At 34.7% G+C, this 63,019-nt stretch overlaps 2 protein-coding genes across 3 annotated transcripts; one reads left to right on the top strand and one right to left on the bottom strand.

Annotated features, from left to right (window-relative positions):
* Window positions 1-8,813: 8,813 nt before the first annotated feature.
* LOC107039453 (ras-specific guanine nucleotide-releasing factor RalGPS2) lies at window positions 8,814-28,412 on the top strand. 2 transcript variants are annotated; one of them, XM_015259066.1, is made up of 10 exons: window positions 8,814-9,256; window positions 11,211-11,365; window positions 14,944-15,140; window positions 18,361-18,601; window positions 19,466-19,629; window positions 19,718-19,913; window positions 20,759-20,931; window positions 22,287-22,487; window positions 24,113-24,295; window positions 26,485-28,412. In XM_015259066.1, exons 2-10 carry the CDS (start codon window positions 11,291-11,293, stop codon window positions 26,918-26,920), a joined length of 1,866 nt encoding a protein of 621 aa, XP_015114552.1. In that variant the 5' UTR covers window positions 8,814-9,256; window positions 11,211-11,290; the 3' UTR covers window positions 26,921-28,412. The 2 variants fall into 2 exon arrangements, with proteins under 2 accessions (XP_015114552.1, XP_015114553.1); XM_015259067.1 differs by lacking the exon at window positions 8,814-9,256 and adding an exon at window positions 9,733-9,799.
* Window positions 28,413-34,935: 6,523 nt separating this feature from the next.
* On the bottom strand, window positions 34,936-38,320 carry LOC107039450. The gene is made up of 3 exons (XM_015259056.1): window positions 37,952-38,320; window positions 36,444-36,574; window positions 34,936-36,356 (listed from the first exon to the last, which is right to left on the bottom strand). Exons 1-3 carry the CDS (start codon window positions 38,058-38,060, stop codon window positions 36,186-36,188), a joined length of 411 nt encoding a protein of 136 aa, XP_015114542.1. The 5' UTR covers window positions 38,061-38,320; the 3' UTR covers window positions 34,936-36,185.
* Between the last annotated feature and the right edge of the window lie 24,699 nt (window positions 38,321-63,019).

Below are 63,019 nucleotides of genomic sequence, written 5' to 3'. Positions count from 1 at the left end.
AAAAAAAAAAAAAAAAAAAAAAAAAAAAAAAAAAACAAGCAACACCAAAACACTTTTGAGAACACTTTTGTTCTTTTGAGTGTTTTTAAACACTTTTTGTTTTGAATTGTTGTTTTTTCAGGGGGTCTTCAGTAGGGTCATTACTGATCCACTTAGCAGATGATGAAATCAAGAGATGATCTATGATTAAACTCCACTCCTGTCAGTCTTAACTAAAAATTTATTTTTGAAGGAAGATTGATGAAACATTTTTTAAATTGCAATTCCATGTCAAATACAGCATTCCTATTGGTTGCCAATTTAAAAGACGCAAATAACCCAGCCGAATGCCCCTCGTGCTTCAAAATTGTCTAAAATTTGCCAAATTTGCCCCTCTCATTGCTATTTAATAAAACTTTCGGAATATTTTCGATAATTTTGACGCACTGGGGGCATTACCACTGAAAAATTCATTCAAATACGAGAAAAATTGATCTGCTAGCCAATAAAATTTCCAGTGCCAGCACTGGAATTTTTCCCTGGTCGTCACTTTACGCCCGTTTGCCGAACATAGCAATTTTTGATATGAGAAATCGAATGCAGAACCATACACGCCACACTGGAAAATTTACTGTTTAACATAGTAAAAATTGAGTCACTATAGTAGAAAGCAGTAGTGTAAAAGTAAAATTTGAATTCATTTGAAAACCAAAGTCATTTAACCAAAGTTTGGTTTTCATTTATAAACCAGTCTTAAATCATTGGAAAAAAATACAATTTTTCATAGTAAAAATTCCTACGATTTATGTAATTTCTCGTCGTTCAATAGTAAAAATTCGTTACAAAAAATCAAACCTTTGTAACGTTCTTGAAAATACTATGTTAAATTGTGAAAATAAATGTCAGATCGTAAATATTCGGTTAAAAACAATCGAATTTTCAAGTTTTTCTGGAATGGTTCTCAATTACTATATTTACATGGTAATTTTTAATTTGATATTCTCTCCGTGCAGAAATTACTGAGAACTAAAACGTTTTTCTCCAATTCTAAGAGAAAATTCTTTTGGAATCAGTCAAAATTTCCCTACAATGCGGAACTTTTAACCCTTTAGATCTCAATCATTTTTTCTCTGCTATATTTTTTATTTTTATGCATCTCCCAGTGTAATCCAAAATCCCGCATGGTCAACCACATCACGAGTTCCACTAAACGCTAGGGAGAAACGTATTTGTAAACGCCCGATAAATAACGTGACAATGGGATAATGGAAAAATTGACCCTTAAACACATCCCATTCGTTAGAGCGCAGGCAACGCTCGGAAGGTCGCACCGCGGGTAAATCAGTGTCCCGTAAAAAGTAACTGCAGTGCGAGTAAAGACAATTGTCTGAAAAACATCCACAAAAGAGTTAATAAAATCTCATTAAAGATGACAATTAAAATATCTTCAATTCCAGGGGGATTTTAATGGCACTGGGATGCACAAATGACGTGGAAATGAATCTCGAGGTTCTTTGAAAATTTCTGGATTCTGCGAAGCTGGAAATAACAATAGAAAATCCTTGGGAGGTCAAGGGGCATTGGAATGTACCTAAATGCCTCGTGTATTTTACCCACGCAACGGTTTTACTATGTAACACGCCTACGCATAGGTACTCTATCCTTCAATTTTATTGAACAATGGGGGAAACAAATGGGAAAAGGAAAAGTCAACGTGAGAGGAAAATAATTAGCCAGCTTAAATTTTCGGTATTTGATGACGGACTGGAATTTCTTTAAATTTTTTTTGTTATAATTCAAATGAATAAAAACTAAAATTATAAACTAAAGTATCAGGTTTGAAAGTAATAATTTTTTGTCGCAAAAATTATCACTTTTAAACGAATTGTACAATCAGTTGTATTTAGCCATAGCTTTTCGTCACCGTACGCGAACCTGCGATTGGTCACATGCGCGGGGTTTGTCGCCGTGCTATTTAGGCTCCAGCGTTGCCGAATTCACTTTACACTGAGCGGGCGCGTTTAGCGAGTTTCCGGCAACCTTGCGTAACGGGCGACTTTATTTAGGCCTTAAAGGACCTAAACTGTGTAAGCTAGTTGGAATTTTTTTCAATAGCCTGGGAATATTATAAACATTATCAATGAAGAACATGGCAACACTCGTAAGAAAAACCTGTTTTCTAGGGATGTACCTTAATATGGGAATAAATAATTCATCTGTTGGAAATAAGTTGCTTTCTTCGTGAATTTCGAGGATGACGTTGTTCTCAAAACTTCCATAATTTTTTAGACATTTCAAATGAAAAAATCATTTTTTTTCCATTTTTCCGGTTAGACAGTCAATGGCAATTAAGGATGCCCCAGTGCTTTGTCGATTTTTTCTTCAGAGAAACGCTCTTCAACTTTTGCAGTCAAACATTAAAGCTTTCATTTGACCCCATTTGACCCTAAGTTTTCAGACATTTTACAATGATTTTATTATTTAAACTTTGCAGGTCTGAATTTGAATCTCAATATTGAACCGTTAGAAAATATTTTAAAAATCTGAAAAAAATGAGAAAAATTACTTTTGAAGAAAGATTCATGAAATGATTTAAAAATTGAAATTTTTGAAAATTACGAGGATTTTTTAGAAATAATTTATAAACAATCAATTTTCCACCACAAAAATCATTTGTTTGAAATCGTAACAAATTTATTCATATTCAAAATTTTACCAGAAATCGATTTCATGTCTAAAAAAAGGAGGTTTTCGGAAGCCTAAACAATTTCAACTATTTATTTATAAACAACGAATGTTTAAAAAATAATAATTCTGTGGAAAATGTAATTGGAATCAAACTGTAAAAGATACTTCGATATCCTTTAAAGACAGACGACTACCTGCGGCGTTTCCCTCGTATAGTGAGCAATCTAGAGTTTTAATGAAAATTTATGAATGAAAAAAAAAACTTTTATTATGGAAAACGTTTTCGCTTGTTAAAACTGACCAAAAAATCCGAACTTTTTATACTTAATAATTGGATTACATGGAATTTCATTAGAATTCAAGCGACAGAGGTCAAAATGAATGATTTCTTTCTTGCCTTTTCGTTCTTATTTCAGTGAAGTCCAACTTGAAGTTTAAAATGCAAATAATTTTGTCAAATGCAAAGCTCTTTTGTCACAATGTCGCATTTTAATGGTTGAATTGTCTAGAGTGAGATACAGAGGATAGAAGAGGTACGAGAATGACTGAGCGTTCAAATGACAAATTGTTTCCTGAATGAACGTGAAGTACCTCCACTACTCAACCACTCCATAATACATAACTGTTATCTGTCCCTTTCCTCGTTGAGGCAAGCCGTGGAATTGCTTGGATATGCAAGGACGATGTGGGGTAGGGTAAGTTATTATTCTTGAATTATTTAATTCAATTAGAGACTGGTAACGGGGGAGATAAACATTTATGCTAATTAGTTATCATTTAACGAGGGAATGATTTTCATTATTGGGTTGGTGAACTCAGTTACTGTGAATTCCTTCAGTACAAACACAGACAATTTGCAAACCCCTTGAGAGTTGGTAATCCGGAAGATAAATCTGATGTTATTATAATTTTAACAACACATTTTTTTCACAATTTCAAGTTTAATTCATTGATTTTCTTTTCAATTATCAGTTTATCTTTGAAACGTTTTTATCACAATTCTATTTATTTTCTATACTAATTTGTATTGAAAATGATGTAACTTTGCCGCCTGTTTTTTAAAAGATAATATTAGATAGAAAAAATCCACAGAATTCCATTTTTCTATATAACTTATTCTTTTCATATATCTTCTATAGAATTTACTCGACTCAAATTTTCCAAGTTTTTTCCATTCTATTTTTCTTTTCTTCTCATCAAGAAAATCAAACGAAAACACTTGGAAAATTTGAGCCGAGGAAATTCTATAGAAAATATCTCAATAGAATAAGTTATATAGAAAAATTGAATTCTATTGACTTTTTCTACTGAATATTTTCTATTGAACATTTCAATAGAATCGGCCAAAAACTAACAGAACAGTTCAATAGAAATTCAATAGAATTTTCTAACGAATTCGATAGGTTTTTCTATTAAATTTTTTCGTCCGTGATTGAGCAAGTTTGAAAATTTATACATCAGAGAAATTCAATAGAAAAAATTTCAATATTCAATTTAGAGAGAAAGAGAATAATTAATACTAAAAACATGAAATCTATTGAGTTTGTTTCAAAATGAAGTTGCACGATTTTCAACGGAAATCGGTATAAAATAGGTAGAATTTTTTATAGTATTCACAGAGGAAAATATTGTAGTTTGATCCTCAATTTTGAGAAATCTTAGTTTCAAAAATTTTTAACATTAGCTAAAATTACGCTGACATTTACGAATAAAATATAAACAAAATATAAAATATAAACCTCCCTCAAACGTGGACTTTTCAAAACGGGTTAGTGTGCGTAAAGCGGTTATTTTCCTCACGGCGTGCGGAAAATTCAAGAGCGTGCGAAAAGTGAATTTTCATGCGTAAAGCTTCGCTTTACGCACTCGTGAACAAAAACAGCCACATTACCCCCACTACCGTTCCCAACAGTGAACTCGGCAGGTACCACAATAGTATATTGTGTTACTAGTGCGTAAAGTTCCAGTTTTTCACACCCACGTGTAACACATCTTATTTTTTGTGATACCTGCCGAGTTCAGTGTTCGAAATGATAGTGCGGTAATGTGTTTTTTTTGTGCACGAGTGCGTCAAATTCAAGAGCATGTGTAAAGTGAATTTCGAGTGCGTGCGTAAAAATAACGTACGAGACTTTACGCACGGCGTGCGGAAAACAACTGTTTTACGCACACTAAACCGTTTCGAAAAATGCACTTTTGAGGCAGGTGTCACAAAATAGTGTTTCTTGACTCGCGTTCGGTGACTGGTACCCTTCCAACATCAACGAACACTTTTTGCACGAGTGTCGAACCCTATTTTTCATAACAATGTGTGAAAAGTGAGATTTTACGAACGAGTGATGAAAATTAACTATCCTGACACAAAAAATTATAAATTTTGGATTTGACGAATACAGTGCTTGAAAATTATTTCTTTGGAAATTAGTGACCACATCATTTGCTTTCAGAATTCCTCACTCGTTAAATTTTAGAATGTCGCAAATCTCTAAAAACTCTATTAAACTTTTTTCTATCTTTCATCACAATTCTCACAGAATTCCACTAGAAGCTCATACAATCCATAGGTTTTTCTACTAAAAATTTTCATATGTATCTTTTCATGGCATCTTAAATACAAATTTGTTTCAAACTTGAATTCCCTCCAATTTATCTTCATATTTATGCGCATGCGATCATCGAAAAAGTCGATACTCCCCCTTTTCCGTAGAAATGCCCATTCAATATTTTTACCAGGAATTCACAATATTTGCAAGAGGGTTGAGAGGCACGCAATGTCTTATGGCTTTTACCCGGAACCTTCATCTACTTATTGATTCCCCACTTTTTATTTTCATTTTTTTTTCAATCTCAGGATAAAAAACGGATTCGGTTTTCTACCGCACATTTTTGCTCGGGAGTAAATTTCACTGGGTTTGAACCGTCCAATTTTCCACGAGCTACTTTTAATTGTCGCTAATAGTTTCGTACTCATTACGCACCGTCTAAGAGGTATCATCTAACATACTTAACGAACGAGGAATAGGTAACTCGTAAACGAAGTCGCAAAATCATTAGGACTGTGCACTAAACTACTGCTAAAATATGTGACCTATAAGTGGGGAATTGCGTCACATACCCGTTACATATATCTCTCTCTCGGTCTTTTCAATGCGCAGGGTACAGACATGTGATAAAAACGTGATAATTATATCTGTTATGACGAAATATTTCTCGAGATGAATTAAAATCGGACGAAAATAAAATTCGAGAAATTTGAAAAAAGAAAAAAAAATCATAAATTTTGAATTTTTCTCGATTGTTGTGCGATGAGCCTACGAAATTGAAGTGCTCAGTTTGAAATTTCTTCCAGATAAAACTCTTCGTTTGAATTTTTTTCTTCATTTCAACAGTTTTTCATTGGAAATTAATTCAATTCAGTAGAAAATATTTTATAGAACAAATTAGTGAAATTTCATTTTTCGATATTTCTTCTATTAAGACATTTTTTATAGCAATTCCGCGCCATGAATTTTCTAAGTTTTTTTACTCTTTTTTTCTACTGTTTTTATAAAATAAAATCAAACAAAAATCTTAGGAATAGAATATTTTCCACTGAATATTTTTAGATTTTCATATTTTCATATTTATTTTTCAAATTCCTACACCATCTTTAAATTTTCATTCTCATGTTATAATGGAATAAATAATAATTTTGCCTTATGGAGGGAGGTATCGAATGAGAAGTTCCGTACGCTTACGTGAACATCCATAATCTCTTTATATTATAAAAATCCAAATCGACTTCTGGCGATGAAAATTTGATACTCGAAATTAAGACTCCAAAATTAAGGGTCAAAATAAGGGTCACGAGGGTTATAATGAGGGTTAGAATAAGGGTCACAAGAATTAAGTGTCACAAGGGTCAGAATGAGGGTCCAAATAAGGGTCACGGGGATTAAAATAACGGTCAGAATTAGGGTCATGGAGGTCATATGTCGGTCATATGGGGGTTGGCGAGCCCCCTAGAAATATATGACATGATTCAAAGAGGTTTAACCCTTGAGTAGTCGCAGCTCTTCACCGAACATTGTTGGTCGCGCGATGGGCGATTCGCAACCCCGTCTATTTTACGATTTTCGTAAAAAAAAAGTAGAAAAAAATTGTTTATTTGTAGTTAATGTGTAATTTTAAACCTTCAAGGAACAAGAAATGGAGATATCAAATAAGAACAGTGGACGGATAATCCTATAATTCAATTTCATTCGGTACAAAATTTTGACATTTAGAGGTTAAACACGGGGATTTTCTACGCGTCGAGCTTTCAGAAGATTTTTGTAATTGATTGATGAGAGTATGGACCAAAAAAAAATTGTCAATGCGTTCGGTTTAGTTGAGAATAAGAATACAAATTTTTATAAATTTTTCAGTTACAGTGTTTTCATGTGAGAAAAAAATAGAAAAATTGCGATTCCTCCATAGTGCGACCACTCAAGGAGTAAATTCATTAGCGGTTACCCACCCACAATTTTAAAAAATAATCTAGTAGGGTTCGTGGTTGTATACTGAAATCCCCTTTTCAATAGAATCGGCCAAAAACTAATAGAAAATTCAACAGAAATCGAATACAATTTTCTAACGAATTCGCAAGGTTTTTTAATAAAATATTGTCGGACGTTGTGTAATGTTTCCTGCAACACACGGCATACCTAACTGTACATTTTAATGTGTGCCATGTCATGTGAGTACCATAAAAATAACCACCACAGAATGACAATACATCTCATGTCTGAAACAATGAATAACAACTCGCACTGTGCAATGAGCCCGTCCAAAGAATCGTAGTCGTGGGATTCCCAGACGAATTTGATCATCTGGGCAACTGCCTTACCGATTGTCGAAGTGATATTTTATTCTATTTTTCCATCCATCGGCTAAGCGGAATTTTTTTAATGTGCAGGTGTAATTCATTTAAAAAAATTGGAATTGTTTCCGGTTTTCATAATGTGAATGCAACATTTTGCGTCCCCTAATTGCGTCGCGGATAAGCGATGAGAAAATTATTATCAATAGACGTTCCAAAGAATTCAGAGAAAATAGTATAGAGACGCACAAAATGGACCATTTTTTAGCTTGAATAACTCAAGAACGGTAATGCCTTATTTTAAGATTTCAAATGTCTTAGAATAAAAGTTTCAAAAGTCTTACGTTGAGAGTTTCGAAAGGGTCAATTTGAGAGTTGAGACTTTTCAATTCGTCAAGTTAAGGAATTTATGGTGTTGTCTCGAGAGAAAAAAACACTTTTCCGCACTCGTATATCGAAATACACTAATTTCAATCATCAAAAAAGTTGCACTGTTAGAAATTTTTCGAAATTTTATGGAAAATATGGTAGCAATTCTCGTGAGAGTGACATTGAATCCGATTCAGGGGAAAAATGGTTAGGAAATTTCAAGATTTAGGTAGAATTGGAAAAGAAGAAAATTTCACAGCTTGACGGAATTTTCAATGGAACATAAAACAAAATGACATGAATTTTCAAACTTTCCCTGAATTTTCCTGATTTTTCTGAATTTTCCCGGAATAATTGCACTGAAAAATCAAGTGTTTTATTGATTTTTAGATCATCAAACATAAAATCACCGGAATATTTCATTTTTCAATGACAAGATTTCTTGACATTTCAGTGAAAAAGCATGATTAAAATTTCTAAAATTTGACACGGAAAATTGAGACGAAAATTTTCAATAGTGTGGTTTCATTTTTCCCATCAACTCAAAACTAACAAATAAAAAAAAAATCATGAAAATCATCCTCCGGAAAATTCCTAAAAATCCTCAATTCCCTTGGAATGAACCATCGGAGCAATTTCAAAAATCTCACCTTCACTACTAGTTTCCTCCTTCTCCGCTAGATATCGCCACCGAACCCTTCCACCTCCCTAAAAAAATCAAAACCCAAAAGCCCACTCATTCATTCGTAATTCCAGATAAAAAAACCCAGACACCCCCAACAATGACTCCGTCAATAAAACTGACTGCCTCTTCCAATAATCGTCAACGCGCCTCAAATAATCAAAAATCCCCCCAATCCGCTGTTCGCCAATCAACCCACCCCGCCCAATCGGATCATTCTCCAGTCGCAGCTCAACTCCCTCGCGCTCTCCCTCGCTCACTCCACATATCCATCCATAAAATTATCTAAACTCCGCTCCAAACCGCCCAAGGTGGGGGTAATAACTGTTGACTCGCCACAGCTTGACGCACCGAGCATTTTCTTTAGTTTGTTTTTCCATTTGTAATCGTCACGTCGTAAAACCCCGTCGTTATCGAGTCCTCCCCGCGTCATCGTCAATCGCGCAATCGAAATCGAAGCAAAAGTCAGTGCATCATCCGAGTGCGCGTGCCGGGTGCCTCGGTAGTATCCTCGAGGAGCAATAACAATTCGGTGAGCGTCAGAGGAGTGAACAAAACGAGAAATAATTTTCCAAGTGGAGTGGGAAAATCGTTTTAACCTATTTGTGGACATTACGAGTGTTCAAGCCAGGGTTAACCTTCAAATTACAGCAGCTGACACTCCTAGGCCAGGGATACCGTGGTTTCCGTGGAATAAGGTGATTTAATTCATCAGATAATAAAATATTGAAGGCAGTCGTGTGTGCAGTGCAAGGGAATAACGGCTCTATTGCTTCCTGGGCGTTCACAGTTATTCCCACAATTTTATTCTTAATTAGAGTGAATGAAAGTGCAAGTGACGGGGTCAATGATTATTTACGGCTCTCTGATACCCTCGTACATTATTGTTTGGGAGGAGGGGAATTCTTAGAAGTTGTAAAGTATGGGTTGCAAACAGAATAGAAATCGTGTATTTTTCGGTTCTTGAATGTTTCTTTTGATAATGACGGGTTTTAGAGGGAACTTTGGAGAGACTTTTTTGCGGGGAATTTTATCAGCTGTGGGAAATGTCTTTTGAGGTTTTTTGATGGAGTCAACGATTAAATAGATAATTTTGTGATTGGTAAAACGATTTTTGAGCAATTAAAAATCGGAAAAAGTTGAGTTTGTTTTGGTAATTAAGGAATTGTTTCCCGTTTGGGGGAGATTGCAAACCATCGAACATAATTTTGGAAGAGGACGAAATTCATAAGAAAAAGGAGGTAATTTGATAATTAAGAAGACGATTCTTATTAGGTTCGAATTGTCTCGCGATCGAGTGGTTTCAAGAGACAAAAAACTCAGAAATTCCTAATTGTAGAGAATAAAATTTGACAGAAAAGAAATCTTTTGATATTTCCTCCCAAAGTTTACTAATTGACGAGGTAATTTGATGATCAATCAGACGTTTTTTACCAATCAAAAGTCAAACAAAATCATACTTGGATTTTCATTATGCGATTGTCTCAGGAGTGAGTTGTTGGAGGAAAAAATCTAAAAAGACCTTTTTCGCAGATAACACAGTTTTCTATTACAATTTTCGTTTGACATTTTCTCCTGAACCCACTCATTAACGAGATAATTTGATGATTAATAGGGCGTTCTTTATCAATCAAAAGTGAAACAAAATTAAAAATGTAGGGGAGGTTGGGGTAAAACGGACACTTGACTTTTTCTAAAATGCTAATGAGGGGTTGAAATGTTGATAAAATATAATATTCTTTTTCTCAATACAAAGAACAATTCTTTCCCTTCGTGCCGAGCCTGAACTGACCTCAATTGATCAATTTGTTTCTGAGTTATGAATAATAAAAAAAAAGTCTAAAGTGTCCATTTTACCCCACCCTCCCCTACATGAATTTATCAAAACTAACAAAAAAGATAACAATTTTTTTTTATCCAAAAAAGACAAGCAAAGCCAAACTGATATTCACCCAAACGTTTGTAAATAACCCACTATAGATTGCCTCCTGAATGAAAGAAAAGTCAAACAAAATCATAGTTGCATTTTCATTATGCAATTATCTCAGGAGTGAGTTGTTGTAGGAAAAAATGTCAAAAGACCTTTTTTGTGGACAAGAGAATTTTCTATCAACAATTTCTTTTCACACTTTCTTCTAAACCCACTCATTAACGAGATAATTCGATGATTAATGAGACGATTTTTATCAATTAACAGTAAAAAAAATCAAACTAAATTCCGCAAGAAAATCTTGAAAGACCTTTTTCATAGCAGAGAAAATTTCCCTCAAAAAAACTCTGACAATATTTCACAGTCACTCATTACCGAGATAATTGGAGAAAAAAACAAGAACGATAAATTTGAGTTATGACGTATTATATCACTTTCACTGCAGACTTGTTGAATTGCTTTATTTTCCTCTCGATTCATCAAATAAAAGCATTCTCTCATTCTGCCGAGTTGGTGTTATTTTTAGAGCCGTTCAGTTGCTCCTTTTTTTTCAAGGTCGTAGATATTTTTTGTTTTAGGTTTAGTTATGAGTATAGTGATTTTATTTTTAAGTTTTTATTGGCTGACTTGTGAAAGATGCTCGAGTGTTGTTATGCAAGTGTTGGCTATGTGTGAGTGCAACCTGTTTTGTTTAGGTATTGAGAGTTGTGAGGTTTTCACAGGGACTCGGAGTGCTGGTGATAAGGAATTATTGGGGATCGCCGGGGGAAGATGTGATGCGACTGCTAAGAAGCTTCGTCTCATGGCTGAGATGCATTACACGTCAATACCACGAGATCTGTCTGGCGAGCTTGTTTTACTCAAGAAAATATCGAAGGTTTGTTTGTTATTGAGTTGAAATGTTCATTGTTGTTCATAGCATTTGGGAAGAGGTTAATTAATTCTGCCTTGTGGTTTTGAATTTTTCCTAATTTCAAGTTATTCGTTGAAAAATCTCAGTTTTCGAGAATTTTATAATTTAGCTGTGGATCATTTTGGGAAATGTCGAGGAACATTTTTCAATGCACTAGTTGGTAAACTTCATTTTAACTTCATGTCCATTGAAAACGCCTCTTTTTGAAGTGATATACTATTATGGTGAGTTTTGGGGGCTACGAAAAAGTGTTTTGACTTTTTTCTCTAACAATAATCGTCCAGAGATATCGGTGAGCAAAACTCAGTGCAAGACTTCAAACTTAGAAAGTTTTCTTCAATTCATTTGTGGAATATTTGTCGCGTATTTTTAGAACGAGTACGTTTAAGGATATTCAAGTCCTTTGGGTATTTTTTTCTCCAGTGAAATGCTTTTCTATTTTTGTAGTCGAACATCATTTCGAGAGTTGCCATTTGAGCCCCATTTGACCTTAAGTTTCCGGACATTTTACAATGATTATGATTTCAAGCTGTCCTTCAGTTGACTTCACTCTTAAATTTTTAATTATCTTAGTAATCATCAATTTAAATATTCAAATTCTGAACTATTTTATTAATCAAAAATTTAGGTAGGAAGATTGCCGATTATTTAGTCAATTGGTAATCCCTTTTAAGAAATTGGAATTATTTACTTAATGGAAAATTCACAGTCCCATATTGTCAAATATTTCATTCATCATCAATCGCAAATTTAAATTATTAATATCACACTATTTTTATATTTTGATGAGAATATTTAAACCGTTATCAATGTACGTCGCAAATTTCTTTAATATTGATGAAATTTAATGTTAAATAAACTTTGCAAGCCTGAATTTTAATCTCGATATCGAACCGTTAGAAAATATTTTAAAAATTTGAAGAAAAAAAAATAAAAAGTTTTCTTTTGGAGGGAGATTGATGAATTGATTAGATATTAATAATAAATCTTAATTATTTAGTTTTCGAACATTTTAGAATGATTTTATTATTTAAACTTTGCAGGTTCGAATTTAAATCTCGATATTGAATCGCTAGAAAACATTTTAAACATCTGAAAAATGAAAAATTAGAAAGTTTACTTTGGAGAAAGATTGATAAAATAATTAAAAAATTGCAATTTTTGGAAATTACGAACATGTTCTATAAATTTATTCACATAACAAATTTATTCACATACAAAATTTTACCATAAATTGATTTCATGCCTGAAAAAATAAGGTATCCAAAAGTTTAAATAATTTCAATTATTTATGTATCGATACCGAATGTTTAAAAAATAATAATTCTGTGCAAAATATATTTTGAATAACCCTGAATATCTATGATTTAAATTTTTTTAAAAAAATTTCTCACCTAATTTAATTGACAAATTTGATTATTTAAAATGGTTGAATCTATCGTGCGGTCTGTACCAAACTGTAAAAGAAACTTGGATATCCTTAAAAAAGAAAGTTGAGAATTCCTTTCTTGTGAAGATTTTTATAAACTACGAAAACTTCGTTTGACAATTTTTCGCTGAATGTATTATTATTTGTTAAATATCTGAAGTATTATTTGTTAAATATCTTTAGAACGAAAAGATTTTCAGAACAATGTTAGAAAACCTTTCTTGGGAAACATTTTATCGTCTCCGAAAATCTTTGACACTTGTCTTTAGACACAATAGCTTCAGAGGTATTTGAAGAAAGATTTCCCAAAAATTTGAACTTTGAAATTTTTCCGAAATACACTTAGGAAGTATTCTAAAAATCTCAGTTGTTGAGCTGTAATTTTATAATTTTGTTGCGGACTGTTTTCTGAAATGTCGAGGAACTATTTTTGACGCACTAATTCACAAATGCCATTTTAACGAGTATAATTAATTTTGTATTAACTTCAGTTCCGGGACATGTTTTTATTTAAGTGATTGTCAAGTTTCTGAGCTTGGGAAGTATGCAATGCTAATTCCCAGATGACGAATCATGAGGAGCTGTACAGAAAATGCCATTTCCAAGTGATATATTATTATGGTAAATTCTGGACTACAAAAAATCTGTTATTTTTCGTTTAATATAATCGTTTCGGAGATATCTGTGAGCAAAACTCGCTTCAAGACTTCAAACCTGGAAATTTTTTCTTCAATTCACACGTGAAATATTTGTCGAATATCTTCAGAACGAGTAAATTTAAAGAACAATGGTGAGAAGCCTTTCTTGTGAAGATTTTTGTAAAGAGATTTGGAAATAACTCACTTCAAGAATTCAAGCTTAGGAATTTAGTGTCTGGAGAAGTTAAGCCTCTACGATTCTCCCTATTTACTCAAGGATGAAGTTCCCAAACATAGATGGATATATTGTGATCCGATCCTTGCTCTAAATAAATCGAAAGGGATAAGATTCAGAATTGATTTTTCATGAACCTCTGTTATGTACAATTTTTTTGTTTTTTCGTAGACCCTCTCGGGTTTTTACGGTTTATTCCCTTCCTACCCCCAATCCCCTGGACCGCATTCGTCAAGGGCCAAGGAAAAATCTCACTTGAGGGAAAAACCTTGCCCAGGTACAGTCGCCTCTTGCAAGACTTCCTCTCGAACAATGAATTTGTGAAAATTAGAGCGTTAAAAAATCATTTTGCCAAATAAATCGACATAATAAATTTGGAAGATCTAGGAAAAATGTGAAAAAAAATCAAGAGTGATCCCGTGATTTGTTACACTTAATTATATATTCAAGCTGAAAGATGTCATGTTTTTCTCAACATTTTATATATGGTACACAGCCCGGAGTTTCGAAAAAAAATGTGAAAATCCAACTACTTATGATGTTTTTGGTGGATATTTTCACTGATAGGGCTTCAGGACACTTCAAAATGAGATGTCAAATTTGTTCAAAGTTTTGTTAGGCTTCACTGCCGTGCATTGAGGCTTTACGGCGCTCATACAGTTAAAAATTTTTGACTGAAATTTTCTGTACACTTTGAAAAATTTTGTCGAATTTAATTACCACTGAAATTTCGAGGAATTTTGTCATTGAAAATTTGGAATTTCGTAAAAAATTACAGAGAACTGTAAATTTCAGTTCCATTTTCCCCTAAAAATGAATAGAAAACCAGAAAATGAACTTTCAGGACCGTGACACTGAATGCGATTTAGAGGGAAAAATCATGAGATTTCAGATTTCACTGAAAATTCAATATAATTTGGTTCAATTCAATATAATTCAAATAAATTAAGGAATTCTCGTCTTTATGCTGCTTAAAATTCGGGAATTTTACAGAATTTTCAGTGAAACCACAAATTTCATGATTTTCATTCTCCTAAATCGTATTCAGTGTCACTGTCCTGAAAATTAATAGTCACTGTCCGTGAAATTTCATTTTTTTTTGACCAAGGGATTGTTAAAATTTACTTTTATTACGTATCATCAGTTCCCTTCTCCTCATTCGCATTTGCTTGACAATTTGTGATTTATTTAATAATTTTAACATTTATCATTTGCTTTTGATTTACGTTTTTGAATGAAGTTTGATACTTTGGACTGTCGGGATAAAACCTTTGCCAATGATACTAACTCTCCCAGTGGTCCCCTGTTGCGTGGTGACATGAGCCAAGGAGGAGAGAGGTGCCATAAGGAACGCAAGGAACACCGTGACAAGTGTAGAGCGTACAGAAAGTACTCGGAATTGACGCCACCGAGTCACCACAGCTACGACAATTATGGGTAATTTATTATTTCATTGCTCGATGGAATGATTTTTCTACTCTGGAATTTATACGAGAGTTAATAAGACGTATCTTATCGTTCTGATTCAATAATTGTGGGGAGAGAAAAATGTAAGATAATTTTGGAGATTGTTTGTGTTGATTCCCCTCGTAGTCGACGGATTAAGTAGGAGAATGAGTTTTTTTCGTGTTTATTATTGGAATGCTGGGAATGTTCTCGATGTAGAGTACTTTGAAGGAGTTATTTTTAAGATTTGCGCAGTTGAAAAATTGAACTTCTCGATATTGTTTTCAGCTTCTATAATTTATTCAATGGTAAAATGATGAAATGAGAAGAATCTGTTGCAGCTTGGGATCATTTACTTGCTCAATTTGTTAAAATTGAAGGAGATGGCGAAATTTTGGTAAAGATTTTCTAAAGAAAACAAGTTTTCTTTAGAAGTACTTCTTTACTTGTATCAAGAAATTCGTGGCTTGAAAATTACCAAGCGCACAATGTCTCGCACTAAGAAAAAAAATCTTACGCCAAGAAATTTTATACTTGTCCGAAAGATGAGGATAATTTCGCATCAAGAACACGAGTTCTCACATTAATTAAAGTAGTTTTTGCATTGAAATATTTTAGAATTGAGGCTAATATAACCTATTAAATGAATTAATTTAATTTTACTCGGTTTGAGAAATCGCTTTCTTGTCAGCAAGAAGTTGTCCTCGTCATTAGGACAAGTACAAAATTACTTGACGAAAGTTTTCATTTTCTTAGTGCAAAATAAAATAATACTCTTGAAAATTTTCAAGTGAGAAGTTTTTGGATATAAGTAAAGACGTATTTCTCAAAAACCTTTGTTTTTGTCAATGTAAAGTGCACTGAGAGAAATACAGTAGAGTTCTCAAACAAGTCTTACTCGGGCGAAAAAAATCGGGGTGGGAAGGGCAAAATGGGAAATATTGAGATCTTTTCCAATTGTCAATACCTTCATTTATAAGTGAAGGTATTGACAACTAGAGAAGATCACAAAACGTCCCATTTTGCCCAACTCTCCCCTAGTTTATTAGAAATTGTCAAAAAAGAATTTTATTATTTTTTTGGTGATTTTCAATTAATGATTTTGTTAGCCCAAACAAAACTTGTTTGAGAACTTGTTCGTTTTTCTCTCCGTATGAGAGCAAGAAAAAAACGTTGCGATAATAATTTTCATCGGGGTTGATAGAAGATATCTGTTAAAAATGATCTTGAAGTTGAATTAATTCATCTGGTTTAGACATTTTGCTGGTGGATTTGACGAGCTCTGGGCTTTTATTGATAGTGAAATATATTTTCTTTACTTCCAAAAATCTAGTTCTAGTCAATGTACGGTCACCACAAAAACAAACGCAAAAACTCTAACAAAAAAACTTTCCGAATTTCCCTGTACGTACCTCATGGGTCTCTTCCTCAGTAGGGCAGTTTATTTAACCCTATATGAGTCACCTCATGAAGGAAAGCGCTTAATTAATTAATTAATTTTAATAAATAATTAATTTTAATAAACAATTAATTTTAATTAATAATTAATTTTAATTAATAATTGATTTTTCATTGAAATCCTCACAAATTTTGACCAGAAAACCCTAGAAATTTTACCCTAACAGCACTAGAATTTTTCATAGGTGGTCGATTGCGATTTTTTCCAGTAGTCACGCTCGAATTTTTTTAAAGAATTTCTCTTCGTGCAGTCACTTACAAATTGAAAATTTTCGTATTCAGGGATTAAATCAGGGCTCGAGAACAGTGACTCCCCTCCATTTCACCTCCCCGAAGAAATACAGGCGAAACACCTTAAAGGGAAATGGAATCCCTGTGTCTATGTGAACTTTTAGTATTGTTTTCTCCTACAATTATTAATTTTATTTCATGAAACTACTTTATCGACTCGATCATTACATTGTTGAGTCAATGAAGTAGCTTCATAAATCAAACATGATGCACTCAATCTCGTAAAAATTATCTTTAATTTCTTGATCCTCGCCCAGCAAAATGAACCCATAAACAGACTTTTTCTTTTTTGTTAGCACCAACTATTAGATTCATAAAATGTAAATACTTGGCTGAAGGCCCCCGGGCGATGGCCAGTTATAAGTTCCAAGGAACTTGCGAAGAAAATGGTACAGCTACAGGTTGCAGAGATTTCGTTAAAAATAAATAAAATAACACAACATAATTGCAGAAGAAAACACAATTATTAATTTTTATCTACAAAATTACTTAATTGACTCGATCTGCATTGTTGAGTCAATGAAGTAGCTTCATAAATAAATAATAATCTTTGCAGGGGAAAATACAATTCTAAAAGTTCATATAGACACAGGGGTTCCGTTTCCCCTTAAGGGGTATCAGAATGCCGCCAATTTTCCAAATTTTTGAACAAATTTCCTGCTGAAAGTTATCGATATTTTTACAAATCAAAGCACATTAATCTCCAGGAAGCGATGATAAAGATCAATGTACTTTGGATTAAAAAAATATTGATAACTTTGAGCAGGAAATTTCTTTGAAAATTTCATGAAAAGAGTGGCCTTCTGTTACCCCTTAAATAAAATGGCCCGTAGCGCGACGTTGCCGGAACCTCGCTAAACGCGCCCGGGCAGTGTAGAGTGAATTCGGCAACGCTGAAGTCTGAATAACACGCTAGCGAATCCCCTCGGAGGTGACCAATGCAGGTTCACGTATGATGACAAGACTAGGTTTAACCCTAAATTGGTCACCCTATGAGCGAAACCGCGCAACGCGTCGTTGTTTTCTAATTACAATTCACTGGTTAACTGAAAATTTTTAAAAAATTTTGACTTTGTCGATTGAAGTGTCTAAAAAATTATAGTAATTTTTAGAACAACATATTTCCCAGAATTCCTGAAGAAAACAAATTATTTCGGACAGATGAATTATTTTTTCTCGTGTTAAATGAAGTGGCCCATGTCGCGACGTTGCCGGAAACTCGCTAAACGCAATCGGTCATTGTAGAGTGAATCCGGCAACGCTGAAGTCTGAATAACACGGTGGTGAATCCCCGCGGAAGTGACCAATCGCAGGGTCGCGTAAGGTGACAAGACTAGGCTTAATCTATTAAATCCAAATTTTGGAAAGTTTTTCATCTCAAAGTTTTCGTTTTTTTTGTGGTAGTGCATGGAAGGAGACTTTAGGTCATGTTCAATGAATGAATATTGTATATTTTCTTCAGTAATTCAGTGGCCAGCAAGTCAAATTCCTTGCCCGGGAGATGCAATGCACCTGCCCAGGGCTCGGGGCCTCTCGTGGCGACTGGAATTCCAGCGGAGGACCTGGCGAGTCAGCTGACGATCCTAGATGTCGGGGTTTTCAAGGCAATCCGGCCCGAGGAGCTGTCCAGCTGTTCCTGGAATAAGAAAAACAAACTTCTGGTGGCGCCGAATGTCGTCGCTTTCACCAGGAGATTTAATCACGTAGGTTTTATTTGGATTTGGGTCATTATTGCATTATGAGTTTCTTATTATCTTGTTAGAGAGTGGATTATTGGGGAAATTATGAAAGCGGATTTTCGATCGAGCATTCGGTGAGCTTCAAAAAAAGGTCATGACATTTTGCTTTAAAGTGGTATAAGCGTAACTTGAATTTTGAAGATTAAAATCTGAGATAAATTCTGAATGAAAGTTAATATTAATGAAAAGTTAATATGAACGTTTTTAAAAACTGTAAAGAATTGTCGGGAAACTAGATTGGATTCACAATCGTGTTTTTTACAATTAATAATAAATTCAATAATTAACAGTGATAATTAGTGTATAACAAATATAACAAATGATTTTATAATAAAATGTCGGGAAATTTTCTTCCGTTGCTGATAATATTTTTTGCATGGAAGTATGTTAATATCTTATGAGAACATCAAATGTTACATCAAAACGAGAAAATCAATAATTTCGAATCTTTTGGTTGTAAATTCTTCGACACCTCATGGAAAATTTTCCTCTGTTTTTCATCTAAATTTCATTATTTATTTATAAACATAACATCTTGTTAGAAATACTCATTAGTTGGAAAAAGTAATTTGAGGCTTGAATTATTTCGAAATTTTTTCACCTAGTGAATTCTCACATAATTTGAATAGATTATTTGAATTCCTAAAAATGATAATGTCCTATGTTAACTATAATAATTCCTAAGAAATTCAATATCCTATAAAAATCGCAAACGACCATCTATGAAAAATTCTACTACTGTTAGGGTAAAATTTCTAGGGTTTTCTGGTCAAAATTTGTGAAAAACCTAGATACAAAATAATTCCTAAAAACATTCGTCCTATTCAGGTGAGCTTCTGGACAGTCCAAGAAATTCTAAACTTCTCAACCCCGAAGCAGCGTTCAGAAATGATCGCCCACTTTATTCGTGTCGCAAAGAAATTGTACGACTTGAATAATATGCACTCATTATTCGCTATCATATCCGGTCTCCAAAGTGCTCCGATATATAGGTAACTGAGTCACACCATTGGCATCCGGAATTTCTATGTAGCTAGTCTAAACGATTCGTAGCGTCATAATTATTTTTGGATATTACAGATTGAATAAAACGTGGGCCTGCCTCTCGAAAAAGGATAAGTGCACGTTCGATAAGCTTGCCGAGGTCTTCAGTGATAAGAATAATTGGATGAATCTCAGGGCGCACATGGAGACGCTCAGATTACCTTGCATTCCTTACTTGGGACTTTTTCTTACTGATCTTGTATATATTGATATGGCTCATCCCTCTTCTAAGGTGAATTATTTTATAATTAATCTTCGCCCGGTGGCCTGGCGTAGTGGTTAAGGCCGTTGCCTCACAACGGATAGGTTCCAGGTTCGATTCCTGGCCGGGTAGAATGGTGAGATCTAACCATTTTTAAAGTCTTGATCAATCGCCATATAGTCTCATCAGACTCGAAGCGATATAAAATAAGCATAAAAAAAAAAAAATAAAAAAAAAAATTAATCTTCAAATTTAAAACTATTCATCATTTGTCGCCTGATTGAAAATAATTAATTCGTTAATTCAATTGATGGATTCAGAGAACAATTTCAAGGAAAATTTTTTGTGGCCATAAAAATCGTCAATAGAAATAGATTTTACAAATTTTGTTTTTGTAATTTTATTAATTAATCATATCATTTAATAATTAACCGTTATAATCAGTAAATGGGTGATTTTATGGTCTACTCTATTCAAATATTTCCAAATTAAAAACTATTTATCATTTGTCAACTAATTGACAATAATTAATTCATTCATTCAATTGATGGATTCAGAGAAAAATTTCAAGGACATTTTTTTGGCCCCAAAAATCTTCAGTAGAAAAGAATTTACAATTGTATTTCGTGTAGTTTCACTAATTAACAATATAATTCTATAATTCACGGTTACAATCAGTGAATTAATGATTTTATGGTCAACATAAGGTTTATTGATTTCTCGAAATTCTTCTTTTGAAAGATATTTGCAAAATTATGAAAAAAATAGAGTTATCTGGTTCTTATGATTTTATTCTTGTCATTGTACAATTATGAGTGTTCATTCATCTTTCTAGTGTATCCATTATAATTTAATTATGTTCGTTTGAATTACAGAATAACGACAACCATCAAAGGGCAATTAAAATGAACACAGTGCTGACGAGAGTAACAGTGTTTCAAGCCAGTGATTACTCTGGCATCATTCCATTACCAGATGTTCAGAGATATTTGAATAGTGTCAGATACATCGAGGAGCTGCAGAAATTCCTTGAGGACGATCATTTCAAGTAATGAATTTGGTGTTTATTTATCAAAGATCTTGGGAACCGATAGCTCTAGAGAAAAATGTGAAGATATCTATCTGGCGGGGAAGAACATTTTATACACAAAATGTCGCCTGACACACTGTTAGAGCCACTCATTACCGTGATAATTTACTGATCAAAACTTGGGATAATTTACATCAGCTTAATATCAGAATTCTTTCGTGATGGGCCTCAGTGGCTTCTGAAAAATAACGAAAGATGGCTGTGAAATTAATTATTCAACTGAGGAATGTAGAGAAATTTTGTCGTTTTTCTTAGTATTTCTTTGATTAGTGAAGTTATTTTTTATATACGAGATTAATCCACGATCGATGATGTTGTAAAAATGCTAAATTCTTTGACGTTCCATACAACATCGTGTACAAAGAGCAGCTCCATTAATTAATTAAATATTAAAAACAACAATAAACTTCTCTACATTTATCCAATAATTTTTTCTACTAATTAATCAATATTATGTAAAAAATTGAGTTTGCCACTATCATTCCTTTTTATTCATCCCTATTTCATTTTACGTTAAAGTAGTACGAATAAACTCCAGTTGAGTCGTTGACTGTAAAGAGTAAAAATGAATTCAAAAAGCCAAGAAACAAATTATTAATTACTAAAAATTTTTCCCACGAATTTTAATTTTCATGAGTGTAAAAATTGATCCATTAAATTTACTCTTCAATTATTTTTTTACGCGATAGTCTCTCGTTTGTCTAGGGGTTTTTGACATAACATGCCATTGCGAGAATGCCGAAATAAATTATTTATTACAAGAGTTTAAAACTGGCGACAATTTTGATATTGAAAATAGAATTTTTATTCATTTTTTCAGATTTTTCGGGATTTTTTCTAGATTATGTGTTATTTTTGCCCTTCTAAATTAATTATTATCAATAATACGTGACTGTCGACCCAGCACAAACTCAACCAGAATGTTTCTATCCATATTAACTTTCAGTTGAGAATTCGTTTCGATTTTAATCTTTAAAATTCAAGTTATGTTTATACTACTTTAAAGTATCAGAAAACCTTTCTCGGAGGCAATGAAATTCTTCGTAAAAAATGTCTCTAATATTTTCTCTTACACCTACTAATTACCGATTATTAAATAACTAGCAATTGAGATCATTTACATCATCACAAATTGAGAATTGTTTCATAATTATCCAATTAAAGTTCGCACAATAATATTTCCTATATTTCCCTGAACGCACTCCTCCCTCGATATTAAAAAAACAATATCTCAATGCGTGACCTAATTAATCTACTTCGCAGCTTCAGTCCACCTTCAATGAACTAATTGATCCTTAATGAATTAATTTCAGACTATCGATGAAGCTCGAACCGAACTCCCCAGTGGCCTCATCGAGCAGCAGCAAAGAATCCGTGGGAGACGTAGCAACAGGCGTTGCAGCCTTGTCCCTGTCACCAGCTAGAGGTTGTGCGGGCTCCCTTCGCCTCCACGCAGCCTCAGCAGCCAACAAATTCGTACCAGGGCATCGAAAATGTCGGAGTTTAGGCACCAAGTGAGTAGCATCAATTAAAATGCAGTAAAAATCCCTCAAATTCCCACTGTTGATCTGTTATCTGGCTAAAATAATTATATTAATTAATTAATCAATTGATAATTGAATTTCGTGGATTAAGATTCATCGCTTGACAGAATTAATTTCTCGCTGTTGGAATTGATTTGATCGTTGATTTAGTTCACCCTTTCTTTCGCGAAAATCCACGATTTTAAAAAAATTTTATTGAGAGAAAAAGAAAAAGAAACAAATGGCTCTGTCAGGTTTCGTAGCACGAGCCTTCCACGCAACTTCCATAAACAAGGAGGGCGGTACGGAACTTATGGAACGTCTGGGTGAGTCCCAGGATCTCAATCAGGGATTTAACAATTTATCAGATTCAATTGGCTTATGGACCATATCATTTCGTTTATCATAATTTTAATAATTCAGTTTAATTTTATTAATTGTTACAATTTTAATGGCGCACCTTGGATTGAGGCATCGTGGAACCTAGAGTCTGCATGAAGTACATTTTTATTCACCCATTTTTGTTAATTATTTGGTTAGTGGTAATTGCTCAGTAGAGAAGGGGTAAAATGATTTGGGTTCAAACGGTATTCGCTTCAATTGACGAGAATGAGTTCACTTCTGATGTTTTTAAATAATCTTTTATGAATAGTTTTTTACCTGAACTGTTTTATCCAATCACTACTGATATCTGCGTCATGTTTTCATTTTATTTTGTTTTATAGAGCTGATACATCGACCATTGGCATGCGGTTTAGAATTAATTTTTATTCATATTCATAGGACTGTATGATTGGAAATTGTGTTAATTTTTCATTAGAAGATTTTAGAATGGAAAATGAGATGAATTGATGAATTCAATTTTAATTGGGGAATATTTTTTAATATTTTTTAACCTGTATAGAATGGGATAATTAGGTATGGGAAACTAATTCGTCTTATTTGTTCATTCCACCATCCAATGCTGTAACGAATTGGTATCGAATAAGAGACAAGTCCAAGGATTTTCCTCTGATTTTATATGTTCTCACCTCAGACGTATAAATATATCTAATGCTACTCGATTTATCGAAAAATGTGAAATGATTTTTTTGTAGAGAATTTCGAACAATTTGCAGTTTAATGACAAGTTTAAATTCCTCAATATTTAATGAAGAATTGATAATTATTCCTTAAACGCAAAATAATAACTAATTAATTCAGAGACAAAGTTCAGAGAAAAATGTTGAGAATTTTTTTTGGTAAACTATGGAATTCTCTACATGGGAAAATATTTCAACATTTCTGCCTAAATTCCTTGTTTAAAAAAATCTTCGCAAAACCATCAGTAAATTCACTCTGGACTCATCTGCTATTCTTCACCATTTCACTGAATTATTTTTCGTTAACCCATATATACAACTAAACGTAATCATGGCTGCATAATCGTATAGAACCAGCAACTGCATTGAACGTACAAATTCATCGAAGAGAACGAATTACGTAGAACAATTTGATGCTTGTCATCCAATTATGCATGGCAGAAATCATATCAGCGGGGCAGTAATCATTTATCAACGTTTTTAAAGTAGACAGTAGTGTCAAAGCCATTCTCAAATACTCTGGTTCAATTTCAGCATCTTTGGGAAAGCATCGGGGACGTCGTTGGAGCCTGGCCAAATAACAGTGCGTCATCTCCTGGACGATTCAGTTCTCGAAGAGCCTCATTTGGTGTCTCCAGTCGTTGACCTGGATCAGAATTCACCTGGAACTCCCACAGATGCTCTCAATGACGATTGCAGTTTGCTTTCTAGAACGAGGTAATTAACGATAACACGAGAAAAACAGAGGCTTTCGTGTTGAATGGGTACAGAAGTCATACAAAGGAAAATCTCTAGACATTCTTGAAATATGATCAACGCTCACTCTCGATTGCAATAAGTTTGAAGGAAATAAATGATCCCATATTATTATTTCAACTATTTTGGTATCGTTTCAAGACTACTTTCTTCTTTAAGGATATCCAAGTATCTTTTACAGTTTGATGTAGACCTTACTATAGAATTCAACCATTTTCAATCATCAAATTTGTCAATTAAATTGCGTGAGAAAAATTTGATAAAAATCGTGAATATTTATTCATTCATCTTGAATATTTAAACATTCGTTGTTTACAAATAAATAATTGAAATTGCTAAAATTTTCGGAAACCTTATTTTTTTAGGCATGAAATTGATTTCTGGTAAAATTCTGGATATGAATAAATTTGTTACAATTCCGAATAAATAATTTTTTATTGTTCGTTTGCCCCGTAGACGCTTACAATGTTTAACATAGTCTGGGGCCTCCAACGTTTCAGCTACAGAGGTTTTTTTTCCAAAATTTTTGAAAAAATCTGTACAATATCAATTACAAGCTAATTTTTTTAAATTTGACTCTTACACAGCTAATTTTGTCTTATTTTAATATAAAAAATTGCACCATTCATCTAAAATAGCCAGAAAAATATTTCTGAAAGAATCAAGACTATATTTTAATTATTTGGAGGATCATTTTTCTGGCTATTTTACATGAATGGTACAATTTGAAAAAAAACTAAATTAGCTGTGCAGGAGTCGAATTTGGAAAAACTCGACTCGTAATTAGTATTGTACACATTTTTGTAAAAATTTTGAAAAGAAACCTTTGTAGTTCAAAAATTGGAGGCCTTGGACTATTTTAAATATTTTAAGCATCTACGGGGCAAACGAACCTTAAACAATTATTTTTTTTGCACTAATTATTCATTTTTCAACGTATATAATCGATGTTCAATGTGTGAAAAATCTGACTGCAATAGCCCCCGACTTTTAAAACTTATAGTAGTCTCCCTTGAGCTATACGCATCAAAATACAACACATACAAAATAAAAAATAATGATAATGTCTTGTATCAAAATACAATACATTTGAAGTATCTACGGGGCAAACGAAGCTCGAACAATTAATTTTTTTTCACTGATTATTCATTTTTAAGCATATGTTATTGAACTTCAATGTGTGAAAAATCTGACTGCAATAGTCTCCGACTTTTAAAACTTATAGTAGGGGAGGGTGTGCCTGTACCGCCCACCTAAGGGGAAATGCCAGTTTTATATTTTATATTTCAACTTGAGTATAAAAAACGTATTTGTGAGACTTCTTTAACTATTGAACTCGTTATTCTCGAAGTGTAGACGCCTAATTCTCCTTAGAATCCACAAAATTGATTGAAAATAAAAGAGAGAGCCTATTGAGCGGTGCCGCTCATAGGATTTTGCATGTATCGCTCGCGCCGCAACCTATCCTGTATTCGAGTGCTGTCGTGCAACTACGTGGCCGATCCTATGAGCGGTATTACCCGCTCCGCTCGGCGTCAACAAAATTGTTGATAATTATTGACATGAGTGGAGTTTTGAGTTCGAATTGGTCTCAAATTACGCGTGAAAGTACCACGAATCGAATAACCACAGTTTAATATGAGAATTCAGCGTTTGAAACTATCAAAAACCTTAATTACAAGTCCACAAATTTTGCACTGTAAAGACCTCAAAACTTCGTTACGTGTTTTTTCATATTTAAAGTGGTAAATAAAGTGAAAATTTTCCGACAATCACATCTTATCATCAAATTCTTCATGATCAGGAACAGAAAGAAATTTTCAAGTTGATGGTTGTGGAGACCAGAAAATCGGGTGAGCGGTATTACCCGCTGAGCGGTACAGGCACACCCTCCCCTAGTCTCCCCTAAGGGGAAATGGAGGCCCTGCGTTCATATGAATCTTTAGAATTGTGTTTTCTCCTGCAATTATTATTTTTTATTCATTAAACTACTTCATTGACTCAACAATGCGATAATCGAGTCGATAAAGTAATTTCGTAGATAGAAATTAATAATTGTAGGAGAAAACACAATTCTAAAATACGATTAATAGCTACAACTCATCATCACCATCACATCTACTAACTCCCCTCAATTTTCTCATTTCCAGCACGTTACCGATCCTCCCCTGTACCGTGGACGGTATAATGGAGCCCCGTTGTTCGATGCAGGGGCTCCTACGTCGAAAAGTTGTCCTCAGAGACGGCAGAAAGCCTGCAGTATCGACGTGGCAGAGGTACTGGATCCAGCTCTGGGCCTCCTCGATAGTCTACTTCTCCCCCAAATGCTTCAAGGGCTCGGACAGATCCGACTTCAAACGCGAGCCCTACAAAATGGTCTCAATACTCGGATGGGTTATTGAGTCCTCGGACAGTATGTTCCATCGAGATACTTTCCTCCTCACTGATCCCAACAAGGGCAACGTCTACAAGTTCCGAGCTGGGTCTGGTGACTTTGCTGATCAGTGGGTCAAGGAACTACGTGCCACAGTGCGAGGCGGTGTCGAGAGGAAGCCAATACCTGCTAATCTCATGTCCTTCGAGTAAACTGGATCGCTCGTCGGTAATTTATCACGCGTTGCTTTTCACTCACGTATGAAATTACTTATCACTCAATGGTAGAGGAAACTGGATTTAAAAATTGCCAATTGCCAATTTTCATAATGGCCAAAAACGAAAGGCTTTGATATTAATGCTCATTGCGGTTCCATGCGCTTGGTTGCAAAGAAGACAAGTTGTCAGGGTCATTAATTTTTTCATCTTGTTTCTCTATTTATTCACATTTTGGAGGGAAATGGCGAAGAACAGGAGAGATGTGTTCAAATGAAAAATTTTAATTGCAGTCTGTCCATGAAACTCTGAATGAATTGACAGATTATGAGGTATAAAGTTAAGGAAAACAATTTTTTGTGCTAATGGACCTCTCATTTATGGACTGTGATTCGAAAATAAAATGCCCGTTTTCGTAATGTTAAAAATGAAAGGCTTTGGTCTTAATGCTCATTGCGGTTCCATGGGCTTGGTTGCAGAGAAGACAAGTTGTCAGGGTCGTTAATTTTTTCATCTTGTTGCTCTATTTATTTACATTTTGGAGGGAAATGGCGAAGAACAGGAGAGACGTGTTTACGTGAAAAATTTTTATTTCAAACATCTTTTAGTTGAGTTTTGAAAATATATCGGCAGACAGTGGTTGACAGTCCATCCATGGAACTCTGAATAAATAGACAGATTATAGGGTGTAAAATAGAGGATAACAAGGTTTTGGTATGCAATAAATCTTTCATTCAATCACGACTATTCCATTCATGAGCTGTGATCTATGAATGATATGTCTGTTTTCATAATGGCAAAAAACCAAAAGCTTTGATATTAGCAGAGAAGACAAATTGTCAAGGCAAGTCGTTAATTTTCTCATCTTGTTTCTCTATTTATTAATATTTAAATTTGGGAGGGAAATGGCGAAGAACAGGAGAGACGTGTTTACATGAAGAATTTTTATTTCAAAGATCTTTCAGTTGAGTTTCGAAAATATATCGGCATACAGTGGTTGACAGTTCATCCATGGAACTCTGAATAAATAGACAGATTGTAAGGTGTAAAATTGAGGATAACAAGAACAAAGTTTTTGTGTTCACAATAGATCTTTCATTCAATGACTTGAGACTATTTCATTTATGTCTGTTTTCATAATGTTCAATAACGAAAAGCCTTGTTAATTCTCATTATGGTTCCACGGGCTTGATAGGAGACAAAACAAGTTGTCACGTCAAGTCGTTATTTTTCCATCTTGTTTCTCTATTTATTTAAATTTTGTAGGGAAATTGCAAAGATCAGGAGAGAGGTATTTACATGAAAAATTTCAATTTTAAGGGTCTTTTCGTTAAGTTTTGAATATATATTCGCTGATAATGATAAACAGTCTATCCGTGGAATACTGAAGGCATTCAATAAGTTTATGGACTAAGAAATAATTAATTAGATTACGAATTTGGAGAAGTAAATCTGTAGTGAATTGGTAAACTAGGATAAGTGCATTTCAACTGAGGACAGTTATCAAGCGATATCTCGTAAATAAAAATAGATATCGAAATTTTTATTAGAACCTTTTTTGTAGAGGGAGATGTGGGCTACAAAAAAGTTTCCGACAAAAATTTCGATATCTGTTTTTATTTACGAGATATTGCTTGATAATTGTCCTCAGTTGAAATGCACTTATCCTAGTTTACCAATTCACTACAGAAATATATACGATTCTACTTGTCATCGATTTTGGTATAAAAACAGAATTGAAAGATTATTAGAAACCAATGGAAATACTGAAGATGATGACTTGAAAGATTATGAAGTAGAAATTTGAAAAAATAGTATATTTCGTAACGAGTGCAAAAAAGTGTTTTTTGGTGAGTGGGAGGTTTATATCACGAGCCGAAGGCGAGCCTTCGGCTCGTGATATAATCCCACGAGCTAAAAAACTTTTTTTCACGAGTTACGAACAATATTTTTCATCACAATGTGGCGGAAATTGGACTTTTCGTCACAGCGTGATGAAAAAACAATTTTTTTCCTCAGCTTTCGAAAATTCGAAAATATATCACTGTGAAAATTTGGTTATTTGGCTCAAATTGGCTTAGCATCAAAGAGAGTATTTTAATATTTTCCTTAAATACGCGTCTCTTGGAAGACATTTGAAATGACTCTAGAAAACGACGTTAAATGATGAAAAGTTATTTCACATCAATTCTAGTCAAGTCTATTTTCCTTAGATTTGAAGATGTTCAGAAAAAATCTTTGTGCAGTTGATTTTATAAATGATCAATTGAACTAGCAGGCTCACACAAAAACATGAATCGTTCTTCGTTCTCCTTTAAATTTTCTACGAAAAATATGTCTATCATTTTTCTCTGAATCTGCCAGTTCTAGAGATGTGGAAAATACTTCACAAATCATTTTGAACACATGTTCTCGCGCCATTTCTCTACTTAATTTTCATATTTTTGTTTCCCACTGCCAATTTTGTTGGAAATTACTTAAAACCGTGAACATACTGTTTTTTTATTTTTTTTAATTTAAAAAGTTTTTTTTTCTATCATGATTGTGAGGAGAAAATGCAGGTGAGGCTTCGATGGAGCTATTTAAAGTTATTATTTAGTTAGACATTAGTATTGACTTATTTGCTCTCTAAAATTTACTAGTGAACTAGTACACCACGATAGGGTGACTATTATTTATCACTCCGTTATGAATAATTTTAAAAGACTCGTCTCGACGAGAATCCTACGCTTACATATCTCGATATTATTTATAATTAAAAATGAATACATAAACGGTGAATCGTGATGGAAATTTGGGGGAGAAACTACCGAGTCCATCAATAATCATTGAGTTGTCACTCGGCGTATGTCTGAGACTGTCAATTATATTTCCATGGCGTGTGAACAAAATAGTTGATTAACTGAATACAAGACTAAATTTTTAAGGTGAAAATGGTTAATTCCTCAACGAATTAAGTAACAACTCATTTTGACGATATTGTCTATTATTGAGAGGGGTAATTAATCAACAGAATGACTATTCTAAATGGAGTGATTTTTAGTGTTTGGATTATTTGCTGAATTAAAGGGTCATTGTTGATAATTTATTCAGAAAAATTATTTATTCTGATTGAATTCAATTTTCAATTTATTGAATTTTCGGTGTCGACAAAATTCTAATTGAAATTGAGGGAATTATTTTGCAAACAAGAATTTATTGAAAGCAGATCATTCGAACAGACGAATCTGGAAGGTTCATACAAATTATTTTACGAATATCTTGGATATAGCTCTTTACAACGTTCATTCAATGAAATAGTTCTCAGAATGTAAGCAATTCAATTTTAAGGGACATCTTCATGGAAAAAGCCTCTTGGTTAATTTTCATGGTTTTATGTTTTATTTTCTTGTTTTTTTTTTTTCATTTTAAATCTTCGATTAAAATGAAGAAATTCTCTATGAAACAGTGGAATTATGCATCTTGCGACAAATATGTGATTTGTTTTTGCTTATATCACTACAATTATTAGATCTACAACGAAAGATTATGAAACCACTTTCGACACCACAGAATTCTTTTTTAAAAGTCTCTTAAAATGTATCTAGAGCTACATTCCTTAGATATTCGTGGGTTGATCCTTATATTACTTTTCAGATCGTCTCCTTTCACTATTCCATTAGTCAAAGACGTTTTTTGTGTATATTTCATCGAATAAATAATTTATTTTGAATGAAAATTCCTCTCGACTCAAAATTCCGAGGGCCATCGTACAAAATTATTGACCGACTAGACGTTACCAAAGTACTCAGTTTTTACTTTTTTTTAGAACAAATGTGAATTAAAATAACGATAATGTAAAATATGAATCGAAATGCGTCATCGCTGTGTAGCTTGCCTTTTTAAATCGGCATATCATTAGGCGTAATTGTGAGCAACGGTGAATTCGTTGAGCACATCATGACAATTATTAATGTCTCGTTGTATCATTTTTCATTGGTATCGATCGGAAATGATCAGAAAGAAATCAAAATGTTTATTTTAAATTGAAAAGTTCATTGGTCTTTTCATTTGAGATTTATTTCTCTTCGATATGAATGTTTGATAGTCTGATATATTTAACGCCTATTAGGAATGTTATTTCTTTGTTTATTCTGTTGCATTCTGTAGCGAAGTGGTAAAGAACAGAAAGACCTCCGAGAGTAATGGGTTTGGAGAACAATTTCAAGAGCCATTTTTCGGGGGGAATTCAATGGCCACAAAAGAAATAGTTGACGTGATTCTCTGACATACTTTATGGCAAAAATATTTGTGAAAAAACAATCTGCACATCAATTTCTAAATTTATGGGGCAGTTATTCCTGTAGCGAGAGTAAAACTTGTCAAAACACACACATGAAGTTTAGTAATCATATTGGAGACAGATTTCTCACCAATTATTATCAGAATTTTGACAGAAATCACAGTATTTTGAATAAAAATTCCAGTATTTTTGTAATAATTCTCCCTAAAATTTTGGAATTCCCTCAAAGTTTTGAAATTTTGTTGACAATGCTTCGAAGGCCAATACCATTGTTAAAATTCAAATGTCAACAGATTATTTAGAATTTCGTAGGATTGAATGCAAATGGAGAGATATTTCCGTTAAAGTCTATCGAAATTTTCTCGTCAACATCATCACAAATGTTTTTTGGAACTGTTATACAATCTCTTCTCCTTCGAAAATATTCAAAAAGATGCCTTGAATTTTTTTTCCACACCCCCTTCATCTCACGATAATCGCAACATGAATTAGCGAGAAAATTCTCGTCTTGTCCTTTACCACTTTAAACAGAATCAATATCCCCTTCTGTCAATGTTAATATTTCGAATAATTTATAAGTCTCGATAATTTGGGAGTACGTGTGCGTGATACCGCCACGTGTCTCCCTCAAACTACTCATTACATATCATTTTACATAAGAGAAACGAAAATGAATGTAAATCATGTTGGAACCACCGAAAATTCATTGACCACGAGAACTCATTGTGACTGAACGAATCTGTTTTCATAAAGGAAAATAAATTGTGCGACTGATTGACTAAACTAGGAACTAGAAAACTGACTTTTCTTAAATTTCTTGGTGATGATGCCAAAATCCGTGGAGACTAATTCTTTAATCCCCATTTTCATTTGGAGAAACTGAAGTCGCTGGTGATAAAAATCGATGGAAATAATTGATACATATTTTGTAATAAATTACTTCGGAATGTTTGTGGTGATAAGATAAACCACAGGGTGTTTTGTTTATTCAAAAGTTTTCGAGTCACACAACAATAATTGAGCAACACGACTCATTATACAGGAGCTACTCTCATGGTTTCGATTATTTTCTATTGATTTTTATCAGCGTCGGGTGAAATTCTGTGGAGAAGGGAAGGAACGAGATGTCAAAATAGTATGTTTCGTGATACCTGTCTGAAATGTGCACTTTTCGAAACGGTTTAGTGTGCATAAAGTGAAACTTTACGCGCGTGATTTCTCGCAAAAAAAAAAACACTTTTTCTGTACTGATCTTCACTTTTCCCAGTCCGGGGATTGGTATTGACCCTTCCCCGAACTGGGAAAAGTGAAAGTCACTACGGAATAATATTGTTCGCGCCTAGTGCCACAGGGGTTTTCGACGAGTGTGATTGGCACGCCGAGCCGAAGGTGAGGCGTGCCAACCTCACTTTCGTGAAAAACCCCAGTGACACTCGACGCGAAATATACTATATCCCTACTACCGCTGCGAACAGTGAACTCGGCAGGTATTACAAAAAATAGGATGTCTTACATGCGCGTGCGAAAAAGTGGAACTTCACGCACTAGTAACACAATAGTATATTTCGTAACGAGTGCAAAGAAGTGTTTTTTGGCGAGTGGGAGGTTTATATAACGAGCCGAAGGCGAGTGATATAATCCTACGAGCTAAAAAACATTTTTTCACGAGTTACGAACAATATTTTTCATCACAATGTGGCGGAAATTAAAAGTTCACTTTTCGTCACAACGTGATGAAATAGTATATTTCGATACGAGTGCGTAGGGTAAGCTACCCAGTAGATGGACACTGTCCTATAGATGGACGAGCTACTTTTGGATAAGAAATTATGCAAAAAAATGTTGAAATGTGAATTGTTGCTTTGAATTTTCACTATCTGTTGTGATTCTTAACCCCCGAATCGCGATTTTTTTTCGATCAATTTTGTTTTCAATTGCTAAAAAACAAACGTCCATCTACTGGGCGGTTTTCTTAGGCGTCCATCTACTGGGCAGTTTACCCTACAAGTGCTTTTTGACCCGTCGGATATGTGTAGGCGAGTGCTACCTTCCTAAGGATTAAAGAATCCTGTCCCACGAGTATCTAATCTTATTTTTTTTAATTTCACTTTACATACAAGTGATGAAACATTCTATTTAGAAAATATCTCCGAAACTGAAGGGTTTAACCGCTCACGTACGGCGTCGATGTCATGCATCGAATCATGAAAATATGAATGACTATGTTTCTTTAAAATTGATTATTTCCAAAACTATGGAATTTAACTCAACCAAACAAATAGCAACGAAAAAAGGAATACTGTAGCTTCAATTCAGTAGCGAAGTGGTAAAACGGTCCAAGTCGATTTTGACTATTGTCCATTTTTCAGTGAATATGTCGGAATCTAAGGGAGATAGCTAAATTTTTGTCAAGACCTTTTTTGTAGCACTCAATTTGCTCTAGAAAAAAGGTTATTACGAAAATTTCGTTATCTCCTTTAGATTCGGAGATATTTTTCAAAAACTCAACTAAGAGATAAGTCGACTTAAACCGTTTTACCACTTCACTACTGAATTACATATCGGTTTCATTATTTTCCGTTGATTAGAAGTCGTTACATTCTAGTTGTATGGAGCGTACTTCACGCTTGGAAAGGACCCCGTCCGTGAGGGGTTAATGAGGAATCTCAAAAGACATTTTTTGTAGGTGATGACATTTTTAACGAAAAAGATCTTTCAACATTCTTTTAATCTCATTGATAACCAATATAATTGAACAATTGGTCTAAAATCAAGCAAAACATTTTCTCCATTCAACGAAAAAATGGAGGATTTTTTGGATGGAACTCTAGTCTTCACAAGAAATGTCTTCAAGTCTGATAATTTCAGAGATATTTGCAAAATGAGAAAATTTTTAGTCTCATACTTTTCGACTCCTCTAATAAATTTCAAAGGTTCTCCTGACTCGCCTAATATACATTTCGCTGAATAAATAGATGAATGGTAATAAACATCACTGATCGATATCTCTCGCTGGTTGTGAAGTCATCCATTGTAAGTGTCCATAGAATTAGAATTGCGAGCTTTCTTGTACCACGGAGACACTTTTTTCAACTGATGAGAGTGAACGTAATTAGAAAATAGATACAAGTGACAGAATTTCAAGAGTGAAACAGAGCAAGTCTACGTGGCACCTATGCAATGTCCAATTATCGAATTGTGTCATTAATGAGGGATTTTAGGCGAAAATATCAGGAAATTTTTGTTTCTCATCCTTTCATTCCTCTCTGAGAAGATTCAATACTTAAATTAGAATAAATTATCTGAGTAACGAGTGCTCTTGATAGAAAATTTCAATGGATTTTGTTTCCCAAATTTTCTTATAGATTTCCTTATTTAGGAGACAATTCCATAATTAACGAATAATTCTGATTTTTCGTCAGCCGAAATCGTTCAAATTTTCCACAATAAAATTACCTCAGAGAGAATTATTTTCGATAGAAACGTGAAAAGAAATTTTTCGCTGCGGATTTTTTCACCTTTTGAAAAAGTCTTTTGACATTTCACTCTAAATTCATTTGCTCCTGACATAATTGAATAGTTTGGTATTGATGGGAGATTTCACATTTGACTTGACCTTTTCCACTCGCATAGTGTATGAATAATTGATTAATAACGAAAAAGGATAATGAATTAGCAAAAGCTTAGCAGATTATGTAACAGTGAAAAATAATTATCGAATATTCCACACTGAATGTTTGTAAATCACTTTATTTTTATAAACAGAATAAAATATGAAAGCAAGTGTCCACTAGAGGTACGTGATTATTGTCACGTATCGGAATGTCTAGAAATATTTAGGTTCGATCGACGAATAATAAAAATAAAAATAGAAAACAGTAAACAACAATAAAATAGTTACGAAAGAAATAGACGAATAGACTCAATAAACGATTGTGCTAACTGTTCCATTGTGTTGATTAACGTATAGATTATTTACGTTGCAAAGTGCAGATAAAGTTTTTTTTGCAAAAAAATGTGACTTCTGTCTTGTTATTTCCTTAATCACTTCAATCGAAAAACGATATAATGAGCGAACTCGAAAATTGATTTGTGTTTTGTCGTGGAAATACAGGGTGACATCAGCATTTGGTTTATAAATTTCAGGCAGATATAGAATCGAAAATTGGGAATTCAATGAGACAACAATTACTAAATTCCGATAATAGACTTTCAAATGGTGAACGTTAGAATTTTTCAATACTTCAGCCAATTACATTGCGATTGACTACCGTCATGATTGGAAATGATGCCGCAGTTGTCAATGGGACTCGATATGATAGTTAATATCGCTCTTCATGTTGATAAAATTATCGGTTTATGGTTGCAATGAAGCTCAAACTAGCGTACAATAGTTGCTCCAACTAGTGTGCTAATGTCATCGGAGTAAATATCGCCATAATTGTCGTACCATCGCCATTTACAATCATGACGGCATGGGGGGAGACGGCCACGATGTTATTGAGTAGATCATTGAACAATTCTAACGCTCACTATTCAAAAATTTCTTATCGTAATTTCATAATTCTTATGCTATCGAATTACTGATTTTCCATTCTATATTTTCTTACAATTTGTAAACAAGTTGCTAACGTCACCCTTTAAGCAACGTAGGAACTTCTGAAAAATTCTAGAGCATTCTCGATGAAACCCCTTAACAACTCAACTACGTGTTTGAAATTCAAACAAATTTTCATTCTATTCAGACGTTTTTTGGTGTCTGAAAAATGTCTACAAAAGATGTGTGAAACTAAGACATTTGTTTTTGCTGTGCTGGACCTGAAAACCGACCGAAACGAGGTTCAAATCGCGGTTTATCGAACCTGGTGTCATCAATTTTTTTTACGTTTTCCTTTGAATTTTTTATTTCTGACGAGCGTTAAATAACGTTTATATGAATTTTTAATCCATCTCCCGTTCTTATCACATGATTGCATATTCTCAGAAGGGACAGCATAATCCACCGATGTCGTCGAGCTCAATGCACGATCCATTGTCCAGACACACCTGTCGATAGACAATCAGTTGACGAAGATCCGACTGGCTGAGTTTAAATTGAGATTTGACCCAGACGTACAAATTCGTGGTAAAATTTTCAGGTACCGGCAATTTCTGAAATATTCACAGTCATTCGTCTCATCATTGGAATTTCAGTAATGAAAGAGGTTGGTTGAAAATTAATTATTTGCTATTATTAACCTGAAATTTGTCGACTAATTCCTCGGAAATTCCGAGGGCGTCGGGAAAACGAATGTCTGGTAAGCGCTGGATGTGGGTTTCATTTTTTTGGTAGCCGTCGCCCAGGGAAAATGTGAGAAAATCTTTTCTCTCTGGAAAAAAAATCAATACGAATGAATTATCAAAGTGATTTGATAGCAAAGTGGTGGGAACGGGAAACAGACGTCCTCGAAATGGAATTTGAAACGGGTAGTTTTATTGAAAAGTGTCCAACTGCATTTTTCATTAACAAACCGATTTTTTAATAAACATTAATAAACATTTTGTTATTGATTCATACCCATGATTTCTTACTTTTTTTCGAAACCCGTAAACTCAACGGGTATATCAAAAAACTTTTTGGTATGAAATTTCAATCTTCTCATATTTTTGGCTAAACCTATTACGAAAATCATGACCGCAATTCCACTTGTTGCTTCCGAATGGAAGCTTTGTAATCGTTCAAATTCAAGTTTAGGATTTTTTGTGTTATATCGACACAGTATGATCCAAAAAGTCCGAAAATGCAATTTTTAGATCACTTCCATACGTGTGCGTATGTGTGTACGTATGTAAAGATGTTTTTCTTCAATTGTTCCCTAATGAATGGATGGAACTGAATCTTTTTTTTCATCACACTGCCCGTCAAACGCCGCTTACGGACATTGTGACGAAATTGTATATTTCGATGCGAGTGAGACAGAATTTTTACGAGTGTGAAGTCGCGTCGCCTCGGGCCGCCAATCACACGAGTTGAAAAGCCCGTTTCACATGTGTCGAATAATATTTTTTGATAGTGATGATTTTCAAAATTTCCCTGAATGTGAGCTTTCTGACGGTTTCTTTAAATGTGATGTATCAAATACATTCAAGTATGTATAAATAAAAATTTTCTGTCAACATTTTATCCAAGGGCTGAAGGGAGAGATAGAACCGTAAAAAAGACAATCGGTTGTATAGAAGAAAGGGCCAATAAGAATAATGGTGATGATACCATTCAACTAAGTTGAAAATCTGACAAAATGAAATTAAAAAAAAATCTTATTCAATCTAATAAAATAAAATAAATAATGAATTATACATGATAGATGAAAATGATGTGCAAAAGAACCATTCGGAAACATATTTCAGTAGTGAAGTGGTCAATCGGTTTAAGTCGACTTCGCTCCCAGTTGAGTTTTTCTTGAATAACTCGAAATTTAAGAAAGATAGCGAAATTTTAGTGAAATATTTTCTTCACTTTTCTTTTCAAACAAGATTTTTAGGAAAATTTGGCTAACTCCTTTAGAATTTGAGATATTCATCGAGAACTGGCGCTAGACTGGAATTGACTAAACCGTTTGACCACTTCACTACTGATTTCGAATTTATTATCGAAAATAACTGTATTATAATGCTAAAATAACTGTGCTATGTGTTCTGCAATACAAGAGCAATTCCCCACTTGCGATTCGGTAAAATGAATCCATATGAGTGAAAATGAAACATACCATTTTCTGGTAGGGAAAGAAACACTCGTTGTCCGGGTGGTATTTCAGGCGCTGAGGAATGCACCGCAATTACCAGCAAAATATTCAGAACAATCACTCGAACCTTCATGTTCAGTCCTCACAAATTCAAACGATCGTTGGAAATGACGTAATAAAATAACTAATGTCAGTTTCTCTTTGCCCTGGAATACCTTCAACGCGGAGAAAGCACCAACTGAATTGGACTCTTAACACCTTTTGAAAATAGTCTCGTACCCTTGAAGTTCTCACGGTATCAGTAACCACCATGTATTAACGCGATTACCCACTCATCGGAATTTTAATCCCCTTCGACAATATCAAACGGATTGATTGATCGTGAGTACCATTCTTCGTCTTTATAAACTCTCGACTACATCACACGTGCTGATGAATGTTCATAATTGGAACCGAGATTGGCTTCACGTCCTCGTTTGATAAACGTCCAATTCTGCGGTTTTAAGCTTCCGGGAAACTCCTACGCTCAAAATACTTCCAAAAACTAATCATTCGTCATGATGAATGTGCATTAGTAATTGTATGTAATATCTCAAAAATCAACGATTTGTAGCAAAAATTTTAAGATACATTTTTTGTGAGATATTACAGTAGTTTCAGAAAACAATGGTGATTTTTTTTGTAAAACCACTCGTTATTGAGATAATTTTATAATTGAGAACGAGGTCACACGTAGAAAAAAAATTAATAGACAAACCTAGTGCTTTCTCTGAGAAATTTTATGGAATTTCCATTAGAACTTTGTTGGAATAACACTGAGAGAAAAATATGATTCTTCTGACTATATTCCACCACCATCGAACTATAGTCAAAAAGTCCTCAACAATTTTGCATGGGTTACGGTAACTATGGCCGGAGAAGTGATTATTACAATGGAATGTATTCATTGCAACTATTTCATAGTTCTACTCACGATAGATTTGTCGTAGTTACTTTTGAACTTTGGTTAGTTTACCTGCATTTTGATTTGCAAAAATTACGCTTGTGAAGTTACTATAATGTTATGTGCCGCATACAAAAAAAAATCGTATCGTTCACCGAAACTGCCTCAACTATAATCCACCTACTAGAAGACTCTAAAGATAGAAATAAAAATAGAAGGTAATGTGTAAATCATACTGAATCCAATGGCCAGAGAAAAATCTGGGGTTCCCGGGCAGAAAGAGGAAATATTTGAATTATTCTATCCCATATAAGTGTACGTTAGCGCGTGCATTTGGTGCATTTTGTCTATTTCGTTTCTAAATAATGAACATGGGTTGGTGGATGGAAATTTGTATCAAAGTGAAGGGATTATCTTCATCTCTCAGTTTTAAAAAAATCAATTGTTTAAGTACTTGCGATTTTGGATAAGCATCCTTAAGGGTGCCAAGTGAATTTGGCGATGACCTTGAAAATTGACATTCACCAACAAAGTTATAATTTTTTTAATTAATAGTATTAGACAGATGGTGAACATCGATGACAATTTTAAAATTTTAGAACTTATGGATATCGAGAAATTAAATAAACAAAATCAGTCTTATACACGGCCTCTTATGGAGTTTTGATTAAATTGAACGTTTCAGCCCCCTAGGAACTCAAGAAAAATTTGAAAAAATTTGAAGATATGGGGAATGATGTGTTCAATGTGATGGCGACAAAAAACAATGGGATACCGGGGTGAATAAGAGAGATATTTCAACCCGCCGTACCCATTTGATCCCATGCTTTCTCGAGGTTCGTCACGCGAAATAGAGGATTTTCCGCATTTATTTTCTCGATGTCTAGTTCCGGTTGCGGGTTTGAAATTTCGTCGGATGGATGAATACATATTTCTCCAATGATGGAGGGAAAGAAAAATTTTTTTTGTCATTCCGGCCGTGAGGCAGCGCTTCACGGACTCTCCGCTCCGCGTCCGTGAATCTCTGCCTACGGCCATCATAACAAAATAGTATATTTCGTCACTAGGCCGAAAGAAACTTTTCTGGCGAATATGAGTTTGCAGCCCGAGCCGAAGGCGAGGGCTGCAATCATATGAGCTAGAAAAGTTTTTTTCGGCCTAGTGACGAAATATACTATTTTTGAATCTTTTTTCAAATTCATCCTTGGCATCCTTAAATACCGGATAATCTCTCAAACTATAGGGTTTATGAAAAAATATCAAAAAGTCTTATTTGTGAGAATTTTCTTCGGCAGAAAAGAAGGTTTTATGATACTCATCTCTAATTCCCCCAGTTTTTAAGATATTTGCAAAAGAATCTGACTAAAATCATCGAATTTATCATTTACACTTAACCACCACTTGATTACAAAAATGTTGTTGTCATCTCGGGCTTAACGTCTAAATCCCTCGGTATCTGGGGTCATAAATAATGATAAAGCTCCCAAAGAAAAAAATTTGCCACCTAGAAGATCCGTTCCGAAGTACAGTAGAGACGTAATAAAGATAAGAAACGTTTAAAATTGAATTTCGATTCTCAATGGAATCTTTCATGATTTTTTTTTGCTGTCTGCGGCTCGAGCAATCAAATGTTTGACCACCAATTAATCGTGGCCCTGGGCACACCGTTGAGCCCGGGATTTGCCCTTTATTTCCACCGCAGTCACCCCCTTTCCTCAAAGTACACCCAACATTGGTAATAATTAACGAAAGCGTGAGATAGTGGGCGCCTTCCTCCGGTGTAACCGAACCTGGAGGCACTTGCCAAGCTTTGGACAACGAGAATTCCGGGGATAGTGATAGATCCTGACCATAAGAAACATATTACTAGATTTCACCGTTATTCAAGGGGAAAATTTATTATTCAATGTTGTACATTTTGGGATAGATGGATAGGGGAGGAAAATTAATGCAATTTATTATTGAATTATATTGGGAAACGAATTATTCAGGTGGAGATAATTGTAGTGAACTTTATTGGCTGATTAATTATTTTTTAGTCGTTTTTTCGGGTGAGGATTAAGTTTTCAGTGGAGGGTGATTTATTCAGTCGACGGAAATTATGATTGGGGAGGGTAATTATTGTTTGTGGTGAGTTATTGGGATCCCGGTACGTTGAGAAGCCTAAACTCGAACATTTCCCTGAGAAAAATGAAAAGTCGTGGGCCCCAAGACTTTTCGGTACTTCGTGCGCGGAATGTTCAAAGTCTCCCGACGGAAGACTACGTTACGTGAACAATTAGGCGATCAATATACATTCCGATATTATCCCGGGTGAATTTTCTTTTATTCAATTATTTAAGGTCACTGTATGACAACTCAGGTCTTCAGCGACTTGGTGAAAATGTACGAATTATTACAAAAAGGATTTTTGTTATTCTATTCAAATTTGAAATCAGTGTAAGATTATGAAAAAAAAAATATAACGTTGAAAGGCAATGTCTTTGAAATGGTACGGTACAATCCTGTTTTTATTTTAAGAATTGAATTGTTCTGTTACATGTTTCTTGAGTGTTCAGCATCTCCTCTAATTCTTCATGGAGAAATTTTCTAGAAAAATTCTAGTACGAGTCCTGGAAAAAATTAAAATCCAGCGGCTGTGAAAAATTCTAGTGCTGTTAAGGTAAAATTTCATGGTATTTCTGGTAAATTTTCCGGGGATTTCTGTGAAATTTTCACAGAAATACCGGGAAAAATTCACGTTTTTCCCAATAAAATTTCTAGTGCCGGCACTGGAATTTTTTCCTGGTCGTCACTTTGCACCTCTTTTCCCGTGCTAGTACTAGAATTTTTCTAAAAAATTTCTCTCCGTGTGCAAATCTAAATACGTTGAGAAATTCTCGGGTTAATCCTGCGCAAAAATTTGGAATTCCATTGAATTTTCTAATGTAATACCACAAGAGCTTCAACATTATCAGGTATTTTCCAACAGGTCCGTTGCAAACAAACGAAGGAGTCCAGTTTTTCAAAAACTTGACGAGTTAGTTTGTATGTAGGGAACCTTGAGGAAAATACCTGATTAATTTTGAAGCTCGAGTGGTATTCGAAAATTCTATATTTCAGGCTGTCATGGGGTTTTTTATTCGCGTGGAGTTGGCGTCTGAGCCGAAAGCGAGGAATTAAAATTATTTTTAGTTCTGAGAGAACTCAGAAAAATCAGAAAAATTCCGGGAAAAATTGAAATTTCATGCCATTTTGTTTCTGAATATTCATGTTTCACTGAAAATTCAATCAAGTTGTGAAATTTTCATCTCACTTCCACTTAAAACTCATGAAGTGGAGTTGGCGTCCGAGCCGAACGCGAGGAATTAAAATTACCTTTAGTTCTGTGAAAATTCACAAAAATCAGAAAAATTCAGGGAAAAATGAAAATTCCATGTTATTTTGTTTCAGAATATTCATGTTCCACTGAAAATTCAATCAAGTTGTGAAATTTTCATCTCACTTCCACTTAAAACTCATGAATTTCCTTGAATTCCACCTGAAACTAGAAATTTCGTAACCATTTGTCCTTTAAATCCGACTCAACGTCTTTCTTGTGAGAATTACTGTTATATTTTCCATGAAATTTCAAAAAGTTCTAACAGTGTACTGATACCAAGTCGGATTCGTCGACTTGATTTATAATTTATCATCTTTTGGTGAAGCTGTGACAAAACATTGTCCAACATTTTCACCCACAACTACTCAACACGAGGTAATTGCATAATCAATGCTGACATTTGATGAAAAATCCTCGTGTAATCTGTTCTATTCCCCGAAAAATCCATTTCATGATTCAACTCTTTACTCAGATTTAACTGTTGTACTAATCCTTGCAATTCCGTATATGCTGTTCGGGTTTGCATGCAACCACGACACACATTGGATAACATCGTGTGTGCGAAGGCTCGGGCATGATTGTTTGCGGAGCCGTTACCTAGGATACGACACCGACAGCGCTAGCTTGTTGGTCTAGTTCCATGTGCCAATCCCCCTTTTTACTTTTAGTCTCTCCCTCGATGGTAAACTCCTCTTTCCTCTTATCCAACCAAACTATATCCCGGGGAAACTACTGGTCAGCTCATCTTCGACCCTCTCTGTTCGCTTCGGAGGCAAATTAATCGAGTTACGATCGAATTTACTGGCAACTTCGGAGCATTCGTGGATACCCACAGAAATTGAGAGGATAAAAATTGGATGAAAGCGAAGGGAGAAGTTCACATGTGAGATTTTTAAAAATTGAAATTGTCGGGTTCGTTTAAATGATTCAAATTCATTGACTCATGAATAACTACATAACAAAAAATAATGGCTTATTTTACGATTTCAAAGGTCTTAAAATAAGATTTTCAAAAGTCTTAATTCGAAGCCTGAATCTCGTATGTTCGGACTTTGGAAGGTCTTCAGGTTTACACGCACGAAAAAATTTAATAGAAAAACCTATCGAATTCGTTAGAAAATTCTATTGAATTTCTATCAAACTTTCTATTAGTTTTTGGCTGATTCTATTGACATGTTCAGTAGAAAACATTTAATGGCAAAAGTCAACAGAATTCGATTTTTCTATATAACTTATTCTTTTCACATATTTTCTATAGAATTTTCTCGACTCAAATTTTTTATGTTTTTTTTCATTCTATGTTTATTTTCTTCTCATCAAGAAAATCAAGCCAAAAAACTTGCAAAATTTGAGTCGAGGAACTTCTATAGAAAATATCTCAATAGAATAAGTTATAGAGAAAAATTGAATTCTATTGACTTTTTCTACTGAATATTTTCTATTGAACATTTCAATAGAATTCGCCAAAAACTAATAGAACAGCTCAATAGAAATTCAATAGGATTTTGCAACGAATTCGATAGGTTTTTCTATTAAATTTTTTCGTCCGTGGTACCTATGGTCGTCCCTGACCCTATATGTTCATTCAGATGTCAGTTATCACATTTTAATCATTTTGACAGTCCCAAGAATCCATTAAGAGTGTACGGAGAGAAATATTCAGTAAAAATTACGGGACAATTCACGTAATCCGCAATGGGGAATCGTTTTCCGGCAATTTTTAGAGGAATGGAAGAGAGGAAATCTGAAACGTTCAGTGAATTTTCAGGTTCATCACCGAACAAAGTACGAAATTGCCACGTCATTTTTTCCGAAGAAGTAAAGTCTTACAGAAACTTTCCGACTTATTATGCCTCCAAAATAAAAAATTCTTGAACGTTCAACAATTTTTATGAAGCTGGTGAGTTATTTCTACGTTCCGTTCCGTAAAATTTCTCCATCGCTGGGGAAAAATTACGCAACGACTTGTCCCCACAGCGGTGAGTCATCAGACGGGTGGTTAATTTTGGCGGAACAAATCGTAGAGTTTACGTGGCGAATCGTACAATTTCAGTTCCGACTCACACTTTTTATTGAATTTTACTTCGCTCGCGGATTACGTTTGGAAATGTAATGTTCCAATTTGAGACTTTCAAATTTTCCAGTTGAGACTTCGGAAAGTCTCAACTTTCCTGTCTCTAGAGTAGAGTAAAATTTTTGAAATTCAAAATTCATTTATTCATGATCTATTGCGAATAAAGTAACACGGATGCTTAACTTTATTCTTTGGAGTGTAACCGACAGAAACAAAAATCTAAAATCGCATGAAAATCGCGATCAAAAAATGTATGAAAAAAATATATAATATGGGCCAATTCCATATATTTATCAAATTTATATATATATTTTTATATATTCTTTACAAATTTGATAACGGACGTTTTGATTTTATTTTTTTACATAAATTGGACAAATTTAAGATATTTTTTTATATATTTTTCAAAATATAAATTTTTCCGTGTGCGAATTACGGCGCAGGGAGCATTTTGAAGGTAAAAACAGGAAAAAATAAAGTTTTTCGTGGTCATACGGGGCAAAATCGATTGGGTCCGCAATTTTCCCTAGTTATTTCCATATTCCGTCATTTATCACAAACTGTTCAATGGGTCCCAAGGCCCCGTGGGTGAAGGTGAACACTTTTAAACGTCACCGACGTATCCCCTCAAAAATATCCCCACACTCGTCACGTCACGTCAATTGAAAAGAAATTTTTTGATGAAATAAAATGGAATGAAACAAGAAATACACAAAATGAGAGAAAAGTTTTTGCATAACAGAGTGAACTGAAGAAGGGGTAAAGGGACTGGGGGGGAGGGGGCGGACGAGTAAAAAGTGAAAAAAACTGGACAAATCCCAGAAGAGTCCGGGGATCTCTCTCGTCTTCCGACAATGGGAAACAATCGGCTTGGTCCTCGTTGCTCTCTGTGCATCTATATATCTGGTCTACAGAAAAAGAAAAGAAGACGAGTGAAATGGGAGGAGAGTGGAGAAAGCACCGAGGTCGGACTGATTTCCCCGTGGGTCACTTGAGCTTTCCGCGTTTTCAGAAGAAGTGGTGGAAAAAAAAGAAATATTTCTGGCCCTTAAAAAGAGACGAATCTTTTTTAGGAGGCTGTAACATTCCGAAAATTTGAGATTTAGGACTTCTAAAAATTCTTCATTATTTTTTAAGGGGATAAGGGAGACCGGGACCCAGCGGGGTAGCTAAGACAAAGAGGCGGGTGTCAAAGTTTCTATCATACTTATATTGCTTTTTAGCAATCGCTGGCCACATTCTAAAATTATTAACTTGCGTCTCCAACGTATTACAGTTGGGGCACAATGGGGTAGTGCAAAATCCAAAAACTTTAAAATAATGATAATTGTTGTTTCTTTGTTTTTCATCTTTGAATCTCTCAAAAATGACAGAAAATCTCTGAAATCGGTAGGGAAGGTCCCGATGAATCGATTTTTTAATTTGGGGCACGATAGGGTACGCATAAGCGAATTCTTATTTTTCAATTTGAAGTTCATCAACATACGTGCACTGAGAGAAAAATCTGAAGTTCGATTTACAATAAGAAAATGGTTGAGGCATTTTGGTGAAAGATACGATTTTTTTTTTGTATGCGGCACATAACATTATAGTAACTTCACAAGCGTAATTTTTGCAAATGAAAATGCAGTTAAACTAACCAAAGTTCAAAAGTAACCACGACAAATCTATCGTGAGCAGAACTATAAAATAGTTGCAATGACTACATTCCATTGTAGTAATTACTTCTCCGGCCATAGTTACCGTAACCCATGAAAAATTGTTGAGGACTTTTTGACTATAATTCGATGGTGATGGAATATAGTCAGAAGAATTATATTTTTCTCTCAGTGTGTACATTGGATACATTGGAGCAAAATACGTATGGGAGCATCCAATAACGAAGGAGTAGTGCTAGAAATGACATTTCTTGCGTACACTGATAGAATGATTCATTTATTCCAAACGAGATTCGTTAACTATTAACGAATGGTAGAGTTGAATGTGACCAAATGAATATTCGTTAATAGTTAACGAATGGTTCACTTGAATGGCGAAAGTCAAGTCAAACAAGGCTCCTCAAATACACATTCGTTAACTATTAACTATGAACATTTGGTGGGACCGAATAGACCCTAACCTCCAACCAAAATCCATTCGTTAACAATAACTAATCCGTTCTATCAGTGTATAAAGAGAATGCAATTTTTTTTTAACTACTAAATTTATTTATGCGACAAAAATTTTTCATTCCGGCGCACTCTCTGCATGTTTGACACAAAAAATCCTTTTTCAATAATTTTCAAAAAACTATTTTCTTGGCACAAGTGAGACTTGTTTGAGAACTTTGTCGTTTTTCTCTCAGTGTACGACTGTCCCTAAAAACATTACCCCACTCATATTAACATTCCCCCTTATTCACACTTGTAACGTAATATATTATTTCAATTTATCAAACANGACTGTCCCTATAAACATTACCCCACTCATATTAACATTCCCCCTTATTCACACTTGTAACGTAATATATTATTTCAATTTATCAAACAAATTGTCGCATTTGAAAAATCGAAATGACAAAAAATTATGCAAAATTGTTTTTTTGTAATTTACATACAATAGATGCCTCTAACCCGCACCTACTTGAAATTCCTGTGGTCCACAGTACCTTTACGACTTCACCAGGACTGCCAGTATCGTCTTCATACCACCCGGGTGGTTTTAAATAATTAATTCTAACATAGTTACCGCTGTTTTTATAACTGTTTTACCGTCCAACGCCTTGGCGTTACTGTGGAGTTACCCATGTATAATTTAGCTGACGGTGTTTAAAGTTAAATCCCAAGGCGCACAGGAGGTGCGAAACAGAACGAGGAGAAGAAGGTGGCGATCCAACGTCGTCAGGGTGTGCGGACTAACCCCTGTCCCCCGCTCCGCCGACCGCCTCGTCTCCCTTAGACCCCCGTCGACGTTGTAACCACGTGAAAAATTAAAAAGGAGGCCAACTGTCGTCGGATTTACGTCTTTATTTATTTATCAATTACCAGGCCAACATTTATCCGCCGGAGAAATTGAGGGATTTTTTTAGATTGTGGGGAAATGGTTCCATTACTTCTGATTCAACTTTATGGATTTCGCCATTTTTGCTCTCGAATGGAAACTTTGTAATCCTGATTTATTTCCGTTTCCCAATTTTGAGTGGAAATGTCATGGAACATGAAGTAATGAAGTTTTTGAGAAATGGTGGGGTAAAATTTACCAACCGTTCTAGAATTTTCGTTATCTACATAAAAATTACTGGACTGGAGGGGTAAAATTTATTATGTGTCAGGATAAAATTTCTCTAATGTAGAATAAAGTTTGATCGTCATATATTAATTTTGACTAAATTTCGATGACTCATGCTACACTTTTATAGAACGGTATGATAATTTTTATCAAAAATTTCTCAATGTTCAAACCTGTGTCTAACTCAAGAATAGTTTTCGTAATGATGCTGAAATTTTGGCCCCTAATTGGTATTATTGAGATTCAAATTTGTGATTAATTTCAGGTGGGTTCGTTGGGCGGTTCTGAGATGTAACAAGTCGTCAAAATTCGTTTTTTGGGAATATCTCCAGTGCCATTCGACCTATTCGATTTCTTCTTTTTTCGAAATACTCATCATGATGAAACCTATACCCAAAAAAATTATACCTTTTTTTAAGATTTGAATAATCTTGAAATGAGATTTTCAAAAGTTTTAATTTGAAGTCTAAAATTCTCAAGTTGAGAGTTTGGAAAGTCTCAATTTGAGACGGAGATCTCAATTTAAGTCTTCTGAAAGTCCCAAGTTGAGACTTTCGAAGGTCTCAATTCGAGACTTTCATAGACTCAAGTTGATACTTTTGATTTCCTCTAATTACGACTTTTGGAACTCAACGTGGAATTTTTCTTTAAGGGGAGTTTTGAAAGTGTCAACTTCAGACTTGAAAGTCTCAATGTGAAACTTAGTTTAATTAATAATAGTCTAATTAATTAATTTGAAACTAGAAGTCTCGATTTGGGGCTTCGGAAAGTCTTAACTTGAGGCTGTTAAAACTTTCAACTTCAGAGTTTTGAACGTCTCAATTTGAGATCATAAGTCTCAAAATAAATCTTGATTTTTTTTAGTGTATTCAATCAAATTGAAAAATGGCCGAATTCGAATTTCGAATTTCAATAGACGAATCGAATTTCAATAGAATTTTAATAGAACTCCAATGGAATTTTTCAGTGGAAACGTTGCGTTTTTCTATTAAATATCTTCAGACGAGGATCTCTGTAAAAACGAAATGATGTTGAACCCCAATCATTTTGCCAACAATTTCAGAATAAAACGTCATTTCACAAGTTTTACCTAAAAGTAGTCCTCAGATCACAATTTTCATTCGATGTAAACTCTTCTTTATTCGAAATTGTCGTTAAACTCCAAAGTATAAGGTTGTTTTGTTACAAAAAACTCCACATTCTCTAATATAACAATAATGAACATTAATGATGAAGTTACAATAAAAACGAATAAGTTTTCGTAAAATGTTCATATTTTTTGATGCTATATAAAATATTAATATATTGAATGTTATCATGATTCAGATCCAAAACTCGCTCAATAATTCCTTAAAAGTGTGATTTCCCGGCTACAATCGATAGAAACTATCGCCCTCCAATGTAATCAGAATCCATAAAACTTACATCAAGTAATATTCTACTAGAAATCCCATTACACGTATTTTTTAGCGCAGCCAGATTAATATTGAATGCTACGGGTGCATAACTTGAACATTTCCACTTCCACCATACCAGTTCGCATTATTTATTCAGAACCTCATCTCTGGAAACAGCTAAACCGGTACAATTCACCTACCGAAAGTTCTGAAGATGGCCAACGAAATTACAGAATATTGTGTAATCATATATATAATAATAATAACCTTCCCTGCCCCTTCCCCTCCTGATACCCCACCAGTTGCCCTTTTTTCACATTTAGGAAGGACTCCAGACTGGAACTTTTCAGAAAGTCTCCAAAAATAATTTTCTCAATTTTCTTAAGGGGCGGGGGGAGATCACACCAGTTTTTTAAATACCAGAAGGATTTGACTACGATTTAATAGAATTGCACTATTCGGCATTATTTTACATAGTCAACACGGTATTCAACTGATAATTTTTGATAATTCCATTGGTAATTTTTCATGTTGATATATATATGAAAAACAAAAAATTTCCTGGTCGAGTGAACGTCATTGGAACTGACAGATGAATTTTGTCTCATAGTGCAATTCTCTTGGCCGAAATTTTGATGGAAAAATTCTCTTTCGAATACCACTCGAGCTTCAAAATTAATCAAGTATTTCCCTCAAGGTTCCCTGCATACATACGAACCTATCGGGAAACCCCTGATAATTTTGAAGCTCTTGTGGTATTACGTACGAGAATTTTTCTCATTCAATTTGCAATTGCAGCCAATAGAATTGCACTATTCGACTGTTATTTTATACAATAATTCAAGGATTGATTTTACAACAGTCGATAACATAATACCTTTACAGATATTTTATACAGTCAAGACGGTATTTAACTGATAATTTTTGATAATTTCACTAGTAATTTTTCATGTATTTCCCAGTTGATTTTTTGAGGAATATTTGTGAATCTAAGGGAGATAGCGAAGTTTTCGTAATTACATTTGTGGTAGCTCTCAATCAACTCTCCAGAAAAGACTACAAATAAAATTTTGCTATCTCCCTTCGATTCCGAGATACTCACTGAAAACGGCCATTCGCCAAAATTGACTTGAACCGTTTTACCACTTCGCTACTGATATATATGAAAATCAAAAGAGACCCTCGTTGGAACTGAAAGTTGAATTTCGTCTCATAGTGCAATTCTCTTGACGGAAATTTAAAAAAAATAGCCGACATTTCCCCTCAAACACTTGTGGCACTTGAAAAAAGCGATGTGACCTCTCCGTAATTTCAAAACCCTAATCAATTTTTAAGTTGGTTGAGATTCCATCCCCGTGAAATAAATAATCAAATGAAATTGACTGTAATCGTAATCAATAAAGGTTTCTAGAATGACGGATGGAGATTATTTATTAAACACGGGGAATTATTGGATACCTGCAATTGTTTTTGAGACATTATTTATTAGGACGTGGCACATCCTGTATGATGTTGAACCGGTAGTAATGCAATATTTAAGGTATAATGAAATAAGTATTTCGTCGATGATTATAAACCAATCATGGCGACCACATTGACTGAAATATTTATTTTATTTGACCGAGTAATTTCATTTGCTCACAATCAACTCTTGATTGTTCCCAATTAAATAAAAATGGGCAATAATTCAGGAGTGCAATGAGAAGAATCCCGATGAATCAGAATCCGCAAAAATAAGGCGAGTTTGCGATTTGACGCCGGTAGAGCTCCATTCGATTCGGTTTGAGTTCGATCCGGCTTAAGTAAAATTCGTAAATTATGAAAATCGAGTTCTCAATCGTTATTATATCACAGGTCACCGGTTCACTCTCCTAAAAATTACTCCTAAACTGTAACCCGTTGTGCCCCGAGTGCTCTAAAGTTGTTGAAGATTTTTTGTGGAACGACCAATGAATAATTAAAAAAATAATTATTTGGGGACTCCCCACGCCCCCTCACACTGTTTCGCGACTGCCCTCAAAATTAATCGGAAATGAAAAAAAAATGTGAATTCCCAAATTGAAGCAATATTTCCGCCATGCAAACACGACCTACATTCCTCATCCGGCAGCCGCAAAAATTTCTTTTATTTCATCAAACCCCGAAAAAAGCCCTCATAAATCATTAATTCATGCTATCGACGTATTTACTACCGCAATATCCAGGCGTGCACGTGTATCCAGCAAAAGAGATCCAAAAAAATCTATCACGAAAAGCTCCAACAGTTCGAAGTGGAATCACCAGGATCGAGCGATAAAACAATTGTTGTTTCCAAGGCTCAGAGGTACCTACAGTCATATTTTTCAGGAGAAATACACCAAAGGGCAGTACTCATGAAACATGCAAGTGAAAATGCGGGAGGTAAGAGAGAAAGCGGCTCTTATATCTTCGGCTGGAGTATTGCGCACACCCCAAAGAGTCGAGTGTAAGATGTACCCGACGGGTTGAGATTTACTTCATGATTATTGGCAGATATTCCACTCGTTTTATCTTACCAATCTGTACCATTTTGTTACGGAGAGGGGGCTCTCCCTCGATGAAATTCGGGATTTATTCGTGAATGAGAGTGCGCATGGAAAAATAATTAAAAATTGAAGGATTTTGTTACGCTCACGGAAAGAAATGCTTAGTAAAAATTACGGAACTCACACACTGAGAGAAAAATATGATTCTTCTGACTATATTCCATCACCATCGAATTATAGTCAAAAAGTCCTCAACAATTTTTCATGGGTTACGGTAACTATGGCCGGAGATGTAATTACTACAATGGAATGTAGTCATTACAACTATTTTATAGTTCTCCTCACGATAGATTTGTCATGGTTACTTTTGAACTTTGGTTCGTTTAACTGCATTTTGATTTGCAAAAATGACGCTTGTGAAGTTACTATAATCTTATGTGCCGCATGCAAAAAAATCGTATCGTTCACCAAAACTGCCTCAACTATTTTCTTATTGTAAATCGAACTTCAGGTTTTTCTCTCAGTGCAGTTCGCTCACCGATTACGGAATCGACTCAGAAAATTTAAGTGCCGGCACTGTAACTTTTCACAGGAGATTCAGATAAAAATTACGGAACGCTCTGGAAAAATTCCATGACAGTTCCGTAAAAATTTCCTACGACCATATTTCGCTCCGGAATTACGGAAAAGATACGTCATTTTTATTGAATATTTGTCTCCGTGCTGAGAGTTGATTCGTTGTGTATCTTATTCATTTATTTACTTATTTTTAAAGGAATTTCAAAAAAAATTTCTGGCTCCCAGTAACAGTTTCTGGATTTCAGTAGACGGAGAAAAAAGTTGGAGACAAATTACCAAATGAGTCAAGTAATCGTGGAGCAAACTTGATATTCAGTACTTTTCCACCTTAAATAGGAGAAAAAGCGCGAGATTAGTGGTGAATTTTATTTCGTTGGCGCGGGAAAATTTACTAAACGTGAGGGTGATTTTTATCGAAACTATCAAATTTACCCTGTATCCCAGTACAAAAATTATCCAGGTAAACGACACGAAAAAAAATATACTTGAATTAAGTATAACATATACTAGAATCAAGAATAATCTACTTAAATATTAAATATATTTAATACTCAATTTAAATATTTTATACTCAATTCAAGTATATTTTTTTCCGTGGTGAATAATTTTTCTGTAACGAAGAATGATTTTTTCGTTCCTCCCAATTCATTTTCAATTATTAACCTACTAAACAACCCAACAAAAAATTATGTCATTGCTATTCAGAGTTGTTGATGTAATGTGAATCAAAAAATTGAGAAAATCAATCTCTGTATATTATAAAAATCCAAACCGGCTTCTGGTGATAAAAATTTGGCACTCGAAATTAAGACTCCTCAGTTAAGGGTCACGAGGATCAGAATAAGGGTCAGGTTAAGGCCCACACGGGTCAGATTAATGGTCACAACGGTTAGAATAAGGATGATAGGGGTCATATGTGGATGAACGGAGCGAGCAGGGGCCGTAGCCTCCTAGTAATAACAATAATCATGCAACCTTTTCGTCAGACCCCAACTAAACTTCATTATGTACAAGATTATATGTCTTTTGTAAGTAATCAACTGAATTGAACTGAACTGATTTTCACCGGACCCGTTTGGAGTTAGAGATAATGATCAGTTGTCAGTGGCAGTGAGACGGAAATTTCACAACTTGACTGAACTTTCAATGGAGCATGAATATTCAGAAACAAAATGATATTAATTTTCAATTTTTCCCTGAATTTTCCCGATTTTTCCGAATTTTTGAACGAGTAATTGAACTGAAAAATCAAGTATTTTATTGATTGTTAGATCATTCAAACAGAAAGTCAATGGCATATTTGATTTTTCAATAACAAGATTTCCTGAAATTTCAGTGAAAATTACAATTTGCCACGGAAAATTCAGAAAAAAATTTTTAACAGCGTAGTTATTCCGGTTTACTCGTTATTCAACTGAAAACAGACATGCTCTGAAGCGCAAAATGATCATTAGTTAATTTAGAATAAACCTGAAATTTTGACCGCGAAACGTAATAAGAAAAGTTAATAAAGAAAAAATCGCCACAGTCCTTCTTAAATTTCATGCATTTTGTCGCCATTTCGAAGTCATCTCTCCAACTAAATATTTCCATTGTAAAAATTTTCATCACACAATAGTATTCGTCCACAACTCCATCCCCAAGCATCTTAAAAAATTCAAAACCCCCCAAAAGTCAAAACGTCATGACCTGGCGGTTCGCACCCAAAAGAAAAACTTGAAAGCGGTTTCAGTGTTCCGAGCACGAGGTCGCTTTGACACAGCCCCACGGGTACATTACTAGGATTGCCGCCACCAATTGAACTCCCACGACGCCAACCTCTCGCCAAAGTCCGTGTTCCTCCCCGGTATACACCAAACGCGCTCCACCTTTTGCTTGAAGCGCAGCACCCTTTATATGTCTGCAAACACTGGTGAGGCAAGAGCCCCGCCGGCAATACCGCAAGCCCAGGCCACCGTTCAAACATATTCCAATCGTTTCTCCTTTCCTCCCAACTATACACTACACCGCCCCCCTGTGTCACTATCGTTCGTTTCTCGTCAGTTTGGTCGCCCCCCCCCCCCCCCTTTACTACGATACCTGGCGCCTTTGACTTGAAACTACTCTGCCATTGTCGAACGCAGGTTATTTGAGTTGGCCCATTGTCTGGGATCATATTGGGGATAAAATCACTGGATGTTAGGAAATCTTTGCAATATGGAGGGTGTATTGTTGAAGAAATCGTTCAAAATTGATATTTTAAGGATGTTTATCCAAAATCGCAAGTACGTAATAAAAATTGAATTTTTTAACTGAGTTGAAGATACACGGAGAGAAATTTTCTAGAAAAATTCTAGTACGAGTACTAGAAAAAATCACAATCCACCGGCTGTGCAAAATTCTAGTGCTGTTAAGGTATAATTTTTTGGTATTTCTGGTAAAATTTCTGGGGATTTCTGTGGACACTGGAATTTTTTCCATTTTCTAGGGCCGTCACTTTGCGACTCTTTTTCCATGCTAGCACTAGAATTTTTCTAAAAAATTTCTCCCCGTGTATTCCCTTCACTTTGACCCAAATTTCAATCTACCAACCCAAGTTCATTATTTAGAAATGAAATAGACAAAATGCACCAAATGCATGCGCTAACATGCGCTTATATGAGATAGAGTCATTCAAATATTTCCTTTTTTTGCTCGGGTACACCAGATTTTTCTCTGGCCATTGGATTCAGTATGATTTTGTGAAAAAATTTCAGCAGTGTAGCGTTTAACATCACCAATAATTGTTGCTAGATTTCTGAAAATCAGTGAAATCTCCCCGATAATAAAAGCTCCCAATTCTCTGTGATCCATCAAGTGAAATTCGCGCGTTTCAAAAAATCCAACCGAAAAAAAAAATTCTAAAAACCCAATTTTTTTCCTCTACTTTTCCATTTTACTCCAGCAACCCTTGGTTTTTTGTCTTCCAACAAAAGCTCCTCGAAAAGCCCCACGTACATACGTTTTATATACACGTAGATAGTTGGTTAAGCCGAACGTATAGTAGCACATAAAGCCCAACACAAGGAGGATCGCATACTTATGCCGTCGGTGCGCACATAAAGTTCACCGTAGCCCCAGCGTTAGACAAGGGAGGAGAGTTAGGAATGGTCGGGGGAGGGAGGAGAGGTGTCTTACACCACTATATTCGCTTTCTTCTTCTCCTGCACGGGGGTTTCTCGGTACGCGGGCACAAGAATAAGAAACACGGGGGCATACATAAACAAGGAGGTTGGGGATGCAGCAATTTAAAACGTAGCCCGGAATTCCTCCCAACGGGGCCGTAGAGCGGCCCTCTATATTACGAATTCCCTTCCTCCGTGTGTGTTACTACTCCTCGGCCCACCATTTTTTTTTCCTCTTCCCGCTCCTTTTTCCATTCTGACTCTGTGCCGAAAAATTTTCTCCAGTTTGAAATACGGGGATGAAGAAGCGGAGTGAATTAAGTCGGGATTATGGCGGACGTTTGTTCTCTTTTTTAATTTCTCGGGCATTTTCTTTTTCTTCGGGAGTTGATTCAGTTTAATGGACTTCCTTGAGTCGTAATTTTTTTGTTTCTTATTTTGGAGTGAAGTTGGAGGAATTAAAACGGGATTGGAAGGGTGATGAACGGATGTAAACGGATTGCAAGTTATAAGGGGCCATTTAAATATTATGCAGTAGAAAATTCGGTGTTGGTGCGGACACCAATTAAGTGTCGGTGTGGACTAGCGGGGTCGAAAATTTGGTGTGAAAAAGAACTTCGGGGTTAATGCTAACACCCAGGAGGTGGAATGAGTAACACTGCAGGATGTGAATGATTCATTGACTCAGTGCAGTTGACACCGCGGACCAAAAAAAATCGGCTTGAATCAAGTCGAAAACTGACTTGAATCAGACCGAAAAATCAACTTGAATCATGTCGAAGAATCGACTCGAATCAAGTCGAAGAATCGACTTGAGTCAGACGGAAAAATTGACTTGGATCAAACCGAAAAATCAACCTGAATAAATCCGAAAAATAAACCTGAATTAGACCGAAAAATTGACTTAAATCGAACCGACTTGAGTCAAGCCGAAAGTTGACTTGAATCAAATCGAAAAATCTACTGGAATTACAGCGACAAATCGACTTCAATCAAGCCGAAAAATCGACTCGAATCAAGTCGAGGAACCAACTTGAATCAAATCCAAAATCGACTTGGATCGAACCAAAAAATCGACGTTTCTTCTTGAAATAATCCACTTTTCTGCTCATATCAGCTCCGAAATTCGGATTGATGGAGTCCGAGTCACTCGACTTGAATGAAGCCGAGAATCGACTAGAATTAAGAAGACATGGACTTGAATCAGTACGTTTTTTTTTTATGAATAGTTTAAAACGGATATTTGTGAGAGTAACACTGCATGAGTGTTATGTGGGAGCTGTGAATTTCGGTTTAATTATGCCGGAAATCTCTTCTTGAATTCCAGATTCCTCGGAATTTTTAGGAAATTTCTCAAGAACTCCTAAAATTCCAAGAATTAAAAAAAAATTCCCTGAAAATTCAAGGGATTTGTCAGTGAATATCGATTTTCACTAGAAGTTCACTGAAAATTCATATAAATTATGGAATTTTCTGCTACCGCTAATCAATTGGGATTTTACTTGAAATTTCAGAGATTTCCATTTCAGAAATTTTCATTCCATTCCATTAAATTTATCCCCCTGACATGAACAACTTGAATAGTTTCACCAAATTTTCGAGATAAATCAGAAATTCGACGAACGATTTGATTAAAAATTGAATTCAACTCCACACTACTGATAATCCGAATGCTGAAATTATTCACGCTCCAAGAAATTTTCAACAGTATGTTGAAAGATAGTATTTTCGGCAGAAAATGTTCCAATTAATAGAAAATCTTTTCCCTCCAGAATACATAATTTTCGTCAAATCAGCATTCCTACAATATCAAAATTATTTCTAATATTCCCGTTTCATCTTGAACCAATTGATTTCATTCAGTACAACCTTCACAGCTTGACATAACGATTTAATTCCTCACAAGGTATGAGTCATAATAAATCTTCATGTTTAATCAACTATCCAATCAGTTCGATAATCAATAATGACCCTAGTTGCACTGATAATCATTAGCCACACGGCAGTTCTTGAAAATTTTCCATCTAAACCACTAATTTCCTGGATAATCTCCATTTCAAAAATTATTATTACTATTTTATTAAAAATTCACTAGTCCATTTCTCAAGTTTTACGTCAGTCCATAATGCACTCTCAACTTATTATTTTCTTTCTCATCACCTGTTTCTCCGCCATCATGAATAATGAACCATAAAATAGAAAAATGATTTTTGATATCCTCGAATCATTTTGAACGAAGTGATTTAATTTACCTTTACAGCTTGGCATAACGATTTCATTCCTCATAGCATATGAGTCATAACTAATCTTAATATTTAATTAATTAATTGTTCAATCATCTCGGTAGTGAATAATGACCCTAATGGCATTAACAATCATGGACGCAAGGCAGGTATTGAAATTTTTCCATCTAAACCACTAATTTCGTGAATAATCTTCATTAAAAAAAAAAAAATTCAAAAGTTAATTTCTTAAGTTTTATGTCAGTCCATAATCTACTCTCAGCTTATTAATTTCTTTCTCATCACCTATTTCTCCGCTATCATGAATAATGAACGATAAAATGGAAAAATTATTTTTAATATCCCCGATTCATCTTGAACGAATTGATTTCATTTAGTACCATCTTCGCAGCTTGCCGTAACGATTTCATTCCTCTTATCATATGAGTCATAACTAATCTTAGTACACTGTTAGAAATTTCTTTAAATTTCAGTCACAATGTTATGTAAATTTTCAATGTTGTGAGTTTCAATTCAATTTCAAATGAAAACGTTCACTCAATTTCTCATTCACCTTGAAAATTCACGAAAATTGGGTTTTTCATGTTAAAGAATCATTGATTTTTCAATGAAAGCTTGAATTTCCAAACTCATCGTGAATATTGAACATCAAATACAATTCAATTTTCAATAGATTGGAAATTCAGAGAAGTTAATACCTGAATTTTCAAAAATTTCAAGGTTTTTCAGTGCACGGAGAGAAATGTTCACTAAAAATTACAGAACTCACAGTTCATTCACATTACGGAATCGATTCAGAAAATTTATGTGACGGTATCGTAATTTTTCACAGGCGATTCAGATAAAAATTACGGAATGCTCTGGAAAAATTCCGTGACGGTTCTGTAAAATTTCCTATAACCATATTTCGCTCCGGAATTACGAAAAAGATACGTAATTTTTATTGATTATTTTTCCCAGAATGCAGTATTTGAGGCTACTCGACAGTTTTATTTCGGATATTTCCTCCTAACTTTTGAATATTTCGCAGTAGTTTTTCATTTTTTTACCTAAATATTTCGCAGTAGCTCTTCATTTTTTTGGATCATTTCAGATAGAATCTTATATTTGACAGTCTATGGAAATCGGGTTATTCTATTAACATAATTTGTTCAAATCTTCCCCAATTTACCTCCTGATGTTGTCCACTGCACTCTGCTTGCCCAAAATCCGATTGGGAAAAATAATCCGACAAATACCCCTCGAGATGCAAAATTAATCGGGTATTTTCCTCAAGCTCCCCTGCAAACAAACCATTGTGCCAAGTTTAGCAGAAAAATCCCTCCCGCAAGGGCTCGGGATTTTTTAACCTGCAAAACTTGCCACCCTCATTTGTTTGCAACGAAGCTATCGGGAAATACCCGATAATTTTGAAGCTCTTGGGGTATTCCTAGTGATTATTTTTCCAACCCAAATATCGGGCAATATAATTGGCCCATTCGACATCACGTGGTACAAGCTACAGGTTTTTCAACTGATAATTTTTTGATAATTTTCTCTAGTAGTTGCTATATAAAAAACAAAACATCATGCAGTCGAATTAACCCCTCGTCAAACTGACAGATTGAATTCAATTGTGTCGTTGTGCTAATTATACAATTTTCGTTTCTCAATTGTGAGTTTCGTCTCATGGTCCAATTATATTGCCCGACATTTGGATTGGAAAAATAATCCCCCGAATACCACACGAGCTTCAAAATTAATCGGGCATTTTCCTCAAGGTTCCCTGCATACAAACGAAGTCGTCAAGTTTTTCAGGAAAAATCACTCGTGCTTCGCACTCGTGATTTTTTAACCTAAAGGACTTGACTCCTTCGTTTGTTTGCAACGAAGCTATCGGGAAATACTTGATAATTTTGAATCTCTTGGGGTATTACTACTGAATATTTCTCTCCGTGTGCCGTATGGACCTAAAAATCAAGAATTACTTGAATATTCAAAAAATGAACTGATTTGTCAATGCAGAATTCGACAGAAATGTCATGTAACTTTGTCGTTGTTAAAAATTTCAAGCTTTTTCACTTGAAATTTCAAAAATAATTTTCTAACAGTCTATTTAATTAATTGTTCAATCAGCTCGATAATGAACGACCCTAATGGCACTGAAAATCATCAGCCGCAAAGCAGGTCTTCAAAATTTTTCATCTAAATTATAAATTTTTTCGATAATCTCCATATTCAAAAATCAAAAATTCGAAAGTCAATTTCTCAAGTTTTACGTGAGTCCATAATCCACTCTCAACTTATTAATTTCTTTCTCATCATCTATTTCTCCTCCATCATGAATAATGCACGATAATGAAGGCTTACTTGTTGATTCCTACGGCAATTATACGTCTCCCCTAATTGTCGTCTTCAATAAATTAAGACAGCAAATTAATATCACGTGTCATACACGATTATTTTTTACAGAAAATGATAAAAAAAAGCTGAAGGGTGGTGTATAATTGGGTTAATTCATTCAGAGGGCGTAAATTGTCGTCGATTATGGCGGTACGATAAGGAGTAAGGATAGGAGTTGAGAAGTTTGAATTTATTACACTGTCGCTTTTTACTGGTTACACGTGAGAACCGGGATTATGGTAAAACTTTTTCTCCCGCCCCTGTTGTCTTTTTTTATATTTTGTTTCGCTCGCGTGCTCAGTGACGATGTGCGTGCGCTTAATCCGCTTCATCTTTTCGGTGGGACGAGACGCATTCCTTCCTCTAATTTCCGGTTGACAAGTGGCTTAGACCCTCTGCTTTCTCTAATAGACCGCAATTTTTTTAAACCCTTGAATTGAAATTTTTTCCGTTATCTCGCACAACTGAAATTTCATTGAATATTCATTCGGCCGTTGTGAATTGATGAGTTGAGTAGACTTTAAAAGGGAAAATTCGATTTGAGCATTTGGTGAAAATTTGATTTCCAAGAATGGGGTGTTTGGCGTTGAATGGAGGAACCGAGTGATTGGATTACGTTATTCATTAATTTATTATTTATTTTATTCCTCCCTCATAAATAATGCTATCGCCTTCGGCTCGGGCCGAAGGCTCGCCGTTAATTGCGGATAGGTAAATGTCAAATACTGAATAAACCATCGTAATTCACGAATACAAAAGTGCAAATTGCGTTTATGCAACCGTAATTTACAGGGATTTTGAGTGTAATTTACGCTTCAACTTCAAGCACAAAAAAAACTCCAGAAAGCCTAAAAGACTTCTTAAACGTAATTTACGTTTAGGTTTTTCTGTGTGTAAGACAAAAAATATCTGCTCGAAATTTCGGTCCAATCTGTTTCATCGATTCCGATTCGAGTCGCTCGCTCTTATTGCGGGTGGATTGGGTGTGACCCATTACGGTTCGAATTAATAACTTCCCGACCAATTGCTTTTTCTTCATTCATTAGCATTAGATTTTTCTATACAACTTATTCTATTGAGATATTTTCCATTGAATTTCTTCGCCTCAAAGTTTCAAAGTTTTTTTGTTTGATTTTCTTAATGAAAAGAACAGAAGAATAGGAAGAAAAAGGAATAATGGAAAAAAATTGACCGATAAATTTTTAAAAAATTTAAAATTCTAAAAATTCATGTTCGAACTACTCCGAAACCGCTGAGACGATTTTGCTGGAATTTAACTGCAACTTAATCATACAAAGCTGCACCAATTATGATGATAAGAAATCAATCTCATCGTTTCTCTGGGAGGAATCATCAAATTTATAAAAAAAAATGTCATTTTTCGACGTTTTTTCACTAGTTTTACGGGAAAAAATAAAGAACCGCTGATGCGATGCGTTTTTTTAAAGAAATTTTTTGAAATTTCATTGGAAGATATTATTGTAAATCTCATGAGAATAACATTGAATCGGATTTAGGGAAAAAATGATTATGAAATTTCAAGTTTTAAATAGAATTCACGGACATTCATGCGTTTTCAGTGGGAGTGAGATAGAATTTTCACAACTTAATTAAATTTTCAGTGGATCATGAAAATTCAAAAAAAAAACGACATGAATTTTCAATTTTTCGCCGAATTTGCCTGATTTCTTTCAATTTACTCACAATAATTGAAATGAAAAATAAAGTAATTCATTGATTTTCAGATCATTTGCACAGAAAATCAAAGGAATATTTGATTCTTCAATGACAAAATTTCCGAAAGTTCAGTGTAGTCCACACGCAATACCCCCTTCCCGTGTGCACTTCTAGTGCGGTAAGGTTTTGAGGTGTTTTCTTATGTTTTCGGGTATGAGAAATCCGAATCCGGTGGTATTTTTTATGTGAGTGCGTGCAATTAATAGTTATAAACAAATTAAGTGGTTTTTTTGATGATTTTATTCTTTATGGGAAACATTGGCAAATAGAAGAAAATGTTCATGACAAAAATTGTTCCTTTTTGTGTAATAAATAATTATCATTTTTTTAAATCAAAATCCATCAATCCTTTGCTGAAATATGGTCCACCAGGTGGCCGCGGGAGGATGCGCGACGCGCGAAGATGGGTGGGACGCTCGACGTCCTCTGAATGCTCATCAATCCGTCATTTTTCTCAGATAAAACGACCTCTACTCATGTATTGGTACATAGAAAGGAAAACAAAAACACACAAAACACTAATACTCCAAGTATGAGAGATATTTATTTGGATTATTTCTGCGAATTTTCAATTCCAAGAAAATTCGGAGGGGACAGCTGCAAAAATATTCTTGTTTCTTCTTGTTTTAGTCAACTGATGTTTAGAAAATGCTCCGATAAATCAGTCTTCCTCCGATCCTCGTAAGAGAATGTTCGTCACATTTAAATACGTGATTTTTTTCAGAGTCTCTTCGGGCCGGAGTATTGAATTAACTAATTAACTATTGAGTTCTATCAGTCGGTGACAGGAAATTTATAATCATAAGTTATTTATGAGAAATCAATTCTGGATGACATTCATTCTTTGTGCAGTATTCACTTTAAATTCATGGTGTGAGTGTATTAAAAATGTNATGTCTCTAAAGATGATATCTGTTTTCAATTGAAAAGCAGAGTTGTGACATCATTGTCTAGGAGGACAATGGGGTCTAGGAGTATGTATAGAACATTGGGGTCTAGGAGTCTCCCCTGGTTCAAAACCATCTTTAGAGGTCTCTAGCACGTCATTTCTCGACCCGCTCTTTAGTTTGAGCCCAAAAAACATTCATATCTTGTCTGACATCTTTGCTATAAACTCGCGTCTTCAACTCGGGCCTTCAATTGAAAGCCCGAGTTGAAGACGCGAGTTTATAGCAAAGATGTCAGACAAGATATGAATGTTTTTTGGGCTCAAACGAAAGAGCGGGTCGAGAAATGGCGTGCTAGGACCTCTAAAGATGGTTTTGAACCAGGGGAGACTCCTAGACCCCAATGTTCTATACATACTCCTAGATCCCATTGTCCTCTTAGGCAATGTTGTCACAACTCTGCTTTTCAATTGAAAACAGATATCATCTTTAGAGACATTTGTCATATTTAGAGGCTCTGGGACGTCATTTCTCGATCCGCTCTTTCGTTTGAGCCCAAAAAAACATTCATATCT

The sequence above is a fragment of the Diachasma alloeum genome, unplaced genomic scaffold (genome assembly GCF_001412515.2).
Source record: "Diachasma alloeum isolate Michigan unplaced genomic scaffold, Dall2.0 Dall_scaffold_00300, whole genome shotgun sequence".
In the NCBI taxonomy this organism is placed as follows: Eukaryota; Metazoa; Arthropoda; class Insecta; order Hymenoptera; family Braconidae; genus Diachasma; species Diachasma alloeum.
Note: the sequence above shows the minus strand (reverse complement) of the source record. Positions and strands in the feature narration are given on the sequence as shown.

Excerpts from the sequence above, each read along its gene's own strand:
- LOC107039453 (XM_015259066.1), top strand. The coding sequence starts at position 11,291 with ATGGCTGAGATGCATTACACGTCAATACCACGAGATCTGTCTGGCGAG. Across the intron at positions 18,602-19,465 it reads TCACCAGGAGATTTAATCAC|GTGAGCTTCTGGACAGTCCA; the intron begins GTAGGTTTTATT and ends CGTCCTATTCAG. Across the intron at positions 22,488-24,112 it reads TGTCGGAGTTTAGGCACCAA|CATCTTTGGGAAAGCATCGG; the intron begins GTGAGTAGCATC and ends GTTCAATTTCAG.
- LOC107039450 (XM_015259056.1), bottom strand. The coding sequence starts at position 38,060 with ATGAAGGTTCGAGTGATTGTTCTGAATATTTTGCTGGTAATTGCGGTG. Across the intron at positions 36,575-37,951 it reads TCTTTCCCTACCAGAAAATG|AGAGAAAAGATTTTCTCACA; the intron begins GTATGTTTCATT and ends TTTTTTTTCCAG. Across the intron at positions 36,357-36,443 it reads AATTAGTCGACAAATTTCAG|AAATTGCCGGTACCTGAAAA; the intron begins GTTAATAATAGC and ends TGAATATTTCAG.